Source organism: Hibiscus syriacus, unplaced genomic scaffold (assembly GCF_006381635.1).
Source record: "Hibiscus syriacus cultivar Baekdansim isolate YM2019G1 unplaced genomic scaffold, ASM638163v2 tig00111390_pilon, whole genome shotgun sequence".
NCBI lineage: Eukaryota > Viridiplantae > Streptophyta > Magnoliopsida > Malvales > Malvaceae > Hibiscus > Hibiscus syriacus.
The window spans coordinates 889,798-961,886 of NW_024063077.1; the positions used below are offsets into that span (position 1 = coordinate 889,798).

General features: G+C 33.3%; 1 pseudogene; it reads right to left on the reverse strand.

Moving 5' to 3' along the window:
* Nucleotides 1–29,966: 29,966 nt before the first annotated feature.
* Nucleotides 29,967–54,547, reverse strand: LOC120160097 (annotated as a pseudogene).
* Nucleotides 54,548–72,089: the final 17,542 nt, after the last annotated feature.

Here is a 72,089-nt window from a genome sequence, read left to right on the forward strand (position 1 = left end):
CACACTTTTCCAAAACTTTATGTACAATAATACACACTGATTTCATGTTTCCCATGTTAATATACATGTTTTTATTTTCAAATTAGGATGCTTGCAACCTAGTTTTAACAAGAAAAATACATCTTTTTATTTATATAAATGTAATGAGTTTTTTGGGTAAATACATGGCAAACTTTTAATTGGAGCCTTTTTCGATCTCTAGTCCTAACCCTGACCACCATTTAATGTCACTGTTCAAATCTTGAAAATTAATTCAGAAACTCCACCATGCAGGAATCCTGAATTTGAATGATTCTTAAGTTGCCATTTGCGGGTTTTCAACTTGAGAACTCATTTGGTTTCAAGACACCCTTTACGTATTTTCATCTTGAACACCCTTTTATTTATTTTATTTTATTTTCTTTTTCTTTTTTCTTTAATTTTCTTTTTCATTTTTCCTTTTTCAGGCAAAGTATTTCTTGACAGCGTCAGAATTCACAAGGTTAGGTAACTCTGGTCCATCCATCTTGGTGAAGATCAAAGCTCCTCTGGAAAAAGCATTCTTCACAACATATGGTCCCTCCCAATTTGTCATACATTTAATTATGAAGTCTTTCTGAATTGGCAGAATATTTTTAAGTACCAGATCTCCTTCTTGAAACTCTCGTTGGCAAACCTTCTTATCATGTGACCTCATTATACATTTCTAGTAAATATTTCCATGATAGATAACTTTTAATCTTTTCCCCTTATTCAGATTTAGTTGGTCATACCTAGCTAGTACCCATTCTGCCTCATCTAATTTAACCTCTGATAAAACTCGAAGTAATGGAATTTTTACCTCAATGGGTAACACAACTTCCATCCAATAGGCTAAAGAAAATGGAGTTTCCCCATTTGATGTTCATATTAAAGTTCGATAGGAAAACAGAGCAAATGGTAACATCTCATGCCAGTCTTTATAAGTCTCAGGCATTTTCGCTATGAGCCTCTTGATATTCTTATGGCTGCCTCTACTGCCCTATTCATCTTTGGACGATAAGTGGTAGAATTATGATGTTTTATATTGAACTATTTACATATTGATTCTGTTATCTTATTGTTTAAGTTCAAGGAATTGTTAGTGATGATTCTTTATGGTAACCCATATCGACAAATAATATATTTCTTTAAGAATTTGTAGACTCTTGACTGAGTGACATTTGCATAGGAAGCCGCTTCTACCCATTTGGTGAAGTAATCTATTTCCACCAAGAGTAACGATGACTATTTGAAGCTTTGGGTGAAATATGTCCAATGACGTCCATACCCCATATAGAGAATGGCCACAAAGCATTCATTATGTGCAATGGACAAGGAGGGGTATGGAGCTTATCTCCATAAATATAGCACTTGTGATATTTCATGGCATAATTGATACAATCGGTTTATATGGTTGACCAATAATACTTAAATCTCATTATTTGTCTAGCCATTGCATGTCCATTGGCATGGGTACCACATACTCTCTCATGCATTTCTTCAATGATCATTTTAGCTTTTTTGGCATCCACACATCTCAACAAAACATGATCATGACTTTTCTTGTACAAGATCTCGCCATCAAGCACATACCCTGCAACCATCCTTCTAATATTTCTTTTGTCATTCTCAGTTTCCTGTTCAGGATAACTTTGATATATGATGCATTGCAGGATATCATAATACCAGGGATTTCTATTCTCTTCCTCTTCTATTTTATAGTAGTAAGATGGATACTCATAAGTTTGCATCTCAAAGGGCATCATATTTGAATGCTTATTTACTTTAAATACTGCTGCCAAAGTGGCTAGAGTATCTACCATTTGATTCACTTCTTTAGGGAGGTAGTGGAATATCACTTCTTCAAACTCTTTGATAAGCTCCAAGACTAACTTATGGTATTCCATCAACTAGGGATCTTTCATTTCCTATTCACCTCTAAGTTGATAAATTACCAGAGCTGAATCCACATACAGTTTAAGTTTTTTTACTTTATGCTCTATGGTAGCCCTGAGACCCAAAATACACACTTCATACTCAGTCATGTTGTTTGTGTAATAAAAAATCAACCAACTGGTGAAAGGATAGTGTTCTCCACTAGGTGAGACCAAAATTGCCCCAATCTCGTGCCCCAAGGTATTCAAAGCACTATCAAAATTCAACTTCCAATGTTCAATAACAGAAGTAATTACATCTTCAGCTGAAATAACCATCAAGTTTTTATCTGGGAAATTGAAGTTCAGCGGTTCATATTCTTCAGAAGTCTTCCATGCAATAAAATCTACTATAACTGTTTTGGCTCACATATTGGATTTCAAACTCATACAATAAAATCTGCCAACGAGCCAGATTTCCAGATAAAGAAGGTACACCCATTAGATATTTCAGAGGGTCAAGTATAGAGATCAACCAAGTAGTGTGATACATCATATACCGTTTAAACTTTCAAGTAGTCCAAACTAAATCACAACACAACTTTTCGATCGGGGAGTATCTTGCCTCGCAATCGGTAAACTTTTTGCTGAGGTGCTAAACTACTCATTTTTTTCTCGGTTTGGTCATGCTGCCCTAACACACGTCCCATTGAATTCTCAAATATTGAAAAGTAAAGAATTAAGTGTTTGTCTGATATAGGTCGCATCAAGGCTGGAGAATGTTAGGATTAATGTAGCTCAAATTGACAACCAAAATAATTTTCCAAGAGGGAGTGAATTGACTTTTCAAGAATTTAGGAACTAATGAGATTTAAAGGATAAGAAAAATGATACACAAGGATTTATAGTTGTTCAACTCCCTCAATGAACTAACATTCACTACCTAAGCTCATCACTTAGGATTTTCCAACAAATCCACTAATTTGTTATTTCTTGTTCAAGGATAAAGAAATAACCTTTACAAACTCCCTAGCTTTTCAAAGGCTTAGCTAGAACAAAAATCCCTTTACAAAAGGAAAAAAAAAAACTAAAGAAAGAAAACTCAAAAATGTAGGTGTTTACAAAATTAAAGCTCACACAAACATAACTATTTACAAGAGAAAGAAAAAAAGAGTGAAAACGTTTCTCTTGTGTTTGAATGCTTGAATTGGTGTTCTAACCCTTCTTCAATTATCTTGAACTTGTATTTTTATGTTGGAATATGTTTGTGGTTGTTCTTAGCCGTTGGGGATGTTTTGGATGTAAAACAAAATTGCCCAGGATAGGGAGTATCAGTACTCCTTTAATGAGTATTGGTATTTCCTTTAATATTTTTAAATAAAACTAGCCGTTACTAGCCGTTGGGCCTGACGATATCGATACTGTGACCATGGTATCGATACTACTATATAAAGTAATATCGGTAAACCTTTGGGTATCGGTACCTATTTTGCATTCTAGAATTTGAGCAAGCTGATAGTATCGATACTAGCTTGAGAGTATCGATACTTCTCTTACCTTTGATATCGATACCATGTGACCAATATCAGTATTGTTTATGCAGTATCGATACTGTAAGAACAATATCAATATGGAAATCACTTTATCATTTTCGAAAATCATGTGAAAATATCCTACCTGAAGGTCTTATGGATGGCCCGAAGGACTTATCATCTTGCCCGAAAGTCTTATAGATGACCCGAAGGATTTAAACATCATGCTCGAAAGACTTATTCATGCCCGAAGGACTTACTAAATAAGAAAATTTGGAAATCATTTTCTTACTTTTCAAGAAAAATGAATTTTCAGAAAAGATTTAAATGATAAACTTTTGAAATAACTTTCTCATTTTTAAAAATCACGTGAAAACATCTTGCTCGAAGGTCTTATAGAAGGACCGAATGACTTATCATCTTGCTCGAAATACTTATAGATGACTTGAAGGATTTAAACATCATGCTTGAAAGACTTATTGATGGCCCGAATGACTTACTAAGAAACTTTGGAAATTGTTTTCTTACTTTTCAAGAAATATCAATTTTCAGAAAAGATTTAAATTAGAAACTTTGAAAATTGCTTTCTCCTTTTTGAAAATCACGTGAAAACATCCTTCCCGAAGGTTTTATGGATGGCCCGAAGGACTTATAATCATGCTCAAAAGACTTATAGATGACCCGAAGGATTTAAACATCATGCTCGAAAGACTTACTAATGGTCTGGATGACTTATTAAGTAAGAAACTTTGGAAATCGTTTTATTATTTTTTCAAGAAAAATCTATTTTCGAAAAGATTTAAATGAGAAGCTTTGGAAATCACTTTCTAAATTCGAAAATCATGTGAAAACATCCTTCTCTAAGGTCTTATTGATGACCGAATGACTTATCATCTTGCTTGAAAGACTTATAGATGACCCGAAATATTTAAACATTATGCTCAAAAGACTTATTGATTGCCCGAAGGACTTACTAAGTAAGAAACTTTGGAAATCCTTTTCTTACTTTTCAAGAAATATCAATTTTCAGAAAATATTTAAATGAAAAACTTTTGAAATCACTTTCTCATTTTCGAAAATCATGTGAAAACATCCTTCCCGAAGGTCTTATGGATGGCTCGAATGACTTATCATCTTTCTCGAAAGACTTATAGATGACCCGAAGGATTTAAACACCATGCTCAAAAAACTTACTGATGGCCCAAATGACTTACTAAGTAAGAAACTTTGGAAATTGTTTTCTTACTTTTCAAGAAAAATCAATTTTTAGAAAAGATTTAAATGAGAAACTTTGGAAATATCTTTCTCATTTTCGAGAATCATATGAAAACTTCCTGTTGGAAGGTCTTATGGATGGCCCAAAAGACTTATCATCTTGGTCGAAAGACTTATAGATTACCCGAATGATTTAAACATCATGCTCGAAAGACTTACTGATGGTCCGAAAGACTAACTAAGTAAGAAACATTGGAAATCGTTTTCTTACTTTTCAAGAAAAATTAATTTTTAGAAAAATATTAAATGAGAAACTTTGCAAATCGCTTTCTCATTTTCAAAAATCATGTGAAAACATCATTCCCGAAGGTATTATTGATTGCCCGAAGGACTTATCATCTAGCTCGAAAGACTTTATAGATGACCCAAAGGATTTAAACATCATGCTCAAAGGACTTACTGATGGTCCGGAGGACTTACTAAGTAAGAACCTTTGGAAATCATTTTCTTACTTTTCAAAAAAATCAATTTTTAGAAAAGATTTAAATGAGAAAATTTGGAATTCGCTTTCTCATTTTCAAAAATCATGTGAAAACATCCTGCCCGAAGGTCTTATGGATGGCTCAAAAGACTTATCATCTTGCCCGAAAGACTTATAGATGACCCAAAGGATTTAAACATCATGCTCGAAAGACTTACTGATGGCCCGAAGAACTTATTAAGAAACTTTGGAAATCGTTTTCTTACTTTTCAAGAAAAATCAGTTTTCAGAAAAGATTTAAATGAGAAACTTTGGAAATCGCTTTCTCATTTTCAAAAATCATGTGAAAATATCCTTCCCGAGGTTCTTACGGATGGACCGAAAGACTTATCATTTTACTCAAAAGACTTCTAGATGACTCGAAGGATTTAAACATCATGCTCGAAAGACTTACTGATGACCTGAATGACTTACTAAGTAATAAACTTTGGAAATCATTTTCTTACTTATCAAGAAAAATCAATTTTCATAAAAGATTTAAATAAGAAGTTTTGGAAATTGCTTTCTCATTTTTTAAAATCATATGAAAGCATCATGCCTGAAGGTCTTATGGATGGCCCGAAGGACATATCATCAAGAAACCCTTGAAAATCAAGATTAGTTTCTTAAAAACTCATCATGTTAAGAAACCTCTAAAAATCAGACTCAGTTTCCTTGAAAATCATTAAAATGTCAATAAACTCCTGAAAATTAAGCTTAGTTTCTAGAAAATCACATTAGTCGGGTAACGTGCCCCACTTCAAAAAATGTTGATTGTTTGGTGTATTGAGTTTCTCCTGAGGCTTGAATTCTAGTTATTCTTTTCTTCCCCTTATTTCCCTGGAAAATATTTAAGAATTATATATATGTATGACGATATGAATGCACTTAAATGTCTCTAAATGTGATGCATGACTTTCTTGTATGAAAAAATATTGATTGTTCTTCTTCTCGCATCAAAGTGGAGATCTCAGTCCTCATTCACTTTATCATCTTATACGGAACCTGCCTTATTATCGATGTAGCAACTTGCCAGCTCATGTTTACAATCTACTGAGGATCAGCTTGATCATCCCATGGTCTTTGTTTTCTGTCTTTATTTCTAATGAAATGTTTTCGTTCTCAAATTCTTGTTACGATCAGGTAGACGACTGGGCACCTTACATGTCCCTAACTCGACTTTTCAATCAAAATTATTTCTAGAGATTTCTTTTTCCAACTGAAGTGTGAATGGTCCATTTCAAGGTGAGCTCTTTTTGTGTTCATCTTTTGGACCTGGTACTCCAAGTGGTGATACTCTCCTTCAATGTCTTCTTGATTTTGATCTTGTTGTCTCCATATGATTGAGATTTGTTACGAATGCCCCAATACGGGACCATCAATAGTAGATATTTGATTTTAAAAGATTTAATCCTTGTCCCATTCGTTAACGACCACAAGCCATCATCTTGGGCAAATAGAAGTGCTGCGACGTGCCTCTCTTATTTTTGTCAAAGTTTAGGAGTCTTCCCTTTATATGAGGTTTTAAAAACATATGGACATTTGAAGTGACCAAATTTTTCCTCAATGTGAATTGAGATACTAGGAAATCTCAAGGAAAGTCGTGCCCCTTCTTTTTCAGTATGTTTCCTAATTGCTTTCTCATCGCTCATCTCATCTCTTCGCTTTGGTTTATATTTATAAGCTTCGTCGAGTTCAATGACCTCTTTCTCAAGGGATCGTCTTGTTTGAAAACATTTTTCTCCTTTTTCTTATTTAAAAAATCAAAGAACGAAAGTATTTTATAAAGTATTACTCCTTAATTTAGGCTCACAATTGAAGCAAATCATAAACATGAGTTCACATAATATCAAAAAGATCAACAACTCTTTTAATATTTTCAAAGTTATAGCTCTTTGACCAGTGTCAAAACTAAGGGGCTGACTTTAGGTTGGCTTCCTATTTTCTAAGGTTTCAGTCAATAAAGATGTATTTTTCTTTATGGGTTCTTATGAACATTATAACATGCCCCTCTTTCTTTGCTTGGTATTTTAATCGGATGCGGACAAAATGACGCAACTAGCATAATCAATTACTATACTTTCTAAAACACTTCTATTTCGGTTCTCTGAAATCTTCCATTTGTTCAAACTTCATAGAGCAGAGCGAGCGGGAATCATATCAGTAAATAAAATTCTTGCGTGCTTTTGTGAGGTCTACTATAACAGGTGTTCCTAAACTCCCTTAGTTTATTTTACTGAAACTCGTTATTAGATAAATTTAATTTAATTTTCCATTGTTTGGTCTCATCATAAAATCTTTGACTTCATAATCGCAATGGAGCAAATTGATGGTAAGAAAATCCCATATTTAGAGTCCAGTTTCCAAACAACTGACTATACTAAATTCATCCACTCCACCATTCCATTTGCAAAGAGTATGATCATCACTGAACATCCTCAATAGAAGCGTAGTATAGTCAGTTTTGCAATGTCATACACAAGAGATGTCCCATGTTGTTCGCTCCTATAAATACCTGAATACCAAGCCCCTTGATCGTTTCCTCATTAGAAGAGAAGGTTGTATCGATCTCTACAAAAGAGGGGTATTGTGTTTGAGTGTATCTTCTAGGGTAAGGTCAAAGGTCCTTGTTTTATCTGGGTTCAGTGTTGTCACTTTGTCAAAGATCCATAAATTTAATTATTTAAATATTTTTTTAATTCAGATGATATTCAAAGAACTGCAAGATTACAATTTTGATTCAATGCTCACAATCTTTAAAGCATCATAAGTTCATTTAAATTCCCTTAAAAAAAGTTGGGAGAGGACAAAAACAAGTTCAAATAAGAGTTGCAAATGAAATAAGGCTTTATGATGGATGAAATGATCTCTTCCTTAATTAGGATACCCCACTACTCATCTAATGCAGTGACATTTGACTCGATCGGATGTTATATATTGCACTTTGATGCCCCATTACTTTCATTGGTCTCAGAGTGATATGCTGGCCTTTAACAATATAAGGGAACAATTCTGATATGGGTGTTTGGAACACCTCTAAAGCTTTTCTAACTCAAGGAATCTTCTTTGTTCGATCTGAGCGACTAGCTAACATTTTTCTTTTACAATTGTAAAGATTCGGGACATGACATTCATTCACATCATTATCTTTTGATTTTTGAATGTTTGATCTTTCGGAGGCAGTCTTCCAATTCCCCTCGGTGATTACATATTCTACTTGCTCCATACTTGACACAAGATGTTCAAAATTATTTGTTGAATCTGTAAGAAGTAACTCAAAGAAAGGGTCTGGAAGGGAGCTATGAAACATACCTGACATTTCCTTTTTTAGAATCAGAGGTTGAACTTGAGCTGCCATGATTCTCCATCTCAAAGCGTATTCTCTAAAGCTTTTAGTAGCTTTCATCTTCAATTTCTGGAGATCTTGACAATTTGGAGCCAAGTCCTTAACGTATTTGTATTGCTCTAGAAAGGTATTATTCAAATCAACCCCCTTGCTCAAGCGGCTATACCATATCATAGTCGGTCCAATAAGACTATCGTGTAAGCAATGAATCAATAAATCATCATCATTCAAGTACCCCTCTAATTTTCTATAGAACATCTTCAAATGGATTAAAGGGTAACTTGTAATGCCCCAAACATTAGGTTAGTGACTAAATCGTAAGGATTTAAAATTTGGTGTTTTAATTTGTATAAATTGAAAAGTGCAAGGACTGATTTTGGAAATTGTGTTTAGGACTTATTATTAACGATGTAAGAATAGAGGGGCATTATGGTCTTTTAACAGGAAATGAATTTAATATTCATTTCTTTTAGAGATATTTATTAAGTGATGAATAGGGGATAAAGGAAAAGTCTGGAACTTTGGTTCTCTACTCTTCTTCTTCTTCTTCTTCTTCTTCTCTTCCTCGTAACTATATTGCTAAGGTAATATATGTTTCAAGTTGGTTATTACTTTCATTTTTGGGTTGTTTTGAAGACTTGAGTGATATAAAAGCTTAAGGAAAGTTTAAGGATGAATAAAACTAAGAGATTAGTGAATTGTTAGCGAATTAATAAAATGGGTTTTTAAGTGAATTGATGAAATTTGGTTAGTAATTAGATTTTAAAAGCATATTTGACTTGTCAAAGATGTAGATAAGAAATTTGGAGACTTAGAAGTGATTGAAAACATGTTTGAATATTTGGTGTGATTTTTAGTTTTAAGTGTTCTTTGGAGAATTTAGATGTTATAAGGATATTAATGAATGTAAGTTAGTTTGAATAAGTGATAATGAGTTTGATGGCATGATTGGAGATAAGAGTACGAGATTTAGGTGAAAATTAGGAAAAAAGTGAAGTGAAATAAGTAAAATTAGGTAAAGATATTGGTTTTGGAAGAACAATACTGATATTATAAGGTTAAATTGAAAGAAAGAGTATGAATACGATGAATAATATCGATACTGATCGAAGTAGTATCGATACTAATGTTGAGGTATCGATACCAATAGGAAGGTATCAATATTGTAATTGAAAAATGGATTTCCATAACGCAAAAATGGTATCGATACTGAAGTGGGTATCGGTACCATAAAAGAGAATTATCGATACTGTAGGAGGGGTATTGATATTGTTCAGTATGAAATTTTAAGTGGATGATTTATTTCGTTTATGTAAATGTGAATTTGTTAATATTTGATGTAAACTACTGGAATTTACTATTTGAGGGATAAAATTGAAGTTAGAAAGTGAAATTAAACCATTTTGGAAAGTTGGTAAAGTTTAAGTACAAAGTGGTGAATGTTGAGAAAGTTAATGGCTTAAGTGGTAATTTTGGTATTGTTGATATATTGGGCTATAGGTTTAATGCTAGAAATTTTTTGGGCTTATTTGGCCTTTAATCGAAGAATTTATGACAAGGGCCCATTATGAATAAAAATGAAAATTTAGGATGAATTTTAAAAGAATTTAAAAATAATAGTACTTTTGAGTATTATTATTTTGTATAAATGTTAGAAAATATACTAACATTGTATTTTATATTGTATGTGTGATTATGGATGCTTGTGCATATCATAATCAAATTCCTAAGAAAAGCAAACAAAAAGGCAAAGATAAAGTTACAGAATAGTCGGACAACATTAAGGCATAATATTGAGGCATACCAGGTGAGTGCATTTATTATGTACTTATATGATATGAGGACGACTGCGATGAGTTAACCTCAAACATTTTTATAAAAGCATGTTTTATCATATTTTGAAATATTTTCATAAAGTTTATGAAAATGATTTTTACGAATAATTTTAGGGTATGAACTGCCCTAAAATAGATGGATGAACTTCTATATTGTTTTAATAGCTATCAATGTTTCTGAATAAATGTTAATCTAGGAATTTGACTTAAAGGCCTATTGTATATGCATCGAGAGTCATAGGTGCATTTCGACATACTTTGTGTATGATGGTTATCAATTAATTTTGTTTAATGCATATGTTGCATTTTCGTGTCAGTACTATCTATACTTTTGGCATTATGTGTGCATCCATGGTATTCATAATGAATTTTTGAATTACCATTTCGGCACTTTGTGTGTATCCATGGTATTCATAATGAGTTTGTGAATTACCCATTTCATTACCTTAGTATAGTGTTGATGTCATCATAGAACCTATGCTTTTGTTTAGCACTTAGGTGCAACTCATGTGCCTTGCATTCAAATTCGGCATACATTGGGCAAATAAATGGATACTTTGGAAAAATATTGATTGATAGGTATGTTGGGCATACTAAGTATTGTTTCGCAGGTTATGTGAAAGAAATTTGGTTTACCAAGTCAGTTTGTAGGTAATAACATACGAGCGAAGTAAGAAGTGCAACTAACATCATAAATCAAAGGTTGCCTTATCAGTAATTGTATGACATGTATGTCTACTTTTAATATTACTAGATGACATGTAATAGTTTTATGATGATGCTCTGGAATGCATTTGACTTATGATGTGGTAGTATTTATTATGTTATAACTTTAAGGTTTTTTTACACAATATTAGTTAATGAACGCTTTTATTATTAATATATTAAAATACTTTATTTACATAAACAAAATTTTACTGGTTTTCAAATACGAAAATGTTTTAAAAGTCATGTGACATCAGTGACTCATGTACTGGGATGTATACGGGAAATGGGTGTTACACAATTGGTACCATTATACTTTTCAAACTCAGGTACCCTAAACTCATAGGGAATGACCAAGGTGGGGACTAAGCTTTGCTATCTCGCATCTAACTTTTCATGGGATACCTCACTAACCTTTATTGCCTCAATCGATATTTCTAACTGCTTAATTTTCCTTTGAAATGCTTGGTAACTACGTGGTTCTTCCTCTTATCCAAATAGGATGCCCAGGGTGGTCAACCAACCATAATGTGTCAATTTGTTGACGTCTTTCAACGGATGCTCTTTCTCGGTTGACGGCCATTGTAGCCAATATTTGAGTCATTTGACCCAACACTTCTTCTTGAGAAACTAATGCTTGATTTCTCATACTGTGTTGCAGCGTGGCCATCTGATATCGTATTTGATCTCGTAACTCTCCTTGGGACTACTCTATTACTTCTAACCTATTATCCATCAAGAGCAGTGGAGAATATAAATGGGTGATCTTGGTATTACTGTCATGTAACCTCCAATAAATTATTTTGATGATTTTTATAAGAAATGCATAAAAATTAAAATAATGCAACGCATGAAAAAAGTGTCAACGTTATAGTACCATCTTAATGATTTTCATTGATCATAAATACTGTCATGTAACCTCCAATAAATTATTTTGATGATTTTTATAAGAAATGCATAAAAATTAAAATAATGCAACGCATGAAAAAAGTGTCAACGTATAGTAACCATCTTTAATGATTTTCATTGATCATAAAAGGTTTCAGTACATCGAATAGCCATACTACAGACAATGAATAATTTTAGCTCCTAGGTTTTCTATCTCATTCAGGAGCCAGATTATCTTCTAGGCATGATCTGGTGATGAACCATCAATCTACTTCAAATCTCTTACAAAGACAGTTAAGTCGACCAACTTGTGAGCCACGTTGCTTGCTTGAGTAATCACCTCATCCATCGCGTTGTCTCTTTTCTCCAATTTACATTTTAACTTTTGAAGTTGTAGGTAACATTGATCATTCTCTCTCGTAAAAGACTCGATACAATCAAGTTCTCGTGCAATATTTATATAGTAATGTATCAGCTCTGTCATTGTTTTATTATTGGCTCTATTATCTTTTAGTTCAGCATTTTTCTCACGATTATGGTTTTGAAACGAGGCTTCTGCGTCGGCAAGGGTTGTTCTTAACATTTCATTCTTCATTTGCCAAGCCCCAATTCTTGTAAGGCTACTCTACATTCACCTTTTACAATATGTAGATCTCGAGAGCACATCTTAGCTCATCCTTCATGTATTTTGCAATTCCTTTTCTACCGTTCGACGTCACTCTTAAATTTAGAGGCTTCTTTTTCCCACTCTTCTGGAGTATTGCCTAAACCCACACTTTAAAAGGTTTGACTGTTGTTTTTTTAAAACCATCTCGCATGGCTTCCGATTCTTTGTTCATAATGTTTTTGCTCCTCAATTGACATATTTAAGCTTCGTATTTTAACAGACGTTCTTCGTTTTAGATGACATCACTAATGCTTTTGTCTTTGGATTCTCTCGGGTTCACCTCGACCAGATTCTCAGCTACTGAACCAGGCTGACCCTCTTTCTCGAATTCCAATATTCCATGCTTTAGCAGGCAATAAATTCAATGCTTGAACGCAACACAGGTATCAATATAATGTCCTTGAGCTTTTGCGTGAAATTCACAGTTGGCATTGGCATCATACCACTCCGGATACGGAGGTTGCAAAGGTTTCACATACTTTGGGGTCACTTCTCGTCCTTTTAACAACTTATTGTAAAAATCTCCGTATACGATAGGAGCAAGATTAAAGTCAGGTGTACTACCTCCAAACTCTCGGTCATCCATGAGGTGTGTCTCTATTGAGCGAACATTGGTTTTTAAAGCTGGCGTCAAATGCCGAGCCTCTGTAGTTGGGTTCATTTTATCCTTTATTTTCATATTTCCATGTATTGTTGTGGCATCTGGATCTTTAGGGAACATAAATTTTACCCCATTTGAAATGATCACGTGGCTTCTCTTCATGCATCTTTACTTCAAATTTTACCATTGTCACTGTTTCCTTTGTACTTCCTGACAACATGTTGATGTGGGCAATGATTGCATGGGGTTCCTTAAGTTTTCTTGGATCACCTTGTTCAAAAGTAGCCTCTTGTGTTACAGAAATATTTTTGTCAAGTTCTTTCTCCCTTTACGCAAAAGCCTCTTTTCCTTTGGCCAGTACAACTATTCTATCTATCATCTTGGACATTTTTTCCCTTATTTATTGCAGTTCACTTTGTTCTTCGTCAGACATGCAATCTTTGGATGTGCAACTCTCTATTCTTCTTGGAACTTCTTTCGAGTGCCATTTCTTAGATGTATTATGGTCTACCTGATCATGAAACCCCTTGTCCATTGTGAAAACCTTTTAATTGACGACTACTTAGAATCAATACCCTTGTGTGTATGTCATGAAAGTATGATGCAAGAAAAAGAAAGGCAAAAAGAAAATAAGTTAGGACATATAACAACAGGTAAGGTGTAAAGGTAAATGCAAAAGCAAAAATGCAAATGCTAATGTAAATGCAACAAAGCACGAGACTAAACAAAAAGAAATCGAGTTATTTAGAAACGAGACACAAAGAATCAAGTTAGTTAAAATGATTATTTGAATAAATGTGAGTTTAGCAAAAATAACTAAATTCGATTCGAAACTGAGATTGAAAAATAAAGCATTCAAAAGAAATTAAGAGTACTAACCACATGCGTTATACTTTTCCCATGCTATCCACATGGCTCTAGCGGGATGTGTTTACTAAATTCTCTAGATGAGGTTTGGTTCTAAGATGGCTTCTAGGCCATGTTTACAACTTGCTAAGGTTGACTCTGATTCTAGCCCATTACAGACTTGCAAATCGAATTATGCTAAAAGCGTGCCTCAAAACTGATATCCCGACATGCAACTTAGGATGCTTTCTAGATATACTTTATCAGACCTATACAAGGAAGCCCAATGCTCATCATGAGGAGTGACGTTTCTCCCTACTTAGATAAACCGGGATTGAGCTCGGGTTTAGAGATGTTTTATGCAAAAACCCTAAATAATTTCTTAGAAATGTAAGCATTAACCAGAAATAGATTCTTTTTTGATTTGAAATAACATAACGAACTGTAAATTAAATAAGATCGAACTCATAATTTCCAGAATCCTAAATATATGGTAACCAACTCGTGGCTTGACTCTCAAGGTGTTTTAAAAACAAAGCTTCCCTGGCAAAGTAGCCAAGTTGTCGACACCGTTTTTCGCCCGGGCAGTGAAAGACCATTACCGACATAGGTATTTTTCTTTGAAAAGGTTTTGAAATGCAAGGAGTCGCCACTAATCATTTAAGGTGCGACTGGGAAACTATAAAAATCGGGTGATTTTAATAAAACATTTTATTTTTTAATCAAAATACCAAGTTTTAGAGTCTACGAAAATCTAAAAAATAGGTTCAGGAGTCGGTTACTCATGGGGAAGGATTAAAACCCCTACAAGCGCCCAAAAATTGGTACTTAGTTGATTACCCTATATTAAGAATTGAAATATTTTGAGTTCGAACTTTATCTAATTTAAAAATCATTACAGATGCAAAGTCAAAAAGGGTATTCGATTATTAATGCCAATAGCATTCACTCCCTAGCATAAATACGGGAGATCAACTATTGCGCATAATAGTCGGACATTGCCTTAATTTTAGAAATCATGATGTGATCTTGAAAAGGATGTCAACCTATTTCGGGAATCACCAGTAGTCACCCCCTGAGCATACTTGCGGGAGATATACTATTGACTCCCTAATAAGTGAACATTGCCTTAAATTTTAAAATAAAATGCAATAAAACAATTTTATTAATCTGAATTAAACCAAGGGTATATTAAGGCTTTCTCTAGCTTAAAGTGTCAAATTATGAATAATTAAGGAGCCTAGAGGCATAAACCTAAAACTGTAGGCTCTAATATTAATCATATTTGATTTTAACCTATTATTGAGTCCAATGATCGAGATGGTCCCTTGAGCATTTAGCTGAGGGCCAACTAAGATATTTCCCTAAATTAAAGGGACTAAATTGAAATCTAATCTAAAGTGGAGGCTCCAATATTAACCAATTTAATTGTATTAATTATAAATTTCGAGGAATAAAATTGGAGCCTCGACCAAAAGCGATGATCAAATTAAGAATTCTCGTAATTTAAGGATTAAAAATGAAATTAGGCCTAAGATGGAGGTTTTAATATCGATTTTATTTAATTCCCTTTTTATTGAGTCTAATAATCGAAATGAACACTCTAACATCTAAATACGAGAGCTAAAATGAAATTATTCCCTAAATTAGAATCTAGGTGCGAGAAATCTAAAATGTCGAGTTATGAAATTTAAAGAACTCAAAGGACTAAATCTAGAAAATTAAATTCTAATATTAATCCTAGTTGACTTTGATCGCTTATTAAGAAAATAACATAAATGCATTGTAAATATAGAGAAATAAAATTTAATAGTAAATAGATAAATACTTGAGTAATTAGTGTAAACGAATAGGGAGGAAAATCAACATATCTAATAAGAATGGAAAGTGAATCAATTTGTTAAATAAGAAATGGAAATGGAAATGAAATCAAGAGAATTATAATCAATATAAATCTACCAAATAAATAACCAATATTTATGCATAACATGTTTGTTTCAACGTTACCATAACTAGAGTAATATATATATATATCCACACATTATGGGGGGAAACAGCAGCACATGCCAATCGAGGTAAAACAAATATAAAATAAATAATAATAAAACTTAAAATTAATATAAAGAACTTACTATACAAATTAAGCATGTTCATTAAGATTCCTTATTTGACTGAAATAAATTAAATGACCGATTCGAAAATAAATAATAGAGAAAAATAACATAATGACTAAAGTATAAAACACGTCTAAACCAGAAGGATTAAACAGTGATTTTTCATTTTTAATAAGCAATCTATGCATTAATAAGAAAATGAAAAAATTACAAAATTAGTCCAACAAAACTAAAATAAAATTTAAAAAGTCATTGCATATGACACTAAACCTAGGGGGCCTAAGCATGATTTTTCCTTAAACTATCTCTATAAATATAAACTTTTTATTTTTTTATTTCATTTTAGCCCAAACTCAAAAAAAGGCCCAAAACACTCTCCCCTCTCTCCTCGGTCGGCCCACTGTCAGCCGTCCAAACCCGTTCCGGCCGCCACATGCGACGGTCAGAACTCCCAAAATAGCTAAAAAGCCTAGAAAGACCTAGATCTACTAGCCTAGGCCCTTTTTAGGTTAAAACTACAAAAAAAGCTCTTAACCCCCCCCCCCCGAAAATCCACCTAAACCTTTTGGTTGCGACCTTCGACGAAGCCTCCCCGACTCAGGTAAACATCGAATCTAACATTTTCTTTTTATTTTATGCTTTTACTGTGAAAAATCTTTAATACGATTACTTATTCGAACTAAAAAACATGTTTTCCTTTTTCTTTCTGGTTATTCTGAAACTAAAACCCAATCTTTCCTTTTTGTTATTTACGGTTTTATTCAAAAACTAGAAAAAGTTTTTTTTTGCTACTCTTTGAAAACTAAAAAAACGTTTTCTATTGATATTTGATACTAGCCAAAAAAAAAAGATTTATTAATACTCGAAATAGCAAAGGAGAACAATAACCTTGAGACTGTTTATTGCTTTTGGATCTCTAAAAAACTGAGACTTTTACAATGTTTGATGCTCGGGTTTTATACCCATTTACAAAGAAAATGAAATGATAGTTTCATTTGTCTCTTGCTTGTTGTTTCTGCAGGGGTTGCGTGGAGTGGAGCTTGGTGGCGTGCGTACTGGAGCGGCAACCCCTCTACTTGGGGCAAAGAACGACAACATTTGATTAGTTAGGGCCCCAGATCGGGTCTTGGTTTGGGCTCTGGGTCTGGGTTTAGTTTGGGCTTCGGGTTTGGGGTTTAGTTTGGGCTTCGGATCTGGGTTTTATTTTTTAAAGGGTCCAGTTTTTTATTTTGGGCTTGTAATGTGTATTTGTTGGTTTGTAAATAATAATATTTATAATATAAATATAATAATAATATCAATAATAATAATAATAATAATATAAGGGTAGATTGAAAAATGATGATTACACATGCAACTTAACCATTCGAAAAAAAAACACAAATAAGGTAGTTGGCATGTAATTTTAATATTCAAAAAATAAAACTAATCATGTTGTTTAAATGTAGAAGATGACTAGAGAGGCGCAATGGACTTACAAACGGTGATTGGAAACGAATGAGAACCAACAGTCGAGGTCGGTCTGACTAGGACGGGTGACGATCGAGGATGATTCTCTGAATATCAACGCACGCTAAATATAAGAGAAAATGAACGAGCGGCGGCCGACGCAAACGACAACTCTTTTCCCTTGGGACGGTTGGCTATTGGGTGACGGCGAACTAGGAGATATTTGGTGACAAGCTGGAGATAAACTTATATAACTTAAACATTTAAATTCTAAACAAATTATACTATTTAAATTAATTATTATTTTTTAATAAAAATCATAAATTAATTATAATTCTATTAAATTTAAATTTTAATAAATGAATAATTTTAAATAAATCATTATACTTTTTCATATTTACATAATAAGAACAAATTTACTTGTGGTGCGTTTCAGACTTTCAGTACGTCGCTTTAGTGATGCGTTGCGGTATGCAACATACGCTGTAGACTTATCTGTTGATGATGACTATAAAGCGAAGTTACCTCCAAACGAAACATTTTTTGTTGGATAAGCTATACGAATAACTCAATTTTGATTTATTATTCTTCGATTTTAGTAATTTCAACCATCAAATAAGTTTTCTTTAAAAAAATCTATCGGATAAGTTCAATTTGAAAATCCGAGTATTTCTGAGATTTGATTGTCCATTTTATTTATTTATTTTATTAATTATCGGTATCTAATTTGTTGACCGACTAATTCAGAACGAATTTAGTAAAGACTCATTATGGGAGCGACCCTTCCAATTCAGTTTATTCCATTTGTAAACGTTAGGATTCAAACTCTTGATCTTCTTAAAAATCTAGTTAAATAATTTAGTTAAATATCAATAACTAAATTTGAAGTTAAATATAAGGATCAAAACTCATGTTCTTGTTAAATAAAAGAACACACCAAAACAATTTATCTTTATCAGAATTGGAACTCAAACTTAAAAAGAATTGATCAAATTTAATTTTAAATCAAACTCTAATTTCTTTTGATATAATTTTTAACTCAGTCCGGTTCAATTGATTTAATTTTAATATCAAGATCTAACTTTTTATTTAAGCTAATTATATTCAATTGTGTTTTATCTAAAAGAGGTGCTTACTGAACACTACGTACTCATGATTTAACTAACATCATATAAGAAAACCAAATTTTTAGGAGAAATTGTTTAAACCGTTGTTTTTTCTATTTTATGATTTGAAAAACAAAAATTAATAATATCGAAAATATTTCTTAAATATTGGTATGCCTTCAGAAAATACCAAATTTCTATCATTAAAGACTTTCGGAGGATCACACCCTCTGAACAGAGCTTTTAGAAGTTTTCACAAGAGAAACAACCTGTACCACCCCTAAAATCGGTCTAGTTTTTCAACTTTCAATGATCAGAAAATTATTTTCTTCCTCTTTCGATATTCAAATCAAGATTCAAATAAACAAGTCTATAAAGACCAAAATGAAAGAAATGAGAAACTTGTATATTGGAATGTGTGAAAGTTTGGAAACCATTTTATGTGCATGTTTTTGTTAAAGGACCAAAGCCTTAATTTATCCAATTTCGTTTAGTTGATGATCCATCATGTGTCATCAAATGAGATTTTTAAAGCCATTTTTATTAAATTAAAATAAAACCTTAAAGTCATTTTGGGTAGCCTTCACGTTAACTTTTGGGGGCGGGGAAGAAGTCATTTTCATCTTCAACCTTAATTTTCTCCACCATTTTTGAAATTCCTTCAAGCATTTTAAAGCGTTCTAAGTTAAATTCCTTGCAATCTAGCCATCAATTTTGAAATCCATGTACATATTTGATAAGCCCATGATCTTATCTTTCTTTTGTACTAATCCATTAAGTTTTGAACACATATGTTCTTGATCCATAAACCATAGCTTTGAGGGTTTGTGTAATTAGAGATCCTAAGTTGTAATAAAAGTGATTCTAAGCTTCATGAAGATTTTCCCATGATTTTTAGGGCTTTAGAATATCAAAGCCTAATCATTTGAAAAATTAAGGTTTATGTCAATTATTATGAGGTGATGTTATGTGTTTTCTATGATTGATTAATGAGTTATATGTTTAACTTTTATCCATGAGATAAACCGGTTGAAGAAACTCCTATTTGGAGAGGCGAATCGAGCCTTCAAGATTGGTTTGATGATCCGGGGTATAGGTGAGTGTAGTTTATGTGTTGGGTGACTCGGTGCAATTCCAATTCGATGTCTTAGCATTTTTATAGGTGAAATCAATTTATGTGTTGGGCACACATAGAGCATTGAATGGCAAAGTGAATATCAAGATAAGTTTGGTAAGTTTCGTAAGCTTATTTACCTTATAATGCGATTCATGAACATGTTATGTCATGTTTATATGACTATGATGTGTGTGATATGAAAACATGAAATAAATAAATTTGGTATGTAGTATAAAACAAGATATGTTATGATAAGTTCTATGTGTTCATGATATGTGTACTAAGCAAGCAAGCCATATGTGAAGCTATAATGTTATCTTAGTCGTAAGAATGAAAATAAGATAAAATGTGTTATGAAAATATGAATAAAAAAATGTTATGAATTATAAGCTACGACTCACTTGGTACGCCGGGATAAGAAACTATCTGAATGATAAGGAGCTACGACTCATTTGGTGATGGTTTGGTTGGGGATTCGTGTAGCCATAGCTACCTATAAACCAATGGGCTAAATAATTATTTTAGATGATATAGGCTTAATACAAAAATAAGTGCCTAAATTATGTCTTGAAAAATGTTTTAGTGCCTAATGAAATTTTCGCTAAAAATAAGTGTCTAACATTTTCATCGTAGCACTTTTAGGTGCCTAGACCGTAACGGCCTTTAAATTTGGCCAAGAAGTGACACGTGACCCATTCTGATAATTTTGAGAATCTATTCAAAAAAAATTATTATAACACCAAAACAGCTCGTTCACCCTCTCCTCTCCCCCCTTTCATTGTCGTTGGCCGACTAACCATGACCGTCACACCACCTTCATTAGCAACGACGTCGACCCCTATCAAACTCTCGTTGGCCTTTCTTAAACTGCCACCATTTGTTGTGGAGAAGCGTTTAAAGGATCATCAGGTTCTAAGCCACAATCGTTGTTTTTCATCAATCTCGACATCCATAAACCACACCGCCACCACCATTCGAACCACCGTGCAATTCTGATCAAAACCCAAGTGTTTGATAATGATGGTGTCTGGAGATGGCCGACGACAGTTGGTAATGGGGTTGAAATGAGATATTTTAGTTTTTTAGAGTTTTTTTATAATTTCATTAAAAAAAGGTTTTTTATAAATAAATCAAACTTTTTTTAAAATTTTTAAAGTAATATTTTATTATTAAAAATTTTAAAAATTAAAAATATAACGGTAGATACCTAAAACCGTAACTGAAAACCTTAGGCACCTATTTTTAGCATAAATTTCATTAGGCACCAAATGTTTTTTGAGGTAAAGATTAGGCACTTATTTTTGTATCAAGCCTATGATATAAATTCTAGTTATGAAAGTCAATGGGCTAATTAATGACTTATATAATATAAATCTTGCTATGAAAGTCAATCGGTTAAGTTAATGAATAAATATGATTATGATTTTATGGAAAAAAAAGTTCATATTATGATATAAGTCATTGTCATGAAAGTCAAGTATGATGAATTATACTATTTGTGCTTGTCACGAAAATTTACATGTTATGATATAAGTTCTTTCCATGAAGGTTTATGTTATGATATGTGTCATTTTACATTCCAGCATATTAAGGACAACCTAATAGGTTATGTTCATTTGATTTATGTTATGTTAACTATCTCACTAAGCTATATTAGCTTACACTCTTCTTGTTTAACCATTTTAGGGAAACAAGTTTGATAGCTCCCTGATTGTATTTAAGACGTTGCAACTCCTAGATGGTGTCTTTTGGTTGTGTAATTAATATTATATACATTATTTAGATTTAAATTCAAATGTTTGATGTGATATATTGGTTATAAGTGCATGATTTGATGTTTATGAAGTCATATGTGTGTCATGGAGGTTAAAGGTAAGTATACTCTAGTATGAAATGGTCCATGAAACTAAAAGGTATGTGCATTGATTTCATATTGCATGAATTATGTTAATTTGATATAAGTTGGATGAAAGATTGACTCTATGAACTAATTCATGACAAGATGATCTCATGATTTGATTTGATTTGATAATAAAATATACATACAAGTCTTACACAAAAAGTCTAGGTGACACTTGGATATGGGTTGTGATGATTATATCTATCACATTATATGTTAATAAACTCGGTGTATTGTGCAAGAAAAGTTGATTTGGTATGTTGAACCATGCATTTATTTGTGTATTGAATTAAAAAGTGCATGTTGAGTGTAATTTGATGTTAAATATTGTTAATTGAACTATTAGGTAAAGTGGTAAGGAATTTGGGGTGTCTGTAACTTAAATTTGAGGCTCTAGGGGGTTTTAGTATCGAAACCCAGCCTTCAGTATCGATGCTGGTGATTTCAGAATGACTTTTAGTATCAAAACCATCATTTAGTATCGAAGTTGGGTACTAGGTATCGATACCATAGCTCTGGCATCGATATTAGGCACTAAATTTTGAAACTTTATATTTTAGTCCTTAATTCATAACTTTTTCATTTGATGTACGATTTAGTCACCATTTTTTTAATTCATATTTTTGTAATTAAAAGTTTTTAACAAAAAACTAGATATTAAAATTCAATATTTTTAATGATCCTCATAACTTGTAATATTTACATTTTAGTCCTTAAATTTTTGAAAGATTAATAATTAGTCCCTAATTATTGTTTAGGCTTAATAATGAATTACTAATAGAATTTATGTTTAATAATTTCATGCTTGATATAATTCTAAATTATGATTTATTGGTATAAGTTCAATTTTTTGGTTAATTTTGGTTAAGTCCTTAAGCTTTTGAAAAATTTCAATTTCACTCTTAAGCAAGATAATGCTATGAAATGATTGAATCTGATAGTAATGATCAAAATATAGTTATGTATTTATTGTGAAACAATGTTTGCTTAAGTGAACAATTCTCATAGTTACAATATTTATATATAAGTTCTTGAATTTTTCACGTGTTTGAAAATAATCTCTAAGTATGAATTCAAGATATGATATGTTAATGATTGGTTATTAAATGATAATGTAACACCCTCAGACCGATTCGAGTAACCCGATCCGATCTGAGGTTTCACATTAGGGCCACCGGAGTGACCCATAGTAAAAATCCTAAAAAAATTTACAATTTCTGTTAAAGAACGTAAAATCGTAAAATAATTTATATATTTAAAATGCACATTCAAAAAATCATTATATATAAAAAGTATAATTCAACAATATCTAGTAATAAAGCAGGTTTTATACTCTGATATAAAAACATAATACAACCTATATTCCCTCTAATCACTTGCACCGTACTCCTCAAGCAACGCTAGTGGAACTCCTTTACTGATGTCAATAGCTACACTAGTTCTATTCTTTTAACCTAAAACGGTGAGTAAAGAATGAGCTTTGGGAAGATCAGTAATGCATAACTACCAAGTGATGCTAAAGGACAAGCAGATAATGGGCAAGCATAAAACATTTCCCGAATAATTCAGACTTCTATAGGTTTTTGTGATGAGCTGAGGATTCTATTGATATTTCTTTAAGTTCAAGACATGAAGCTTACAATTCAGAGGACCCAGTTCATGAGATCAGAATAAGGTGTCTAGTGTGTTTTCACAAAATCAGTGACAAGGTACAAATCTTTTAAAAATAGTAATAGTTTAAAAATATTTTTAAAACCATAATAAATCCCTCCAATCGAACACCAATATGTAGTTTCCCATAACTGTATCCATAAGGACTTGCCCTAAGCACACAGTAAATGAGCCACCTTAATGGAATACCTTGAGGCTATGAGCCTACCCAGGGGTCTCTTTAGGTCCGTAAGGAATTACCAGCTTGATCAGAGCTAAACTCCATACTCTAGAATCCTACTCATACAGTATCTAGTATAAATCAGTTTTAACAGTAACCAGTAATATCAGAATCATGATCCAGTAAAATCTCGTAAGAATGAACATGAAATAAACCACATAACTTCCCTACACCCATATACCATATGCATTCCCATAATTTACTACACAGGGAGTTCATTGGGGTCTTAAAGCTTACCCAAGATCACCTTAGGTTCATAAGGAATTACCATTTTGATCAGCGTTAAACCTCAATACTCCATCCTACCCAGATAATGCCCAATAAAATAGTTTAAGCAGTAACCAGTAGATATCATGACCCATAAATAAAGAACAATTATATTTTCCAGTGAAAACGGTAATCAGAGGACACATACCATGTAGCCATGGTTCATAAGCCAGTAAATCATAAATTTTAGTGAAACACATTTCAAAACAGATAAAACAGACATGTAGTACATAGGGAACACACTAGAGGATCCAGTTATTTTCCAGAGGTACATTGCAATTATCAAGTGGGGGAAACCCGAAACTTCTCCAAACTGATTAAATTTAGAAATAAGAACTCTATATAAAGAGGGTTTGATAGCTAATGGATTCATCGGTCATTCAAGAAGTACTTTATCAAGATCATATATTATTTGGGTATTTTTCAGAGACACTAAGAAATTAGGAAGGTATTCATGATCTTTTGCATTAGAGTTACTTGAGATTTCAGGTATGACATGAGTGATTCCATTATTTAGGAAATCAGGGGCATTTTGGACATTTGGTTCTTATAGAATTCTTAGTAGTTTGATCTAATAATGGTGAAAAAATGATTCATAATATTTAAGATTTGTGTCGATTTATCAAGATATTGAGTTAACTCGAACTGACCAAATCCCAACACTGTGATACCTGTCAAATGGTCAAATTGATACACTTTAAGGGTATTAACACTTTAATACTGATAACTATTATCAAACTGATCATCATCAGAATCATCGTTGAACGGATCTTAAGGAGAGGAACATGTATTCCAATGGTATTTATTTCATTTATGTATTTGAACGGTGTCAAGAAATGTCGGCGTGCTTGATTCTTGGTTCAAAACCCTTATGAATGGTACAACATATAGGTTCATCAGCGTTTCCCAACTTATCTAAGTCATTCACTTAATTCTAGGTCTTTAAGGATACTTAGGTTATTTAGTAGTTAAGTTTATCTCAGTCACTTCAGAGTTTCAAGAGTAATTCAGTCGTTTCCACAATTGGGATACATATAATACTTCCATTTAGTTCAACTTGGTCATATAATATAGTCATTTGAATATCAAAGGTTATTTTAGCTATTTCACAGCTCGATGACATTTCAATAATTCTTTTCAATCCAAACATATGTACTTTTACTGATAATTGGTCGGGTATGTCCTTTATGGATTATTTTTCACCTTCAGGGTAATCTTGGTCTTTTTATAATACAAGGGCATTTTTGTAATTTCACTCCATAAAGTGATTTCGTAATTTCTTAATCAAGTATTCCCCGCATTTAAGCTTTAAATAAATTAATTAAAATTTAGGATTCTGAGATCAATTTATTACTACATAATCCATGAACTTAAAATTATTTTCGATCAGTCTACCAATTTCTTTCACGAGCAATCTGAGTTTTCTAGAGTGTTCTACCTTTATTTCATATTCAATTTAAGTCCAATGATAATTAAATACACCTAATTGACCAATCATTTCCATTCATACATTTACCAATTATCAATGTGTTCTGACAAGCATACTAAAGGTAGTAGAGTATTACCTTTATTTACAAGACGTATCGATCGACCCATTTAAACTCCATTCGATCATTCTCGAACTATAATTCCATATCCCATAATGTATCAGGTACATAGAAAATGAATTTACGTCAGAAACTGAACTTAATAGAAAAACCAAATTTGATTTCGAAGATAAAACACTGAAAAACATCTTACCAAGTGCGAATTTGGAAAAACAGACTTCGAATTCTGACTCAGGACGTCGAAAAACATAAAATATGAATTTTCAAAAAATGTAACTTTTTTGTCAAAGTCAACGGTTAACGCTCAGACAGGTTAAAGTCAATGGTCATGCCGGTCAATGGTCAACGGTTCGGGTCAAACAGACCCGTTCAGATCGGGTTGGCTAGTTTGGGTCAGTCATGACTGACTAGACCGGTTCTAGAAGGTTTCTAGGGCAGGGGAAGAAGCCCACGCGCATACGGAGGCACGTGGCAATGCATAGCAGCGATGACGGGATAGGGGTGATCGTTCGATTGCTCCATGATCATTCAAACCTTAACATCAAGTCATAAGAACACTCAATTTCAGCTAAAACCACCAAAAACAAAAGAAAATGGATTAAAACACTTACCCACACCGACGATGAGGAAAACGATAGAGATAACTCGACCCATCAGTTGGGTTTTAACTAGAGTGATACAGGGAACACTATAGCGATGGCAGTGAATTAAAAAAATAGCTGGACTGACCAAAATCAAAGCAAAAAGCGAGAGAAAATTGGGTTTTTCGATCAGTTTTTTGAATGATCCTACACGACGGACGATACTAGGTTTTGGCGATTGAGACTCTAGGCTACAATCAGACTAAGGAGCATTTCCAAAGATACCGGCGATGCACCACAACGTCAATCGGGGCAGAGTAAATTGGTGAAGGGGAGTGGCGTCTAGGTTAAAGAATTGAGGACTTTTGGGTTTAGGGATTTTAATTTAATTCGGGGGGTTTATTTTTCACTGACCAAAAAATGGGATAATTCCAAGTTTAGTCTCTGAACTCCCTAAAAGTTCAAATCTAGGCTACAAGATTCCAAAACTTTTAATTTTGTCCCTAATTTCATTAAATTTGGGGTGTTACAAATAATGTCGATGATGTGATTTTAATTGTGATTATTTGATTTAGTTTTGATGATTGTAAGTTAATATTATTCATGCTCCATGATTATTTCATTTTTGGTTTTAGTTACGTTAACATCTTCGATCCAATTTTCGTATAGACTAGGTTGACGATGTTACACAACCCTCTAGTGGATTACCATTCAGAGCCCAAAATCGTCTATTTTTTTACAATATGTTTTACAACAAAATCTAATGGCTAATAGCCATATCTGCATAGCATGTTAGCCTATTAGCATGCATGATAACTTTGGGTCTGACACTTACTTTGGGGATATTTATGCTCCAAAAGAGACTAAAAAAGGTCTTATTATTTTTAACTTTTGAATCACATATAGACAAATAACCTTCCCCGCTCACAGAAATATATTGACCAACGATTGTCTTCCCAACATCAGCGACACTCCAACAAAACCAGAAGGGGAAAACCACCAACAACAGATGAGACAAATTTGTTACCATCAATAATGTGTTCAATGAACGTGAACTACTTCTAATATTTAGGTATCAAACAAAAATGGGTTCTCAAAACCAGAATGATCAAATCAAACATAATAACAAACCTAACAATTAAACCAACTAAAATAATCAAACTAACAAAATTAACCAAGCCAACCAAAACATTCAAACCAATTTTTTGCCTTCTTCTTCTTAAAACCCTCTCAACCCATCTTCTTCTTAAAATCCTCTTAACTCATCTGGTCTATCTGATCAACAATAAAATACTTATGTTCTATCATATTGTGGATATTTTTATACTTATTATGGTGTGTATGATTAGACTGACCAATACATATACCGATATTATCCTCAATACAACCAACCTTATAGCTCGAAAAGTCAGCAAATTCAAAGCCTTCAAAATGAGCTACGATGCTTGTATGCACATTTTCAAGCCTCCTAAGAAGCCCATGTATAGCTACGACAACAAAACCAGCAACAATAGGAGTTCCAACAAAATACTCTCCAAGATTTATTGATCTCTCTGCACCAAGGTGTCAAACATCAAAAAGAATATGAAGAAAGGGCCTATAACACTAAGGATCATTGTCAACATGGATAATTACCTCGACGTGTCAATAATAAGTACGTACCTCTACCTGTTTATTATAGCCAAGATAAGTGGAAAAGATAAATGAAGTTCACAAAAATAATTTAATGACCTCAAGATATAGAACAACTCTAAGGTTATGTGGTTTATAAAGAAACATAACCCTTTCTACCTCACATACTAAACACTTCCTACCCCTCCTACTTGAAATTGTGTAAGGAGTTATACGATGGAACCAGAGACCCCACGAGTGACCTATCTCAATCTAAAAATTATATGGACATTGTGAGAGTATTCAAAAAAAATAAATTTCAAGGTCTTCACCACCATCCTTTGTAGAGGAGCAAATAATTGGTACGACTCACTGCCCCCGATAAAAAATTCCATATTTTAAATAGTTGTTGTATATGCTTCTTCATTAATTATTAGCCAATAAAATAATTTATAATTCACTATTCAGCCTCCTTAGCATGGTCTAGAAATAAGGTGCGCTCATATGCGACTATACGAGGAAGTTTTTCAATGCCCCCAATAACATTCTCAATTTGTCATGCCAATTTCGAGGGGCTTGGCGTAAACCATACAGGGCCTTCTCTAATCTGCACACCAATGGACTACCATCTGCAGCCACTTGCTCGAAACCTTGTGGCTACTGCATGAACACCTCTTCATGCAAGTCACCATACAGGAACTCGTTGTTCACGTTCACCTGGCGTAACTGCCAGCCATTGGTAACAGCTAGAGAAGGAACTACATTCAACGTCGCAAATCTAACAACTGGACTGAACGTTTCTCCAAAATCATGTCCTGACATTTGAAAGAACCCTTTAGCTACTAATCTAGCTTTATACCTGCTAATAGAGCCATCAGGGTTCTTCTTCAATTTGAAGAGCCACTTACACCCCACAGCCGAGCATCCTTCAGGTAACTTTACTAACGTCCATGTGTCATTCTTTTTTAATGCTTAAAACTCAGCATGCACTACTGCTCTCCAGTGAGGTGACTGAATTGCTTCATGAACATTAAAGGGTTCCATGTCAGCACAACTAGCCACATACAATTTAGGCTTAAACACGCCACACTTACTCATTGTCATCATCGAATGACGATTTACCACACTAGCATCATTGCCATCTCTTGAGGAGGTAGCATTGCCAATGGAATCAGTCACTGCCATAGGCTTCCTTAGATTTATTGACTTAACAGCTTCAGTTGTAGCACCTTCTTCATGTATACCTTCACGAGCAATATCTTCTAGTGAAGGCTCACGAAGGTTAGATATATCCTGACCTGTATGACCAGAATTTTCACCCACAGTATCTTTATTTGCACTAAGCATTTCCTGTGGAACTGTTTCAGTCAAGCCAGCCATGTCCATATTAGCAGAAACTGTTTCTTGACTTGAGCCAGCTGTGTTACCATGAAATGAGCCATCTGTGTTATCAGGAAATTGTCTCATGTCAGCAACAACTTCAAGTTCTGTAGACCTTTGTTTGTTGACTTGATTTATGTTACTCGATCCTTCAATCCCTGCAAATGGGAAGGTAAACTCATCAAAGATAACATGTCTAGAAACATATATTCGACAACTAGCTGTTAGACATGTATAGCCTTTGTGCTGAGGACTGTAGCCAAGGAATGTGCAAGGCTGTGAACGAAACTCAAGCTTGTGCTACTGAAACAACCTTAGGTGAGGAAAACATTTACATCAAAAGACTCTCATAAAATCATAACTCGGTTTCTTTTCAAACAACTTCTCATAGGGTGTCAGCCCTTCTAAAACTCTAGTAGGGAGTCGATTGATGAGGAATACTACAGTAACAGCTGCATAGTACCAGTAACGTAAGGGCATGGCAGCTTGTGCTAACAAAACCAATGCGAGTTCAATGATGTGTCGATGTTTCCTCTCGACCACACCATTCTGTTCAGACGTATGCAGGCAGGCAACACGATGCACAATCCCTTCTCTTAGCAACATGGCTTACAGGCTGCAATACTCTCCACCCCAATAGATTTGCACAACCTTCACAGCTAGCCCAAACTGAGTTGCTACCATCTGCTGAAACACCCTATCTTTCATAAAATAGACCCAAGTATGTCTTGAGTAAGCATCAACAAAAGACATGTAATAGAGATAACCATTCGAGGCTACATGAGCTGGTCCCCATATGTTTGTGTACACTAGTTAAAACGGTTTAATATAAACAAGTGACAGAAGAGCAACTTATGACTTTTGCCTATGCAACATTCCTCACAAACTTTATTCACATTTTTATTGACTTGTACATCAATATCTTTGCATACACTAGCAAATGTTTCATATGTTGCATGTCGTAACCTTCTATTCTAAAGGTTATAAGTATCACTAGCTGAAGCAACATTTACACAGGCATTTTTACAAGTACTTGAGATAGTAGTACTAGGAAACATATAGAGCCCGTCTTGCATTCTTCCTTGAAGAATTACCTCTCCACTAATTGCATCACGAACACAGCAACCTTGTGTATAGAATTCAAACATCACATTATTGTCCCTAGAAAACTTGGACACATACAGAAAATTTTGTGTTATGCTAGGTACATGAAGTAAGTCATTAACTAGCAGTATTCTAGAAGGGGATTTCGTGACTGTGCTACCTACTAGATCAATAAATAATGAAACACCATCACCCAAAACTAGCTTACCTGAACCACTGCATCCAGTTTTACGAGTTACAACATCTGCATCCAGGGTAACATGGTGGGTGGCTCCAGAGTCAATGTTCCACTGATCATGCTCAGTTGTAGAAGTACTAACACTGGTTGAAGCACGTAACCGAGACCCATTCGAAGAACACATATAGTTATAGTTTTCATATGCAGCAGTGTGGGCTTGGGCAGATTCCTCATCATACCTCGATTGAGTGTTACTGACTATTTGAAAGGACTCGTCATAACGGTGCAAGAACCTGTCAACTAAGTGCCCAATTTTACCACACAGTTAACACTGAACCCGCGGTCTACCTCACCCTCAGCCTGCTCGACCGCCTGTCCTACCACCTGATCGAGCAGTGGACACACGATCTCTATCATAGCTTAGTTACTTATATGTGTTCATAAAGTATGTTGCAGGTGTTATATGGCTTATGGATTGGTTTGGATATGAAAATGATGTAATATGACCTCATTGGACTTCCAAAAGCTTTAAATATTACCTTAGAGCCTTAACTAAGTGTTCGGGATAAGTTTAGATGAAATTATTGTGAGAAATATGACATTTCTAGGTTTAAGTATTGGTACTAGATTATTCGGTACCAATATTGTTCATATCTAATATGAAATTTGGGTTTTTGGTGAGGTAGTATGGTACCATGTTTATAGGGTATTAATATTGTTCCTCTAGTATTTATACCAATGGTAAGTGTATCAATACCAGGATTAATATTCAAACTTTTGGTATCCAAACTCAAAGATGATATTGATACGAGAAAGTGAGTATCAATACTCATATAGAGTTATCGATATTAGGGAAATTTTAATTAATTTTGATGCCCATTTTAGTATCAAAACTCATGGATGCATCGATACCTATGTGAGAGTATTGATACTAAAGATATTTAAAAGAACTTCCAACCTATTTTTTATATCAATACTCAAGAAGAGTATTAATACCCTAAGGTCAGTATCAATACCTAGCTATATATATCAATATCATTAGAAAGGAAAAGACCAATGAACCTTATTTTAATAAGATACTTGAGTTGGGAGTCTAGAAACATTGAGGTCAAGTAAAAACAAGCTTTAGAGTGAGAAATTAGATAAATGTATATGGTTAAGCGTAACAACGTTATTATGTAAGATTCCATAATATTTATGTCTTTGTTTGAAATAAGGAAACGACGAGGACACTTCAGTTGCTTGTGTGTGACGATATCTTATTTGTATGAGGAATATATAGATATCCCAAATTATGGTGTTGAGGTCCTTGAATTATATCTATATGTTACTCTAATATTGAGGGAACTAGACTTATATATATACTCTAGAGGAGTAGGTTAGTCGGGTGTACGTTCTTGATGTTGGTATTACTCAAGTCTCAATCGTGGTACTTGGTAGTGTGGGACATTGGATGTGTGTTCTTGATGTTTATGCGATCCAAGAATTATCCAAAGCACCTATGTCTTAGTCTAAAGCGGTGTGAGTTCCGAGATACTAAGATAACCTCAAACTATACCATGATGCATGCATGTGTGTTACAATTTATTATGCATAGATGATTGCTTCATGACTATATTTGTTGGCATGTTCATATGATAAATGTATGTAGTATATTATAGTTATTTGTGTGGTATTAAAATTATTATCTCAATATTCGAATGTGTTTCTTTCGTAATTTCTTAGGTGAAGATTGAGGAACTCGTTACCTAGTTAGAGATTACAGTCGTTTGAGCTACCACAGTATGTCTTGGATATTTGTATAAGGCATTTTTATTCATTGACCTTATGTATATTTGAGTTATAACTCCATTTTATTAGACTTATTATTTTGTATTTGAGATGTATTACTAGGAGCTCTACATTTTTTAAACTTGTTTATTACTATTATTATGACCTATGATGATTATATTTATTAGATATATGTTATCGATTTCAAAAAATAGTTAATTACTTAAATGATTCTGTGTAAAACTTGAATCCTCTTAATTCAAGATGGATTAAATTAAGTGTTACATTTAATGGTATCAAAGCGTTATGTTTTGTCTTTTCTAGGATCCTCTGAGTTAGAGTTAATAAGATTCGGTGAATAGATGCCTCTAAATTTTGAAGAGTACTTTCTATGTCTATAATGGCGATAGTAACTCATCTTTTTCCTTTAATTACAAGGATAATGACATATGATTCTGCTTGTAACATGAAAGTCGTGACGAGAGTCATGCCTCTCACACTGATGACACATATGACAACTTTGTGCCAGACATTGGGAAAATAGACATTCCTAAAGATACATGGGTCGAAGAGGTGACCCCCTTTCACAATCTTACGATGGCACACTGACACTTCACTTGAGATATCTCGTGGGTATAGGCCATCCCAGTTACTCTATTAGCATTATCAACATATTCTACCATGGCACCACATGAGTGTTTGATAGATAGGCTTCGTCAATACAAGACTACGAACTTTTATGATTGAGGAGACAATGATCTCATCACGGTAGACTAGTGGTTGAGAGAGATGTTGTGCATCTTGATATAGTTGTATCTTACCCTCGAGGGTAAGCTTAAGTGCATCACATCTTGCTGAAAAGTAACATCATAGATATGTGGGAGACGATAAAAATGGCATTGTAGCCTAAAAGACCAATCTGAAAGTACTTTCTATTTGAGTTCAAGCGAAAGTACATCCAAGAGGCACATACCAACGACTTGAGGGATCAGTTCTTGTGACTTGTCTAGGGAGACAGATTAGTTTGAGAGTACGAGCGGAACTTTCTCTGATCTGGTTTCTATTCTCTAACTTTGGTGGAGACTAAGGATTTATGTTGTAGGAGATTCAAAGAAGGTTTGAATAGAGACATCCACACACAGTTAGTCACTGACCCACCGAGAGTCTTTTACGAGATTAGCTACCGCTTGATGTGTAGTTCTGTGAGATAGATTATGAGGGCTACTGATTTATTTAGACCATCTCATACTTTATCTAGGATTTCCTAAAACTCTCTAAGATCATGGAGGTCCTCCTTCATTACAATTTCAATGGTTGGGTCAAGGTTTAGAATGTTGAGGTAGATTAGAGTCATATAGAAGGCCTTTAGCTATTACATCTGTGACGAGTACTAATGATTCAAACAAGAATTATTTTTTAAGCATATGGGTATTGTGGAAAGAGGCACTCAAGGAATACCATCGAACTTCGAAGGTCTTCTATGGTTGTGGCTCGTCAGAGCATTTTTTTAGAGACCGTCCAAAATAGGAGTTTTTGCAGCATGGTCGAGGATCCTATATGGGAGGAGGAGTTTTTACATTGGCATAGTAGAGTTCAGACACCACCAAATCTATAGTTGGACTTGAGGCTAGAGTTTCTTCGAGACATTATGCAGTGAGGGTCCAAAAGGAGTACGACACTGCTAATGTTATCATACGTATTTTCACAATATCATTTATTTCATTTACTGCAATGGTGGACTTCGCTTTGACCAATTTAAACATTTCTCATGAACTCATCCATGAGAAAGGTATTCTAGTGGAGGACATAGCAATCAGAGTCTGAGTGCCTAGTCTCTTGGGGATCGATGTATTAGTGGATAAGATCTATCTCTGGTGTTCGATAGAGATTTGTCACGCTTTTATGATCAATTTGATAGAATTGCCATTTCAGAAGTTTGACTTGATTTTTGGTATTGATTGGTTAATAAACATGACACTAGCTTTAGGTGTAAGGTAAATAACTCAATATTTAGAGTTCGAATGGTGTGAAGGTGGTGGTGGCTGGTAAGAAGCTCGGTTGCTCTTCTCATATGATTTTAACCATTACAACTTACAAGTTGATTAGTAGTTGTTACAAGGAATTCTTGGAACACATGTTCGACACTAGGGTTTTAAGACTTACGCTTGAGAATATTCTCAACGTTAGAGAGTTCCTCAATTTCTTTCAAAGGACTTTCAGAGGATACCACCAAACCAAGAGTTATATTTCAACATTGAAGTCATGCCAGAACCGACTCCAATGTTCATTGCTCTCTATTGCAGGCACCATTGTAGCTGAAAGAACTTAAGGCTTAGATCCAAGACTTGCTTTAGAGGGGCTTCATTCACCCTAGCATAATTCCTTGAAGAGAATCAATATTGTTTGTCAAGAAGAATGACAGGTCAATGAGGTTGTTCATTGACTACCATCAGTTAAACAAGTTAACTGTAAATAATTGATATCCGATTTCGTGGATCAAAGATTTATTTGACCAACTTAAAGGGGCTCGAGTGTTCTCTAAGATAGACTTGAGGTTGGATACCACCACCTGAAGGTAAAGAATGTTGATATTGTTAAGACAACCTTCAAGACCAAATATGATCACTATGAGATCTTGGTGATGTCGTTCGGGCTCACCAACATACTAACAATGTTTATAGGTATGATGAATATGGTTTTCCATCCCTATCTTAATAAGTTTGTGGTGGTGTTCATGTGTACTCATGTCACAACCCAATTTAGGGGATAAAATTTATTAATATAAAGTATCGAATTAAAGTCATAAGAAGGGAAACAATAAGGACCAAATTGTACATTTTTAAAAGTTTCAACTCAATTTTTGAACCTATGGAAAGTTTAGGGACTCAATCCTGAATTTTACCATTATTGGTTACTGAAAAATGAACCCTCTCCCCGATGAAATCTATAATTCCCTAATTTCCCCTAAATTACTAGTTGATCGCGCCCTCCCTCCCAGATTCTTCCTCCTCCGACCAGCGATGTACATCTCCGCCCTTCCCTACCGAATCGGAGTTCCACCCCGACCAAAGCTCGACCATTCCCTTTTCGAGATCCAATGCCAAATGCCATAAATCACCCTCGATCGCCTTTGGAATCAAAAACCGTCGTTGTATCTTTTTCTTCAATTTTTCACTGACTCTGGCGTCCGGTGACCACACCGCCTACCCTGCCATGCTCCACGCATCTTTCCGAACAAAACCCGACCAAAACTGCAATTTCACTGGCATTCATTGGTGGTATATTATAGGTAAAACTCTGATTTTTATTTTTATTTTATTTCGTGTTTTGATGAGGTTTAGTGATGTTTGGGTTGTTATTGGTGAATTTGAGCTTTGGGAGTAATAGGCCGGTGTCCCCGCTCTGTTTAGGCATTGCACTCGTCGACACGTGTCGGCAGTGCGCATGGGGCTCGTTCCCTAGCTTTGGTTTCTTCTAGAACTAGTACAGTCGGTCTGGACCGATCCAAACCGGTCTAAATCAGGTCTGTTTGACCCAACCGAGTCAACTCGTCTGAGTCAACTTGATCAAGTCAACTAGTCTTAGTCAACTTGATCGAGTCAACCCGTTCGATTCAACTCATCCGAGTCAACCCGTTGACTTTGACTCGTTAACTTTGACCGTTTACTATTGACTTTGACCAAAAAAGTAAAATTTTTTGAAAAGACATATTTTATGTTTCTCGATGTCCTGAGTCTGAATCCAAAGTTCGTTTCACCAAATTCGCACTTGGTAAGCCATTTTTAGTGTTTTATCTCGGATTCAAGTTGGTTTTTCGATTAAGTTCAGTTTCTGACGTAAATTTGTTTGCTATGTATCCAAGACATTATAGGACATGGAGTTAAAGTTTGAGGGCGATCGAATGGAGTTTAAATGTTTGATCGATGGAGCACAAGAGGTAATACTCTACTACCTTTTGTTTGCTTTCCAGAACACATTGATAATTGGTAAAATGAATGAATGGAAATAATTGGTTCATGATGTGTATTTAATTATCATCGGACTTAAACTGAATATGGAATAAACGTAGAACACTGTAGACAACTCGGATTGCTCGCAAAAAAATTGGTTGACCAATCGGAAAAAAATTTTAAGTCCATGAATTATGTAATAACAACTTGATCTCAGAACCCAAAATTTTTATTTATTTCTTTAAAGGTTAAATGCGGGGAATACATGACTATGAAATTATGAAAATACCCTTATAAGGTAAAAATGACCAAGTTGAACTGAATGAAAATACCGTATGTATCTGAATTGTGGAAACGATTGAATTACTATGGAAATTCTGAAGTGACCAGGGTAAACTTGAATACCAAATTATCTAAGTACCCTCAAATACCTAGAATTAAACAAATAACTTGGATAAGTCTGGAAATGATGATGAACTTATATTTTGTACCGTCTATAAGTGTTTTGAACTACGAATCCATCACGTCGACATTTCGTGATACCGTTGCAACACAGAAATGAAATAAATACCATTGGAGTACATGTTCGTCTCCCTAAGATCCATTCAATGACGATATTGATTTTGATCACTTCAACTAGTGCAATCAGTGTTGTGAAATGAATAATAATGAAGTATCATGGTAAGAATGATCGACAAGTATCATAGTGTTGGGATCTATAGTTCAATCGGACTGGAAATCGTGATAATTCAATATTTATATAATCTTGAAATCTTAAATAACTCTGAACGGATATATCTGACAAATTACCCAAAAGGTACATATGGTTAGAATTGAAATGAATTTATCAAAATATCATCGAGTTGTGGAATATTAAAATAACTTCGATACTCAAATAACTGAAATACCCTTATACCCCAAAAGGATTAAAATACCTTGAAGTTCAAGATAATTGAAGTAACTTCGAGTGTTGAAGTGACCTAAATATCCTTACAGCTTGAAATAAGTGAATGTCTTTGGATAAATTCTAGAAACACCAACAAACTTATGGTGTATCATCCCTAATGGTTATGGAGCATAACTCAAGTGTGCTGAGTATTTTTTATACTAATACAACCCAGAAAAGTATAATACCATCACATACATGATCGTCTCCTCTAGTTCCAATCGGTGGTAATTCTAAAAGTGACCAGTTCAACAAGTGTAATCAATATTAAGAAGTGATTATTCGTGAAGTATATCAGTTTGGAATATTGACAAGTTTTACAGGGTGGAGATCAGTTAGTATGATTTGACCCAAAGTCATGATAATTTGGTATAAATTTAGAATATTACAAACTACCATTTTACTCTTATTGGATTAAGTTACTAAGAATCCATCATAAATTAAAATGTCTGAAATACTCATATTTGCCTTAATAATGGGAACACTTATGTTATGTCTAAATCTTCCAAAACTCTGATATAAAAGATTTTCAATGCCTTCTTGATACTCAATTGCCTCCGAAAAATATCTGAATATTGTATGATTTTGATAAATCACTTTTTGTTTGAATGGTGAATCAATTAGCTATCAACCCCCTTGTATAGGGATCCTGATGTTGAAATCCTATTAAATTACAAAAATTTCATGGTCCCCTACATGATAAATACCAAGTATCTTTGAATAATATATGGATCCTCTAGTTTTTCCTTATATGCCATGTAAATGTTTTATCTGTTTTAAAATGTGATTTTCCAAAATCACTAATTTCTTTATTTATTGGTTTATAACTATGGTTACCTGAAATGTCTTCTATGGTTTCCTATTTTCACTAGAAAAATATGATGTTTCCTGATTTATGGATCATGGAATCTATTGGTTACTACTTAAATTATTTTATTGGGACATTATCTAGGTAGGATACTAGAGTATGGAGGTTTAGCTCGGTCAATCTGGTAATTCCTTATATAGGTTCAGACTGATCGAGCTGGTAATTCCTTACAGGCCTAAGGTGACCCATGAGTAGGCTACGAGTCCCCGAGAAACTTTCTTGGGTAGGCTCTCATGGCCTAAGGCACTCCCTTAGGTAAATCATGGGATTGCATATGGTGTATGGGTGGAAGGTATTTATGTGATTTAAATAACTACAAGATCATTTTTACAATATACTGTTGGATCATGATTTTGATATTGAAGTTACTGTGCAATCTGATTTCTAATAGGTACTATATGGGTAGATTGGAGTATCCAGGTTCAGCTCGGTCAAACTGGTAATTCCTTATATAGGTTCAAAATGATCGTGCTGGTAATTCTTTACAGACCTAAGGTGACCCTTGGGTAGGTCTGAGGCCCCGAGAAACTTTCTTGGGTAGGCTCTCAAGCCCCAAGGCACTCTCTTTGGGTGGCTCTTTTGCTATGTGCTTAGGGTAAGTCCTTATGGATGTAGTTATGGGGAAAATGCATGAAGGTGTTCGATTGGAGGGTTTTACTATGGTTTTAAAAATATGTTTTCAACTGTTATTGTTTAAAAAATATATATGTACCTTTTCACTGGTTTTGGTTGGAACACACTAGACATCTTTATGTGATCTCCTAAAGACTTGGTACGGTGAATGTTTCCTATGAAATGAAATCTTTATGGCTTTTACTCGATGAAATATCAGTTGGACCTCAGCTCATTACGAAAATCTGTGGACAGCTGAGTCAATGAGGAAAACTTATGATGTTCATTTTATCTGCCTGTCCTTTAGCATCACTTGGTAGTTTTGTATTACTGAGCTTCCCAAAGCTCACTCTTTTACTCACCATTTTAGGTTAAAAGAATCAAACCAGTGCATCTATCAACATCAGTACAGGAGTTCCACCGGTGTTGCTTGCGGTGTACGGTGCATGTGATTAGGGGCAATGTAGGTTGTTTTCTGTTTTTATATCTGAGTCTGAGATCTGTTTTATTTCTTAATATTGTTAAATTTTACTTTTGTATTCATAATTGTTTTATGATTTTAGGTGTTTTAACAAAAAAAATTTAAATTTTCCCGGAATTTTACTGTGGGTCACTCTGGTGGCCCTATAGTGGCACCTCGGATCGAATCAGGTCACTCGTATCGGTCTGTGGGTGCTACAACTCACCATTCAGATGAGGACCATGATCGACACCTTCGTATTATGCTTTAGACGCTTCGAGGTGGCAAATTTATGTCAAGTTTGGCAAGTGTAAGTTTTGGTTATCCGACGTATCCTTTTTAGGTCATGTTGTTATGGTAGACAACATTCGAGTTAACCCACAAAAGATTCAAGCAGTGGTTGAGTGAGGACCATCGTGGTAGACAACATTCGAGTTAACCCACAAAAGATTCAAGCAGTGGTTGAGTGAGGACCATCGTGTAATGTGTTTGAGGTCTGTATTTTTCTTGGACTTATCCAATATTGATATAGATTTGTCAAGGGGTTTTTGATGATTACCGCCTTTATGACCAAGTTTCGTTAGAAAGTAGTTCCTTTCGCGTGGGATGAAAAGTGATAACTCTGCATTTAGTGGTGTTTTGCATATCCTTTTACTTAAGTTTTGCACCTGTCTTTATAGTACTTTAACTGTATTTGCATTGTTTTACATTATGTTTCGACATGGGATAAAGAAGTTCCTTAGTTCTGTTTGTTAATATTATTCTTGTTGAGATAGGTTTGAGATTAAGATTTGGATAGAAAATGTGTCATAAGATCTGAGTATAAATATTAAGGGTTGTAAGGTTTGACTAGGGGTGGGCATGGGACCCGAACTCGACGGATTTCGACCTGATCAGGTTGGGTCGGGGTTTTTTTTGTTAAATCTTGGGTTCGGGTAGGTTTTCTAAATGTGATGTTCGAGTTGGGTTGGGTTCGGGTTTAGGGTGAAAAATACCCGACTCGACCCAAAAAAATATATAATTTTACCTTATATATCTAGGAATAATTACAATAATACCCTCTATATATTATTTTTCAATTAAGTCACTTTTTTATTGAATAAAATAATTTTTTTATTATTTCAGGTTGGATCGGATCGGGTTTTTATGTTATATTATTCTCAGGTCGGGTCGGGTGGACAAAAAATCTGACCCATGTCCATCCCTAAGTTTGACCCTGTCCTCAAGGGTTCAAATTCAAGTCAATGAATTTAGGAAAATTCTTAGTGGTGATAAGTTAAGGTAGTGGATGTAGACTTCATTGAATAATTGAACCACCATAAATAATTGTTTTATTTTTCTTATTATTTTTCTTAACCACCTCAAACTTTTAAAGTCAATTCAGCCTCTAATAACTTCAATTATCCTTTGAGATAGCATAGTTTCATTAAAAAAATATTTATCGATTAAAAGTTTTAATCAGTTTACCTTAAATAAAAAATATTGTAAATTATTTATTTTTATTTTTTTGACAAAAAAAATAATGTAAATTAAGGTGGTGGTATTGGGTCCTTATTTGCAGGCAATGCAATGTTACTAATTTCTTCCCTCTGCAATAAATAATCAAAGTAATGATATATTAATTTTTTTCATTTTACTATTTCTTTGAATCTTTTATATGATCCCTTGATTACTTCTTATTTGCAGTCAATGCAATGTTACTAACACTTGCATGCACAGCCTCAGTTTTGAAAGAATAAATAATATTCAAGTCCATTAATTAATGTTGTGATATCCTTTACCAAAAAAAAGTTATTCTCAGAGAATTACACTATATTTGAATTTACATCAAGTATAAGTTGGCAATTGCAACAGGCATACAAGTAAGCTTAATGAACAAATAAATAATGATTCAGACAATCCATGTGAAAATCTGTCAACTATAAAATATCAAAACATTAATTTTTTACAAAAGTACATAACCTGTGTAGTTAACCACTAATATTATAATAAGTATGGATATGTGCTATACTACGTATAAAATTTTGCCTCCTCTCCGTTTCCTTAGCTTTACAAAACAAAAGGTTATAAAAGTCAACACTGCCGTTTCTAAATATCTTCTCAGAATTAGTCCTGGAGTCTTCTTCTGATAACCAACACTCATCAATGTTGATTGCAGGGGCTGTGATACTCTGCTAGTGTACCTGCATTTAGACATGCACAAAGTCAGATTTAAATTCGATCCGGATTGGATAAAAATCGATCCGGTTTTTTTACCTAGCCAAAAAACCGGTTTATAAAAAAATCAGTTCGGATCCTAACCGGTTTGGAGAGCCGGATGGTGTAACCGGTTTCGGTTTGAAAAAAACCGGGTTTTTAAAAAAACCGGATATAAAAAAACCGATTTTAATATTATTAAAATTACATCGTCATCAATTGCAACAAAGTTTACGATAAATTCAAATACTTAAAAACTTCAAAGTTTGATAATTAAAACCCCCAACGGCTATATTAACGGCTAGTTTTTTAAACCCAGACCGGTTTTAATCCAGTAAAAAAATCGGTCGTCTAATTTTTTCCCAAACCGGTTATATTATCCGATTTTAAAATATCCGATCCGATTTAAAAAAATGGTTTTTCCCAAATCTGATTTCGGATATTTTATTTTCGCAAAATCGGATATTCAAATTTTTTATGCAGCTCTACCTGCATTAAAGTTAATTGGTATGATTAGCAATAAAAATGCAAGTATCAAATATAACACAAAAGCAAAATCTGATTCAATCCATTTTGTCTACAACAGTTCAACTTTTTTTTTTTTTCTTTTTTTGGGTAAGATTCTGAAGATAATAACAAATATAACAGAAACTAACCTTGTGAAGGCTGATGAATTAGGATGCCAGAGGGTAGGTCTTTCTTGAGTAACATGATTCTCAAATATACTAGGATTACTTCTTCTCAAGGAAAGATCCAAGAATGGAGAAGAATCAAACTTTATTGTGCTATTTATTGAAAAAGAATTGCAGCTTTTACTAAATGTTCCCTTGAAGTCAATAGCTTCTCTTGGTGAACCAACAAGCGCATCACCAGCCTCAACCAAGATATTAGAATATCTTCTTTGGTTTTCCAGTTCAATACCATTGTGCACAGTTGTTGTGTATGCATCCTTGCAGGAATCAACAATTGCTCATAATGTTGACCGAAACATTGAGAGAATGTTAGATGCTCTCCAATTGAAAAGAAAAGACATTGCAAACATTCAAAATAGACTTACCCTCAGTTTCTGTGTGATTCATGAGCAGGTTCTGATTGAAACTGGCATGAGCTTCATGCTCCTGCAATTCAATTGGTAGAGATTTTTGCCTTTTCAAGTGTGAGAATTCCTGCATATTTTCCTTGTGGGTACTCTCAGCTACCATATCTGGCTTCGTACAGGAGCTCTGCTAGAGACAGAAAACATGCAGTCTATATGAAACTTCAAGTAGCGAACTTAAAACAGGAAGAAAACTCCTTTTGACCATATATTCTACACGGTTAATGCACTTATCGACATAAAACAAAGATGACAGATGAAGAGTACTGACCTGAGCATCACTTCCTTTCTCATTTTGTTTCTTATTTTTTCGGACACCAGCCAAGCAACCATTAGAATGATTACTTGCAGCATCATTTTCAGAGCTAGCTTCAACCTTCTTCTGTCCAACGCTTTCATCCCGGAGGGAATCTCCACTAACTACTAACTGATTTGAAAAACATATATTAATCAGGATTTTGAAAAATGCAAATTTTATCTTCAAAAGAAGTAAAAAAATAGAGAGGGAAATAAAGCATAAGTAAGCATACTGATTGTCTTCTACCGTACATGCTGCCATAAATTTCTCAGCTCATTTCTCCTTATCGGCTTAACAAGGTAGTCGGCAGCCCCTGTCAACATGCATTTGTATACTATGCTAGCTGAATCTTGTGAGGACATCACTGCACAATCACACCCAAATAAAATGAACATTATTTAAATTGCTCTTTTGTAGATACATAGTGGAAAATTATAGCAATTGTACAGAAAATATTATAGAATCTTTTGTATCATACTTATAACAGGGATGTTTTTACAAACATCATTCTCCATGATTAATGTAAGAAGAGCGAATCCTGATATAGAAGGCAAGTGAGCGAATCCTGATATAGAAGGCAAGTCCACTTCTGTCAAAAAGAGATCTACATTATGAGGTCTTCCTTTCAGCATCTCCCATGACTTCAAGCCATCAGGAACAGAAACAACTGCTCGAAAGAAAGAGAACCAAAATTATTCAGTCCGAACAGTAGCATGATAAAATTTTAAACGATTTCTTCTTTGATGTGGGATAATACCACTTTTAACATACTCAATCTATCAAGCTCCACGAGACTTCAGTCTCCTGCTTATCCACTCTGAACCAGTGTATTGCCTCTTGGCATGTCTAAATATTTGCGAAAACATGATTATTTCAGTTAGGACAAACTACATCTTTAGTAACTAAACTATCAGTTTTATTTCATTTTAGTACATATACTTTCATTTGTCTCAAAATCATACCTAACATTTACTTTTTGTTTCATTTTTGTTTCATTTTAATACTTGTTGTTAACGGTTATGCTTACATGGGCCAACAAAATTTTTAATTAAAACAAATTTTATTTAGTTTTATTTAACCAGTAGGATGGTGACCATAATATTAAAAAGAAACCAATCAACAAAATTTTGAATTAGCGGGGCTTGAACCCTCGGCCTCCTCTTAGACTTTGGCCACTGGGCCAAATTATTTGTTACATGTTTAACTCAAATCGTATTTAATATATAATGTATTACCATAACAAAATAGGGTAAATTACATGATTCCTCACTAAATTATACTCTTTCTCCTATTTTACTTACTCTACTTTTAATTTTTCTAATTTACTCACTGAACTTTTAAATTGATCATATTTTGATCACTCTTAATTAATTTATTATTATTTATATATGATGTGGAATTTTTTATTATTATTTATTTTAAAATAATTGAAAATATAAAATAAAAATATAAGGTGGTCAGATACCACCACCAGCCACTGTCGACCGCCATAGATGGTGGTCGTTTGGTCGCAAATGTCGTGGGTATTCTTCGTCTCGACACCCTAAGTCCAAATCCGCCCTCCATTTTGTCGGAACTTACTCTAAAGTCCACGAATCAGAGATCAAAAGTGAGGAAGCCGAAACATTTCAGTTGAGATCTTGAGTTTGCGACATTTTCTGGTGAAACAACCACCAGATTCGAACTCATAGGTCGAAACGAACAAGACCCATGAAATTTGGGACCAAATTACCACCATCTACGGCGGTAGACAATGGCCGATAGTGACGTCCGGCCACCTTCTATTTTTACTTTGTATTTTCAATTATTTTAAATTAAATAATAATAAAAAATGTCACATCATATAAAAATAATAATAAAATAATTCATAGTGATCAAAACATGAGCTTTCGAAAGTTCAGTGAGTAAATTAGAAAATTTAAAAGTATAATAAGTAAAATAGGAGAGAGAGTATAGTTTAATGAGGAACGGTGTATTTTACCCTACAAAATAAGAAATTTTAATTATAATTAGGACTCGAACTTAGGATTTCTCTCCAGAAAAAATAGCACCTAACCATTTAACTAGTTTATAAAATTAGTTTATGTCACCAATTTTATTTTTAATTAATATAAATATTTAACTAAAGATCAAACTATTAAATTATTTAAAATATAAAATCTTTTTCATTATAAATGAAATAAAAAAATAAGTCATTAAAATAAATACCATTTTTAGACTTATATTTCATAAAAAATCTATTGATTTAATATTAATTAAATAAATATAATTTTTAAACTATTTATGATAAAACATAAATTTTCTTAATATTTATTTAAATTTATATTTATATTATACCATAAATAAATATTTTAAATTTAATATTTAAAATAGTTTAATATTAATTTTTTTTAAAATATATCTTTTCTTATTTTTATTCCAAACTAAAGTTCAAATAATTTAGGTTTTAATTAAAATTTTGTATAAATTAAATAATAAAATTGATAAAATCTAATAAAATTTACGTATTATTTCGGCATTTGAACAATACGTTATTATAATAAAAAGTCTAAGGTTTAATTTTAATTTTAATTAAAATTCCTTATTTTGTGACACTAATATAATATAAATTAAATATTTTCTTCCTAACTATAATTCTTAGTTTTAATTAAAATTTCTTATTTTGTTCTTATTTGCCTCATTTCACTATTGACCATAATTTATTTTGGGTAAATTATACATTTAGTACATAAATTATCAATTTTGATCTGTTTTAATACCTAATTAAACTTTCAATTTTTTTCAAAACTATACCTAACATTTAGTTTCTGTTTCATTTGAGTACTCATGTTAACAACTTAACGTTAAGTTTTGAAAAAAAAAATTAGGTACTAAAACAGACCAAAACTAATAGTTTAGGTACTAAACACATAGTTTTCCCATTTACCCAATTTTGGAAAGCATGGAACCCAATTGAGCTGGTGGATTCTAACTCCAAAGGAAATTTGACTAATAATTAGGGATGTAAAATCGGGTAATCATTTAGGTTTCAGTCGGATCCTGTCAGGTCGGGTAAAATCGGGTACAGGTCAATTTGATACTTCGACTCGGACCAGGTCGGGTAAAATCGGGTACATGTCAATTTGATACTTCGACTCGGATCAGGTCGGGTCACTTTCATGTTGATTTGACACCAAATTCAGTTCGTATTCAGGTCGGGTTACTTTTAGTTTGGATCGATGTTAGTTTAGGTCAAAACAGTTCATGTCCGGAGTAGTTAAAGACCAAGTTAATTCATGTTCGGATGAACTTCAGGCGGATCTCGTTCAGATCCGGTCACATCATTGGAATATAAAATTTAGGTTGGATCTTTATCAGATATGGATTGAGATTAATTATTTTCTTCTTGTGCGAACGTTGAATTGCAATTGGTAATTGTATATGATTTAGAGTAAATTACTAAGAATATAAATAATAATGGATCAATTTTATGAAAATATAAAATTAAGGACTAAATTGAACAAATATGAAATTACAAATAAAATTTTAAATAAATTAAACAACACGCATTGATGAGGGACTGAATCGGAATAATTTTAAAATGTGGGGTTGAAATTAATATAGAAAAGGACTAAATTATACCCATTTAAAAAGTTATGGGCTAATTACAAAAATATATATAAGAAGTAAGAATGGACCAAATTCATAAACTATAAATTTAATGACTAAATTGAATAAATATGAAAATAAACGAATTAAAATTTAAATAAAGTAAAGAACACAAAAGAATCAAATCAAAATAATTGTAAAATGTGAAGCAAATTTGAAAATAGAGTAAATTGCATTAATTACAAAAGTTAAGAAAAAAATTAAAAACAATTATAATATATATATATATATATATATTAATAAACTATATAGTTCATTAGTATACATAAGCTATATAGTATATATAAACTATTTATATAGTATATACTACATATATAAACTATATATATATATTATATAGTTTACATATGAACTATATCTATAGTTTATTAATGAACTATATAAACTATATAGTTTATATTTATATTTATATATTATATATATAAACTATATACACTACATAGTTTACATATGAACTATATATATATATACTATATACTATAGTTGATATTTATATACTATATACTATAGTTGATATTTATATACTATATAATATAGTTTATACTTATATAATTTAGACTATATAAATTCAAAGTATATATTATATGTATGAATACTATATAGTTGAATATATTAATTAATAAACTATTTATATAGTATAAACTACATATATAAACTATATATACTCTATATCTTACATAAGAACTATATATAAAAACTATATATATAAAGTATATAAACTATAGTTTATATATAAACTGTATACTATAGTTGATATTTATATACTATATAATATATATAGTTTATTAATGAACTATATATAGTGTATTAATGAACTATATAATTATTTATATAGTATATATTATATATATAAACTAAATATATAAATTATAGTTTATATTTATATACTATATAATGTAGTTAATATTTATATACTATATATTATGTATATAAACTCTATATACTATATAGTTTACACATGAACTATATATAAAACTATATATATATATATATATATATATATAAACTATATACTATAGTTGATATTTATATACTATATACTATAGTTGATATTTATATACTATATAATATAGTTTATACTTATATAATTTATACTATATAAATTTAGGGGCCCAATTTAGGGGCTAAAATTAAGAAATTATAAAGTGGTGGATTTAATTTGGTATTTTGAAAGAAACAGTGGGTTAAATTGCAAAATTTTAAAGTTGGCAGACCATTTTAAGAAGTGTAGGAAATTCAGTGGCTAAACCCATGATTTACCCATTTTTATTTTGGAGAGAATTATAAATCTCTCCTCGTATGTTTTCTGGAGAAATTTTTCCAGATTTTCCTCTTCATCAACCCCTCTTTGAACTCTGATCTACTCGCCGTCCGACCTCCGATCGACGAGCCGAAACCACCATCGTGTTCGTTGTCGAGCGAGGAACAAAACCCCTCAAAGCTTTTGTCGAGAATTGTCACCGTTCATCGTTAATTTCAGTCGGAAGTATCGTCGGTAATAACTCAATTTCAATTGGTTTTTCATCGATTCACGACGACGAGCATCCGTTTACGCGAGCGAGGAACAAAACCCCTCAAAGCTTTTGTCGAGAATTGTCACCGTTCATCGTTAATTTCAGTCGGAAGTATCGTCGGTAATAACTCAATTTCAATTGGTTTTTCATCGATTCACGACGATCCGAGCATCCGTTTACGATACCTCCCGCACCATCGTGTTCCTTACATCGTTCCGAGTCTGTCGGTGTCATCCTTGGTCTCCGTCGACGGCGGCGCGTGAGGAGGTGAAGCGGTTAAAGTTTTCGATTTATTGCAATCGAGCTCTCCGCCGTTCAAAATTGTAAACCGAGCTTTGTAAGTATCTAGAAATCACTCAAAATAATTTTTAGGAATTTTTTCGGGAATTTAGCACTGTTCACACGCCGCCACTGCGCGTGGGGAAGGAAAAAGTGACCGGTTTGACCGGTTTTGGAACTGTTTTGACCGGTCACAACCCGACCCGACCCGTTGACCCGACCCAATCCGTTGACCCGTTGACCAAAACGTTGACAGGCTTTGATCGGGCATTAAACGACCTTTGACTTTGACCGAGTATACCTATCCTGACATTTTTCGACGTTCCAAATCCGATTCCGCAGTCTGTTTTTTGAAATTCGGACTCGAAGACCTCGATATTGGCAGTCAAACCCGTTGACTTTGATTTTGACCAAAAATTCCAAATTTTCGAAAAGTCATATTTTATGCTTTCAACGTCCTGAATCCGAATCCGAAGTCTGTTTCGCCAAATTCGAACCCGGTAAACTATTTTTCACTGATTTATCACCTGATTCGATTCGTTTATCTTAATTAAGCTCCGTTTCTGATATAATTTATGTTGATATGTATCTGAGGAATTATTGGAAGTTGAATTAAAGATCAAAGGTGTTCGAATGGAATTTTTATGGTCGATCAGTATTGCACGGAAATCGAGGTAATATTGTACTACCTCTTTATGCTTTATGGAATATGTGAATATTGGTAAATGTATGAATAAGATAATGTTGGTCTCATTTGTGTAGTTAATGAATTCTTACACTCGATCCGAACACAGTAGAAATTTGGCAACTGATTATGGTTCAGATGATTAATATCGGAGATTGAGAGATTGTTAGAATTAAATTACAAGTTTGTGATTAGTGATAAATGAATCAGCCCTGGATTTGTAATTTATATGTTATATCAACAAAGGTTAAATATTAAAGATACTCGGATGAGAAATCATGAGAATATTCCGATAGGGTAAAATTACGAAAATACCCTTATATTGTAGGATGATAAGAATTGTCCCTGGAAGTTGGTTAATAACTCTGAAAAGACATATTGATCTGATATAACTACTGATGTGCATAAGAAATGTTAGTTTTATTTGGAAATTATGGATAACCGGTTTTTAACCCCAAGAAGGTTTATGCTAGATACTAGAAGTCTTTTAAGAAATCATTTCAAGATCAAAGAATGTTCGAGGAAGCAATTAATCATAGGATCTCCAAATTATATTATTTTTGTTCAAAGTTAATACCGAAATTATCTGGTTAAGAAATTATGAAAATGCCCTTGAGAGGTAAAATAGTTTGAGTTGACCCTGAATGAGAAAGTACTTTGAGGATTCGTACTTAACTCGATTAAATACGGATTTAATTGTTAAAATTCTGTCTTTATACAGAAAATTCCTGATAACCTGTTTGTAACTTCTGAGAAGACAATGACCTGAAAATTCAGAGTTAAGAATAAATTATCGAGGGTGTTCTTGTGTCAGAATTGTTTGAAAGGTCTGGAATAAATGATAAGTTGGAATTAAATAATAAGACAGAATAGAAAGAAAGGATTGAAATACACCGGATATGTAAAATGACCAGAATACCCTTGTAATAGAAATGACCCAAGAATATCACTAAGCTCAGGAATGATTGGATATCCTCGAGCTCTATAATGAATGGAATAAAACTAAATGCCAAAATGACCAAAATACCCTTATGGCCTATACTAAGTAAATGTCTTGGATTAATTAAGGAATCCAAATAAGCATAGGTGTTGGACTACCTTTAAACGTAATGGAACATAATTTAAGTGAGTAAATCAACCCTAAAGTTATGTCAATACATGGATGGCATAGATATTACTTGAATGCGTGTTCATCTTCTCAAGTTTGGCTCGATGATAAATTTTGGAAGTGTTAAGCTCAGCTCAACTCTAGATCGCATTCAGTACTAAGAATTGGACATTTGTTCGACAAATCAACCATGAAGACCAAATAGAATGGAACGAAAGTACAACATATATATGAAATTCAGTAACGTTTGAATTACTCTGGGAAATCCCGAAGTAACTGGAATAGACTTGAATGCTAAATGAACTAAGTAACCTCAAGGACTAAGGATTAAGTAAGAGATTGGAGTAAGTTTGGAAACTTGGATGAACTTATATGATGTATCATCCCTATGGATTATGAACCACAAATCAAAGTACGTCAGCATTTACTGGTATAGTTGAAACATGGAAATGAAATAAAGACCATTAGAATATTTGTTCGTCTCCTTAAGATATGTTCAGTGATGACTCAGAAGATGATACATGGATAAGAATATTTGGTATTAAAGAGTGAATAACCTGGACGGTTAATGAATTGACAATTTGATAAGTATTGGTTCTGGAAGCTATTCATCTGGAGTTGTTCGATAATCGAATTAATCGTCATAGATTGTAAAGATTCTGAATACCCTTCAGATTTCGTAAAGCTTTCAAAAATTATCCGAATAAGATGATCTTAATAAATTATATTCTGAATAACTGATGACTCTGTCAGATATTGAACTCTTCCAATAGTGATTCTAAATTCCAACATTCTATCGACATACTGAAGAACTATGTTTCTCTGCCTGATAAATTACCTCTAAATAATACCTGTAAACTCTGGTGTGTTCCCTAATTACATGAATATTTTATCTGATTTCTGATTTGAATTCTGTTATGATAGCTAACATGGATTCTGATCTGATATTGACATGGATTCTGATCTGATACATGACCTGGATTCTGATATGATACTTGACTTGAATTATGATTTGATTTTTGATATATCCATTTACGGACGGAACATGTTTTATTGGGGGGTATCATTGGAGGAAGAATACTTGGAGGCTCCTCGGCTTTGTGGTCAGGGCCTTACTTGCAGGCTCCTCGACTTTGTGCTCAGGGTCTTACTATTCGTGACGGGGTTGTATGGTTCTGGGGAACCTACACATTTTGTTCGTGACGGATGGGGGAATATATATATATATATGTTTTAAAAAAATCTGAAAAGTTACATGGTTTTTGGGAACACACTAGAAAACCTATTCTGATCTCCTGAACCTAGACATCCGAAATATTTCTATCTGAAATGAATATTATCTGTTACTACATGCGATATCAATGGACCTTAGCTCAGCCTAAAAATCTATAGATATCTGAACCAATAAGGAAATATATGTTTATCTGTATCTGCACATTCTTCAGCATCATCTGGTAGTTCTGTATTACTGAGCTTTCCGAAGCTCACTCTATTACTCAACATTTCAGGTTAAAAGAATTGTACCAGTGCGACTATCGACTTCAGTAAGGAAGTTCTTCCGGCGTTGTTTGCAGAGTACGGTACATGTGATTAGGGGGCATGTAATTGAATTTTATTTTATATACGAGTCTAAAAATCTGTTTTATTTATACATACTGAAAAAACATTTTATAAGTTTACATGTTATGATAAAAAGTTTTAAATTTTCCGCTATTTTTACGGTGGGTCGCTCCGGTGACCCTAATATGACTTCCCGGATCAGATCGGGTTACCCGCATCAGTCTGGGGGGTTACAATGTTATATAGTTGAATACATTAATTAATAAACTATTTATATAATATAAACTACATATATAAACTATATATAATATATAGTTTACATATGAACTATATATAAAAACTATATATATATATATATATATATAAAGTATATAAAGTATAGTTTATATATAAACTGTAAACTATAGTTGATATTTATATACTATATACTATATATAGTTTACATATGAACTATATATAGTTTATTAATGAACTATATAAACTATTTATATAGTATATATTATATATATAAACTATAGTTTATATTTTTATACTATATATTGTAGTTGATATTTATATACTATATACTACAGTTGATATTTATATACTATATAATATAGCTTATACTTATATAATTTATACTATATAAATTCAAAGTATATATTATATGTATGAATATTATATAGTTGAATACTTTAATTAATAATCTATTTATATAGTATATATTAAATATATATACTATATAGTTTACATATGAACTATATATAAAAACTATAAACAATTTATATATAAACTATATATTATATTTGATCTTTGATATTTATATACCATATAATATATATAGTTTACATATGAACGATATATATATAAACTATATAGTTGAGCTATACTTTTTTTTTTGCATGCTTGAAACATGGTTGGCGATAAAGGTGGAATTGTAATGGTGCGGCAGCGACGTGGTGGCGACTCGACGAGGAAGATGACCGGACACACGCGCCAGTGACACGCCAATGAGGTCTCCGGGCTATTGGGACGCGCCGGTGGGGATTGCACCTCCTTTGGATTTTGAAATCTTTGCTATTGGATCCAATCTTGATCCAATGATTAAGATTAGTTATTGCTTTTTGCACTTTGGATACATGATGTGGTTTAATGAGAGCTATTAGATCTAGCTTCTCATCTAAGGGCTCACATGAATTTGTGTTTCTTTCACATGGATTAAAGCAATAGTGACCCTTGGATGAAGGCTAATCAATGGTGGAGATTAGTTTGTATTTTTTCACAAGGATTTATGATGTCATCATCTAAAAAACCACACCACCATAAATGATTCATCTTTGACTTTTCAAAGCAACAAAATCCCCAAAAAAAAAAACCCAAAATTGGCTACTAAGGATCAAGCAATTTAAGATTTAAGATTTTTGTTTTTTATATTTTTTACATATTTATTTATGAATATATTTGTAACAATGTGGGCTATTTATTTGAGCCTTTGGAAAAACTATGTAAATGAACTATTATCTAATGAAATGGACTATTATTTTGGGTTTTTATTATTTAAAATGGACTACACTAATATGGACTATTTATTCTAACATGCAAACTATATAGTATATATTAACTATATAATATAAACTATGTAATATACTAATTATTTAATATAAAATATAATATGCAATTATTTGATATGAAACTATATGATATGCAATGCAACTATTATTTAATATGTAATATATAACATGCTAATTATTATTTAATATGCAATCACCTAGCAAAAATTATACACTATATGATATATCTAATATGCCAACTATATACTATATACATACTATATATTATACACCTACCCACACATTTATTATATTACTATATTATAGTATGAAAACTGCCACATGTCACCACCTGGATAAAATGAGTCATGACAGATACAAAAGCTCGATGAAGAAATTTATGGTAGCAAAGTTAGGCTTTTAGCCTTATAAAACTTTTGTTATAAGATCTGAGAGCTTAAAAAATACTTTGTTTTTGTTCATTTTATTGTGATTTTAGTATATTCAATTGTAATAAATAAAATGTTATTCAAACTTTATATCAAATGTTATTTACATTATCAAATCAATTAAATTCATCTTTTATATTATGGTTTATATATGTTATAATTGTTAGATAAATTTTCTTTACATAAATTAAACTATATAATTTACATTTAAAATAATTTTATTAACCATGTTCAATACCAATAAATTATTCTAACTTGTGATCATTATAATTAATTTAATTAATAATGTTCAATACATAAATTACTTGATAAAATAAAATTAATGATTATATTGAAGATTTATAACATAAGAATCATAAAATAAGAATCATAATTAATATAATAAATCTATTTATTAATTTAATTATCATAATTGATATTTTATTATAACATTTAAAAATTAATCATATTAATTACTATCATTTATTATAAACTCAATTTTCTTAAAATCTTATAATTTCATCAATGGTAATATATAAGTCAAGCAAATATCAAATCAGGTCAATAACAAGTTGGATCATTTACAAGTCAGGTTAAAAATAGGTCAGGTTCATAACAGGTCGGGTAATACCAGTTATTTACCAGGTCAATCTCGGGTTCGGGTTTATATCAGTCGGATGCATGTCTGGTTCGTGTATCATATTTTCAGTTCAATTCGGGTTTAGGTCGTTTTCAGGTCGGGTGCATGTCCACAATTTCCAGGTCTAACTCGAGTTCAGGTCAATACCAGTTCCGACTTGGGTCGGTTTCGGATCGTTATAGTACAATTCAAAAATAGTTTTGACTCGAGTCGGTTTCAGTCAGTTTTACATGCCGGGTTAGCTTTTTACACCCCTACTAATAATTAACAAATTGAATAAGTTTTTCTCATGAACCCATAAAAAAGTTTAGCTAGAATCGTATTTTGAAATCTAAAACAAGCAGGCCTAATGGATCAAACAAATTCAACATTAAAAAAACAGTCCTAATCTGGAGTTGAAAATAGAATTAGAGAAAGCAATTGTAGTTGGGGGGAATTAGAGAAGGAAACTAACCTCTATAACTGCATTTTCTGACAAGAGCATATATAATCTGCCTGGTTGAATCATCAGCTTCGACCAACAAAACCCTCAAAGCCGGCATAGCTAAGAACCTTCCCCAATTCACTACAGCCCCAGAAGCACAACTCCCGTCCTTCTCCGTCACCGTCGTCTCCATATTCCCATTTTGCTTCTTAGTTTCATTCCCAATTCTCACTTCCTTGTTACTCACCACAACCTCACCCATACTTTATAATATTCACCTTGTTTGAAGGGAAGCAAAGCTAAAAGAGAGCAAAAGAAATGGAAAATGTATTATCATGGTAACCTAAAACTCTATATTGGACAGCTGATGTTACCTATAAAAAAAGAAAATATCTAAAACTAGTCCCTTACATGGGACGGCAATTGAATTGGCAATCAAAGGGTGAAAAAAATATATCATCTTACAATAAAAGAAAGAGAAAATAACCTCAGTGACCAAAAATCCCATATAATATACGATTTTAACCAACTTTTTCCGGATTTGCCAAAATGACCAACAAAATCGCAATGCGATCGCTAATTCGCAACGCGATCTCCATTATCGCAAATTCGCGTTGCATTTTCGCAATGCGATAGTTGAAAATCGCGTTGCGATGGTCTACAGTGTCGTTGCGATTTTCCCAATTCGCAATGCGAATAAGTAAATCGCAACGCGAATTGGGAAAATCGCAATGCGAATAAGTAAATCGCAACGCGAATTGGGAAAATCGCAATGCGAATAAGTAAATCACAACGCGAATTGGGAAAATCGCAATGCGATACTGACTATCGCAATGCGATAATACAAAATCGCAACGAGATACTTACTTTCGCAACGCGATACTGACTTTCGCAACGCGATTCTGACTTTCGCAACGCGATAATACATAATCGCAATGCGATTTTCAAAGCGCCATTAGTATCCTGGCCAAGTATTTTTTTTAAATTCCAACACGAATTATTATTGGAACACTGAACCGTCCACAGTATCCCGTAATCGCAACTCATAACCTAAAACCTAAAATCACAACTCAGTCCCCATCTCCATCTCTCACTCTCTCACCCATCTCCGACGAAATCCGTTCCCATCTCCGGCGAACTCCCTATCTCCATCTCTCAGAGCCACCCTCACAGCAATGGAAAATCCCAAATCAACCACGGGGTTTTGTTTCCATCTCTCAGAGCCACCCTCACAATCAGAAATGGAAAATCAACCAAATCAACCAACGAGGGTTAGTTTTTTAATTATTTTCTTTTTGAAATTTTTGCATTATTATTAGGTTTTTCATATTGAAATTGATGATAAGTTTACTGGTAATTTCACTTAGATTGCTTATTAAATCAACCGAGAATCGCAACGCAAAATGAAAATCGCAACGCGATTTTAGTTTCGCGTTGCGATTCTCTCGTTGCGATAGTCATTTTCGTGTTGCGATTTTCATTTTCAGAAACTATTCTTCTTCTGCAAATTGAAACTTGAATGAATTGCATTACTTCAACCTAAAAACAAAGACAAATAAGAAATTCACAGTGTTGCAAATTTAAGTTTGAAGAATAAACTACTACTCTTTATGTTTATTATTGTTTTTGGTATATCTTCACAGTGTAGTTTTTGGTATATCTAACTTAGTATGTTTATTGTTTTTGTAGAACTTTTATTCGGCTCAATTAACCTTAAGAAATAAAGTCAGCCTGGCCAAAACAATTGCGTCGAAGCTTTCACCTGCACAAAGAAAATGTTTGAGGATACTTGCTTCGGGCCATGGCTGAAAGTACAACATCCCGGTGGAGATGCGATGTGACACACCTATTTCTTCAAACCATGACTAGGGATCTACCAGATACTATACAACGTCGTGATGAAGAGATATGGTTTGATTTTCCACCGGCGTATACGTGTTTTGGGCGGGAGGAGTTTTGCTTAATCACCGGTCTACGCTTCGGACACGATGATGTAGGTCGGTACACTAGACACATTACCCGCCCATCATGGTTATCCCGGGTTTTTCCTGAGCTGGAGAGGCCGAATCTACACGTGGAAGACCTGACGATATTATTGAATAAGAAAGATGGTTTTACTCGGATGGATGACATCGACGTTATCCGAGTATGCCTTCTAATTCTTTTGCATGCCGGCTTTTTAGGCAGAGAGGCCAGACAACCTATTCCAAATGATCTAATCAAATTGGTAGAAGACCTAAATGCGTGGAACCTGTTTCCGTGGGGCTCGTATTTATGGAAAGCTACATGGAATAAGTTATCGTATGCCTTGTATGATCGAAAAAGTTTGCATGGCGATGGTTCCAAATACACTTTGACAGGCTTTATTTGGGCCTTTAAGGTAAGAATTTTTATATAATGTTTCCAAAATTATAAGTAATTATTTAACAATTACTAATGTTTGTTATTATATTGTTTGTAGATTTGGATATTTGAGGCCTTTCCCGCCATGAAGACATATGCAATAAAACTTCAAATAATTCCCAGGGCTATTTCCTGGAAGAGGAAACGAACCTTGCAATGGGAAGATTTACTACGGTACGACAATAAATAATGTAAGTTAACATAAATACTACCATATGTTTATAAACAAGTTATTACTAGTACACGTTTAACTTTGTTTGAGCTTTTATATTGTTAGGAGGCCAACACCCCTACAGAGGCTGACACCCACGGAAGCTGAGCTTGCCACTGATTGGTGGCAAGCTAGTAAGCGTTTTTTTGATGGAACGGTTGATGAGCAGCCTCCACTTCGGGAGCCATCACCTTGCCCAGAGCTATCACCTCACCCAGAGCCATCATCTGATCGACCCGGCTATACACCTCCACAACGACAGCCATCACCTATTCTGTCACATCATCGAGCCTCTTCTCCACCATCACCGCAAGATAGGCGATCGGCAAAGATGCCACGACGTTTATCTCCTTGTTCTCCACCTCCACCTCAACGGGATGAGTTAGGGAGTTACGTGATGAGGTCAATGCCTTGCGAGGAGGTCGGTACTTTACGCAAAGACGATGGTGCATGGCGTGTTGAGGTGTCTACATTACGCGGTGAGGTAGCCGCTCTACGTGAGATGGTAGCATCGTTGCAGAAGGGTTCATACTCTACGCACGAGGTAAGTTTAAGATTTTTCATACTCGTAATTCATTCGCTGCTGCCAACTGCTAAACTATTTTTGTTAGTATTTTTTTTGGTTTTGTTTTTGTCTTTGGTTGAAGTAATGCAATCCATTCAAGTTTCAATTTGCAGAATAAGAATAGTTTACTTTCGCAACACGAAAATGACTATCGCAATGCGGAAATGGCTATCGCAATGCGAAATGAAAATCGCAATGACAAAATCGCAATGCAAAATGAAATTGCAACGACAAAATCGCAACGCGAAATGAAAATTGCAATGCGATTTGTGTTTCGCGTTGCGATTTTGTCGTTGCGATTTCATTTCGCGTTGCGATTTTGTCGTTGCGATTTTCATTTCGCATTGCGATAGCCATTTCCGCGTTGCGATAGTCATTTTCGCGTTGTGATTTTAAGTTTTGTGTTGCGAAAGTAAACTATTCTTCTTCTGGAATGTTTATATATGTTGTCCTTTTAAATGTTTATATAAGTGCTTAGGAATAGGTTTTCTGGCCTCTCTGCCTAAAAAGCCGGCATACAAAAGTAGTAGAAGGCATACTCGGACAACATCGACGTCATTCATCCGAGTAAAACCATCTTTCTTATTAAACAATTTCTTCATGTCGTCGACGTGTAAGTTCGGCTTCTCTATTGACTCATCAGGAAAAACCCTGGATAACCATGATGGGCGGGTGATATGACGAGTGTACCGGCCTACATCATCGTGTCTGAATCGTAGACCAATGATTAAGCAGAACTTCTTCCGCCCAAAACAAGTATACACCGGTGGAAAATGAAACCATATCTCTTCCTCACCACGTTGTATACTGTCGGGTAGATCGCTAGTCATGGTCTGAAGCCATAAATGGGTCAAACTAGCATCTCCACCCGGATGCTGTACTCTCAGCCATGGCCCGAAGCAGGTTTCTTCAAACAATTTTCTTTGTGCAGGTGAAAGCTTCGAAGCAATTGTAGTGGCTAGGCTAACTTTATTCCTCAATGTCAATGAAGCCGAAAAAAATTTCTACAAAAAAACAATAAACATACCAAGTTAGATATACCAAAAACTACACTGTCAAGATATACCAAAAACAAAACAATAAACATAAATAGTAGTTTATTCTTGAAACTAAAATTTGCAACACTGTTTTTGTCTTTTGGTTGAAATGAAAATCGCAACGAGATAATTAGAATCGCAACGCGGAAATGACTATCGCAACGAGAGAATCGCAACGAGAGAATCGCAACGCGAAATGACTATCGCGACCAGACAATCACAACGCGAAATGAAAATCGCAACCGCGAATAAAAATCGCAACGCGAAATGAAAATCGCAATGCGATTTTTGTTTCGCGTTGCGTTTTTTATTTCACGTTGCGATTCTCTCGTTGCGATAGTTATTTCCGCGTTGCGATTTTCATTCTCGAAACTATTCTTCTTCTGCATTACTTCAACCAAAAGACAAAACAAAGACAAATACTAACTTCACAGGCTAAACAGTTTAGCATATTGGCAGCAATCGAATGAATTTAATAAGAAATCTAAGTGAAATGGTTAATCTATTATTGAAATTACCAGTAAACTTATCATCAATCTCAATATGAAAAACCTAAATAATGCAAAAATTTCAAAATAAAATAAAAAAACTAACCCTCGAGGTTGATTTTCCATTTCTGAATGATTGTGAGGGATTTTTGACTGTGAATGGTTGTGAGGGATTTCGCCGGCGATGGGGACGGAAATCTTCGGAGATGGGGACGGATTTCGCCGTAGAGAGTGAGAGATGGAGATGGGACTGAGTGTTGTGATTTGGGTTTGAGGTTATGAGTTGCGATTACTGTGGACGGTTCAGTTTCCGATTTATAAGAAAAATTCGTGTTTGGAATTTGAAAAAAAATACGCGTTAATACGAATGGCGCTATGTAAATCGCATTGCGAAAGTCAGAATCGCGTTGCGAAAGTCAGTATCTCGTTGCGATTTTGTATTATCGCATTGCGATAGTAAGTATCGCATTGCGATAGTCAGTATCGTATTGCGATTTTCCCAATTCGCGTTGCAATTTACTTATTCGCATTGCAAATTGGGAAAATCGCAACGACACTGTATACCATCGCAACACGATTTCCAACTATCGCAACGCGAAATGCAACGCGAATTTGCGATAATGGAGATCGCGTTGCGAATTAGCGATCACATTGCGATTTTGTTGGTCATTTTGGCAAATCCGAAAAAAGTTGGTTAAAATCGTATATTATATGGGATTTTTGGTCACTGAGGTTATTTTCTCTAAAAGAAAATATCTACAAGCACGGCCGGAAGCCATGTCAGCTACCTATCTATATGTCACTCGACTTTGGGGCTATCGTTTAATCTTATGCCCAAAAAAGGCAAAAATAATTTTCAAATTTTGTTTAGGGTAAACTACACGTTTAGTATCTCAACTATCATTTTTATTCCTTTATGGTCATTCAACAATTATTTTTTTTCAAATTATATATAACGTTATGTTTTGGTTTCCTTTTAGTAATATAATTATTGATGTGGTATTTTTAAAAATCTTTTCATTGACGATGTTGCACTACCTTATGGTGACACGTCAGCATCACCGTTAATTTTTTAAAGGTGGGTAAGACTGTAAATGAGATGAGACAGATCGTGAGCTACTCGAGCTCGATTCGATCAAAGCTTGATAAATACTCGACTCGAATGGATTCAACTCGAGCTTGAACTCAACTCGAGTTCTTAACTAGTCGAAACGAGCAACTTGATACTTAACTTGATTTCTTAACAAGTAGAAACAAACTACTTGATACTCAACTCGAAAAGCTAGCCAAATCGAAAAAATAATATATTAAATTTTTAAAAAAATAAATTATTAATAATATTAACATTTATGTGTTGATTTTTTTTAAATGCATTATATGGTTTTCATGTACTTAAGATTCAGATTCGAGTTCGAGTTTGAGCTTCAACAGAGTTAAGTTTAAGATTTTTTTTTTCAAGCTTTTTCAAGCTTCAATTAATGGTTTCAAGTTCCAGTCGAGCTTGAAATTTTTAGGCTCGTGAGTTTTCGAACTAATTCGAGCTCAGCAATACTCGAGCTCGACTTGACTCGTTTACAGTCCTAATGGTGGGTGACGAAAATGAAACTAAAACATAACGTTAGGTGTGATTTTAAAATAAAAAATAGTTATATAACCAAAACTAAACAAAAATAATAGTTGAGATACTAAATATATAGTTTACGCTTTTATTTAAAGCTAACAATGAAGAAATATTAAAAAAATTGGCAACCGGTAAACTTAGCTTGTCAGTTTGTGTCGATACAATGAAAAATGGATCGACCCATAGCAATATTACAGGTACAAATATGACAAAATCGGTCCCAAAATGACAAAACTGGTAAAATGCTACCGGATATGTGTCGAGTGTCGATAATTTAATCTAAGTATCAGAACTTTCTAAATTTAAAAGAGAAGAAGTTATAGCGCCTAAAAAGTGTCGACACTTTATGAAAATTATCGATCCTTACCAGTATAACAGGTAAAAATATGATAAAACAGGTCTCAAAAATGACAAAACCGGAAAAAGTTACCGGATATGTTAAAAGTGTCGATAATTTAATATAAGTATCGACACTTTTTGAATTTAAAAGAGAAAAAGTTATTGCCCTTAAAAAGTGTTGATACTTTATGAAAATGTATCGATCCATAACAATATAACAGGTAAAAATATGATAAAACAGGTCTCAAAATTGACAAAACCAATAAAACGCTACCGGATATATTGAAAGTGTCGATAATTTAATATAAGTATTGAAACTTTCTGAATTTAAAAGAGAAGAAGTTATAGTGCCTATAAAGTGTCGATACTTTAAAAAAATATATCGATCCACAACAATATAACAGGTAAAAATATGATAAAACAGGTCTCAAAAATGACAAAACCGAAAAAAGTTATTAGTTATGTTAAAAGTGTCGATAATTTAATATAAGTATCGGCACTTTCTGAATTTAAAAGAGAAGAAGTTATAGTACCTAAAAAGTGTCGACACTTTATGAAAATGTATCGATCCATAACAATATAACAGGTAAAAATATGATAAAACAGGTCTCAAAATTGACAAAACCAGTAAAATGCTACCGGATATATTGAAAGTGTCGATAATTTAATATTAGTATCGACACTTTCTGAATTTAAAAGAGAAGAAGTTATAGCGGCTAAAAAGTGTCGACACTTTATGAAAATGTATCGATCCTTACCAATATAACAGGTAAAAATATGATAAAACAGGTCTCAAAAATGATAAAACCGGAAAAAGTTACCGAATATGTTGAAAGTGTTGATAATTTAATACAAGTATCGACACTTTCTGAATTTAAAAGAAAAGAAGTTATAGCGCTTAAAAAGTGTCGACACTTTATGAAAATGTATCGCGTAATAAATTATCGATACTTTTAAAGAATAGGTAAATATCCTATCGAAAGTATCGACCTTGACATAAAGTATCGACACTTATGTAGTTGTATCGATTAAATATAAACATATCCGGTGTAAATATAAGGCATCTATCCTCTGAAAATAGATAGAGTTTTTGAAATCGAAGCGTAATTGTTGTTGCATTTCAGAAGGCGTTTCTACGTGAAGTTTTGTTTGTTTGTTGCTGCAGTCGAATCGAAAGGTACGTTGTTGAAACCCTAGTTTTTTATTATACAGTAATGGGAAATATGGATGTGTTGTTGTTTGGGGGGGGTTTCGAAGTAAAGAAGCATTTGGGACCGAATCGATACTTTTAGTTAATATTTATAGGTAAAAATGATATTTTAGGTAGAAAATGATATTTTAGGTTGCATAAATGTGCCGACACTTGTTGTAGTGGCCATTCAAATGCTTTTGAAGACCAACCGTTTTACCACAAAGAGTGGTTATTGATTTTTGTATATTGAATAAAGTGTATGTAAGCAGTATTTGTTTGATTTGATTTGCGCAAACTGATATATGAAGGAAAAATGAAGTCAATGGGAGGAAAGCAACCAAAGGGTGGATATATGTACTTCTAGTAAGTATCAGTCTTTTTTTTATTATTGTTGAAATGGTAATTGAATTAAAACTTTAAATTGAATACAAATTTTAAATGTTGACAGTATGGACGAATGCAAAAGGATGAAGGAAATGGCACACACAGCGGTTCGGTATGTAAAATGAAATTGACATTGAGTATTATTTAGCATTAATGTATTGATTAAGAAACATTTACGCTTAATATTAGGTGACAAAAGATTTGAGGTCGAAATGGAATTCGATGAGTGATGCTGAAAAGGAACCTTACATCACACAGTCAAGGAATGATAGTAAAGAATACAAAGAACGGATGAAAGCACATGAAAAGAAGGTATTCATTAAACTTGTAAATACGTTGATACAAGATATATAAGAATAATAACATTATATATTGTTAAAAAATGTAGGAAGTGTCGACAAGGTGCAGCATAAAAAGGGTGAATTCATTAATTGAACACCTTAAAGAGAAGGATCAGTTGAATGTGCTGAGGGAAATAGGGTTTGGATCGTTGATAGGAGTAGGGGATCGACCAATCCAGAGGGAACTGTGTCGATCCTTGATGGAGCAATTTGATGTCAAACAATGAATTGCTAAATATGGTGATTATTCATTCCCTCTAGGGGTATCGACTGCTGCAGCCATCTTGGGGGTACAAAACAAAGGCAAAAGTGTTGTAGAAGTCTGTAGGAGTAAGAACTGGAAAGAACTTGCCTCCAAATTTGGTTTGAATCAGAAGGTGACATATGCTGAAGTTGAAGAGGATATCAAAAGTGGATCTTACGGGGGGATGAACTGAAGGCCTGAGTTCTATTGTACCTTGTCGGGATATTTCTTTGTCCAACGGGTGATACGTTAACGAACAAGGAATATATGAAGCTCATTTGCGATGAAGGCTTGAAGGGTGAATTCAATTGGGATGAATATGTCCATTCAAGATTGATTGAATCAATAATCGCCTTTCAAAAGGGCAGCCAGAGATACCTCAAAAGGTGCATAGCAATCTTAGAGGTAACTGAGTTGAAGAATGTTTTTGTTTTTTTATATAAAATGATAGTATAGTTATTATATAAAATGATAACTCTTATTATAAATGCAGGTTGCACTGTTTGATTTTTGGTCGGCTGTGATAGTTTGCCGGCTTATGAAAGAAACGGAGTGGCACGCATCCGTGCATGGGGAAAGGAAGAGGTGGTTAGAGTGATGGCAAAGTTGAAGTTGAATAGACCGAGAAAGCTAGAAATGGTAATAAATGTAATTAAATAATATTAAGAATATAATCAATGTCTTAATACAAATTTAATTTTGAAGGTTATTGTCAATGAGGTAGAGGAGGCAGTGGAGAAGGAAGAAGAGATGGTTGGAGGGGTTGATGACGGTCGGTGGGATTACGGTGAGGGAAAACAGAGTAAATTCGATATTTTGATGTCTGAATTGGCTGATATTAAAAAAATCCTTTTTTATATTCATCAAATACAATCAAGAGATGAAGAGACACTTGAGAGGCATAAGGGGGAAGTGGAGGGAAAGGTAGATGTAGTGGTGAATGAAGTTGAGGTGTTAAGGGAACTTAATCTATTGACGGGTGGAAAAATTAAGGTAGTTGTCAAGGAGGTTGTGGAATTGAGGAGTGAACTTACGGGGCTGAAGGAGGTGGTTGAGAAAAACTTGGATGAAGGGCGAAAAATGAAGGTTGAAATAAAAGTGATGAAGAGCTATGTAGAGCAAAAATATGATGAACTGAAAAAATTTGAAGAAGAGAAGATGGAGGAAGAAGAAAAGATGGAGGAAATGAGGAGAAAGGATGTCACGAACATCTATACACCGGAGAGTGTTATAGATGCAGATTTGGATTCGGAATGTCGTGCACCCCATAAGAAGAAGAAGAAGAAGAAGGTAAGTTGAATAAAAGAAAACTTATTTTGATTTTTATCATGTTGGTGTGACTAAAATTTGTATGCAAAACTGTAGGTTGAAAAAGCGGTTATTCCAAGTGGAATTGAACCGGTCGAAGCTGCAATTTGTGATTATTTATGGAATAGTGGGTTAGAATCGGGGTAAGTTAAATATATTGCTTTGTGAGTGATATTTAAATATTTCATGACAATATATTAATCCTAATGATTCATACAGATGTTCTGTAATCTCAATGGGAAATCAATACACTAGTGTATCCGACGTTGCAATGTTGAAGCCTAGTGAATGGGTTGGCGGTGTAGTAAGTAGACATCGATTAAAAGTTAAAACCTATTGAATATATTCTGATTGTGTAATTAATTTTGTTAGGTTATTGATTTGCTCGCCTGAACAGTATGCTACGATTCTAAAAAGTCAGGCCAGACGATTGGCTACATTCCATACCACTTAGCGGTGAGTTAAACTAATAAATGTTGAAAAGTAATGTTATAGACGGTAAATTAATAATGATTGTCATGTAATTACAGCAACATGCATTGGAAAACGTCTGTATTGAGGGTATTGTGTGTTTTTGGGGTCCCATGTTGCATAACTATATTAAATTCACCAACTGTGAGATGGTAAGACACCATACGAATATGCATAAATGATGTTTTTGGATATATAATGTTGAATTTTGTCAAATTGGGTGTGAAATTTGTTACAGATCATGATCACAATAAACCACAATAATTCACATTGGTATCTGTTGATGTTGGATATGGTAGATCGTGTTGCAACTGTATATGATAGTCTGTTTACATCTGAAGCAGCTAAACAGAGAGTGAATGATTCTAAGAGATTGGTATGTATGAAAGGAAATTATGTCAATTATAATGCATAATTTGTTTGGATCATAACTTCATATTTTTTTAATGCAGATGAAAATATTAGATAATTATAATAAGAAACACATTTGGGTAGAAGCATGTGGATCTCTAGGAAATTTCCCCTTGTAAAGATTCAAATTCGCGGAGCATAAGATGAACGAGCAATCGAATGGACATGATTGCGGCATTTATGTGATGATGTGGATGGAATCGATTGGTTCTAGAGGGGCTACTTGTGATTTTTCAAGTAGAATTAAAAATTTGTTTGAGGTTAAATTGTTAAAAGTCGTAGATTGAATGTTGTGATCTACAATACTTAACGTACTGACAATTTGAATATAGGTTGTTGGAGAATGGGATCGTATGCGAATATTAAAGGATCTCGTAAGCCACAATCAAAATCAACTAAGAGAGAAGATGACAAAAGCTGCCATGCTACACAAGAATAACAAAAGGAAGGGATGATGTAAATGCATGGTTAATTTGTATAAGATTTTTAATTTTGTATACGATTTATAATTTTGTATGTGAATTTAATTATGTGTGAGATGGGAAAAGTTATCCAAATGTTTTTTGTACATGATTCTTATACACAGTAGGAGTCATGTTTTTGTCTGCATTATTCCAAATGTCACTAACATAATTGTCATCATGTGCGGGACTGAATGGCCATTCCATATTTAGGTATGTTCAATAACTACAAAATGCAATAACTTTAAAGTAATAGGTAAATTTACAATGTAGGTGGCAAAAATAGAATATAATAATGACAAAATTAATAAACACAAAGATTTGATTCCAACATTTTGTCCAAGTTTGGGAACTTAATAGGTAAAATATACCAGTTTAATGAGAGAATAGGTAAACTTATGTGTCGATACATTTATAACAAGTGTCGATCCCAAAAACATCGAAAACCATAATTATAATGTAATAGGTAAATTACCAATATAACCGGTCTAATTATACCAGTTTTTGAGAAAACAAGTGTAAAAAAAGTATCGACACAAATCGAACAAGTGTCGATACTTTTGGTCCATAATGTATTTCAAAACCAAGTGCACTAAAAAGTGTCGATACATTTGTAACAAGTGTCGATCCTAAAAACATCGAAAACTATAATTATAATGTAATAGGTAGATTAGCAATATTACCGGTCTAAATATACCGGTTTTTGAGAAAACATGTGTAAAAAAAGTATCGACACAAATCAAACAAGTGTCGATACTTTTTGTCCATAATGTATTTCAAAACCAAGTGCCCTAAAAAGTGTCGATACATTTGTAACAAGTGTCGATCCCAAAAACATCGAAAACTATAATTATAATGTAATAGGTAGATTAGCAATATAATCGGTCTAAATATACTGGTTTTTGAGAAAACAGGTGTAAAAAAAGTATCGACACAAATCGAACAAGTGTCGATACTTTTGGTCCATAATGTATTTCAAAACCAAGTGCACTAAAAAGTGTCGATACATTTGTAACAAGTGTCGATCCCAAAAACATCGAAAACTATAATTATAATGTAATAGGTAGATTAGCAATATTACCGGTCTAAATATACCGGTTTTTGAGAAAACATGTGTAAAAAAAGTATCGACACAAATCAAACAAGTGTCGATACTTTTTGTCCAGAATGTATTTCAAAACCAAGTGCCCTAAAAAGTGTCGATACATTTGTAACAAGTGTCGATCCCAAAAACATCAAAAACTATAATTATGATGTAATAGGTAGATTAGCAATATAACCGGTCTAAATATACCAGTTTTTGAGAAAACAGGTGTACAAACAGTATTGACACAAATCAAACAAGTGTCGATACTTTTTGTCCAGAATGTATTTCAAAACCAAGTGCCCTAAAAAGTGTCAATACATTTGTAACAAGTAACGATCCCAAAAATATCGAAAATCATAATTATAATGTAATACGTAGATTAGCAATATAACTGGTCTAAATATACCAGTTTTTGAGAAAACATGTGTACAAACAGTATCGACACAAATCAAACAAGTGTCAATACTTTTTTTCCAGAATGTATTTCAAAACCAAGTGCCCTAAAAAGTGTCGATACATTTGTAACAAGTGTCGATCCCCAAAACATCGAAAACCATAATTATAATGTAATAGGTAAATTAGCAATATAACCAGTCTAAATATACTGATTTAAATTGAAAACAGGTTACCATAATGTATCGACACATTATTAACTTGTGTCGATACATTTTTAAATTTATCATTTTTTTCATTTATTATAAATATGATACAAACTCCAAATCTAAAATCCCTAAACCTAAAGGCAGAAAAGAACTCATCGACTCCGACGAATACCAGCTTTCATAACTATTATGATCAGATATTTAGATAGATATTTTGATATTTTGCCATAAATTAGGGTTTGTTGGATTTGCAGATTGGTCTTTTTTTTCCTTATTGTGTTTTTGTTCCAATGTAACAGCATCCACACCCAAAATGGCTCCAAAACGTCAGCGTCAGAAGCGGGGTCTTTCTCAAATCTCTTCTCAACCCACCTCTTCCAAACCCAGCTCTTCTGAGGAAATCAGGTCGTTCGAAACTGATAACTTTAGATCCGATGCGGAGAAAGAAAGATGGCAAAGGAGTTTTAAAGTAAGGAAGATTCATCCTGAATGTCTCATTAACTTGGATTTCTTGTTCGATGATAAATATGCTTTTAGTTTTAAATCCACGTTTACATCTTGGGGTTGGATTGAATTCCTTGGTGTAGAACCAAAATATTACCCCAACCTAGTTAGAGTCTTGTACAACAATGCTTCCTTCGAGTATGAGCCTAATAAGAGTAATATAATAGGAATTAATACCTATGTCATGGGGAAGGATATATATATATATCTCTGGAAACTATTGCGAAGGATTTAGGTGTAGAGAATAAAGGGGATTCAAATGAAAATGATGTAGATTGGTCTACAATTAAACAGGTTGCTAGAAATATCCCAATTCACCTAGATCTAGAGTACAGAGTGTTTCACAAAATGCTGACTTGGTTTATTCAGCCTAGTGGGGGAAAACATTCAATGCTTCGAGACAGCGATTATTGGTTGATAGCAAAGTATAAATCCAAAGCCAAAACGGCTCCAAACATTGCTAAACTGATTTTTAATACAATTGTATATATAGTCACAAAGGGAACATCAATTTCAACTTCACTACCATATGGATGTGTCATCACTCATCTGTTGAATAAGAAAGAAGTTGATTTTTCGTTTGACTCCCCTGTTCGATTAACCCGCAAGATTGACATTTTATTTGTTAAAAAAATGGATATGATTTTGTTGAAAAGTCAGTTGGAAGCGTGTCAAGAATGTCGGATTAGATCTAGAGAGGGAGGACAATGAAGATGACCAACCAATGGGAGACGCAATGATGGAAGAAGCTGCAGAAGCTCCAGAAGCTCAAGTTGGACAGGATGTCACTATTACGACAGTGATGGAATACATGGTCAATTTTCGGGAGCATATTGATTCCCTTGTGAGTGGAATACGAGCCGATATTTCATCATTGCGCGATGAAGTCTCCATGTTTCATGACGAATTACGACAACAACATCAAACGAGTTAGGTAATTAATTATTTATGTTTCTAAACATTTACACATTCTGAAATGTATTTTATTTTCTTTTAACAGATGTGGACAACCAAGCGGTCAATGAAGATGATGATGATCCAAACAAGTATATCGTGTCTGCAACGCCGCTTGCAAGAAAACTAGTAATTTTTTATGTCAATGGTGTCTTTTCCTACATCCCAAGACATCCAGAAGGTTTCAATTCTGTTAATTTGTATCCATTATTTTAATATATAAGCGTACAACTTTAATCTCATTTTCTTCATGTTGCAGATGTTATCCTCATAAATGGATTATATGAATTTATGCAATTTTGTATTGAGAAATTTGTTGTTTCCATTTGGTCATCCAAGATGAGGTTAGAACTATTGAGCAATTCAAATTACTATAGCCAAAATCGTTAATATACAATTAAATGTTAACTTTCAAACTTGATTACAATCTCAGGCATAACATGGACCGTGTACTTGATAAACTACATTTGTTCTCTAACCACTTTCTATTTGTTTGGGTAAGATGATTGTCATTACGCTTTGCTAACTTTAATTTCTCTAAGATTCCTACATATTTATGTTCGATTGTTTGTAAGAAGGATCAAATTAAGTGCAAAACAGAAGATAAGTTTACCTACTGTAAAGATCTCAATGATCTTTGGAACGAGTTTACTGATTTTAACGCCCTAAATACACTGTTGGTCGATGATTCACCGTGAAAAATGATTCATAATCCGGTAAGTTACATTCATGCCATATTTTCATAGTTAAACAGTTGTTCATAGATCGATTGATTAACAATTTATCTTTTTTATTAGATAAACAATTACATATGTCCACATTCTTTCGACGTTGCTTCTCATTCGGAAGACGATGCTCTAAGTATGACACAAATTTATTCCTGATTATGCTCATTTAGTTTCTTGTTCCTTATAAAAAAAAATTAGTTTCTTGTTAGTAAAATTACACCTGATTAGTTTGATAATTGAAATTATTTATTTATGTCCTCAGCAAAAGGTGGTAAAATACGCGAGTATTTGGAAATTTTGTTGAAGGCTCCTAATGTTCCAGACTTCGTTAGCGACAACCCTTTTCCATTGGATCAATTTCGTTGTAGGTACATTATTTGAACATTGTTATCTATAAATTTATTGTGTATGTATGTTTTGGTTTGATTACACAGTATGAATCAATTATGCAATTTCCATGTTCAATTTAACATGGCATTTCATTTTCATTTCATTTATAATTAGAGTTTGAATTTAAATGTAAATTTTAGTCCTAAACCGAAATTCCATCCATCCTAAAAACAACTTACTCAATGGATACATCGCGAGAAAACATCAAATTCCATTTCTAAGGTAACAACTTACCTTTTTCAAATACCAACATTAGTGATAATGTGCATAATGAATTTGTCCATAATGTATTTCTAAGGTAACACTTACTTACCTTTTTCAAATATATGGGTTTTTGAGAAAATATGTAACACAAATAAAACAAGTGTCGATACATTTAAAACAAGTGTCGATCATAAAAACATCGAAAAACATAATTATAATGTAATAGGTAAATTATTCATGTAAACGGTCTAAATATATCATTTTTTGAGAAAACAGGTGTAAAACAAGTATCAACACAAATCAAACAAGTGTCGATACTTTTGGTCCAAAATGTATTTCAAAACCAAGTGCACTAAAAAGTGTCGATACATTTATAACAAGTGTCGATCCCAAAAACATCGAAAACCATAATTATAATGTAATAAGTAAATTAGAAATATAACCGGTCTAAATATACTGGTTTTTGAGAAAACAGGTGTACAAACAGTATCGACACAAATAAAACAAGTGTCGATACTTTTGGTCCAGAATGTATTTCAGAACCAAGTGCACATAAAAGTGTCGATACATTTAAAACAAGTGTCGATCCCGAAAACATCGAAAAACATAATTATAATGTAATAGGTAAATTATTCATGTAAACGGTCTTAATATACCATTTTTTTAGAAAACAGGTGTACAAACAGTATCAACACAAATAGAATAAGTGTCGATACTTTTTGTCCAGAATGTATTTCAGAACCAAGTGCACATAAAAGTGTCGATACATTTAAAACAAGTGTCGATCCCGAAAACATCGAAAAACATAATTATATTGTAATAGGTAAATTTTCATGTAAACGGTCTAAATATACCGGTTTTTCAGAAAACATGTGTAAAAAAAGTATCGATACAAATTAAACAATTGTCGATACTTTTGGTCCAAAATATATTTCAAAACCAAGTGCACTAAAAAGTGTCGATACATTTATAACAAGTGTCGATCCCAAAAACATCGATAACCATAATTATAATGTAATAGGTAGATTAGCAATATAACCTGTCTAAATATACCGGTTTTTGAGAAAACAGGTGTACAAACATTATCGACACAAATAGAACAAGTGTCGATACTTTTGGTCCAGAATGTATTTCAGAACCAAGTGCACATAAAAGTGTCGATACATTTAAAACAAGTGTCGATCCCGAAAACATCGAAAAACATAATTATATTGTAATAGGTAAATTATTCATGTAAACGGTCTAAATATACTGGTTTTTGAGAAAACAGGTGTAAAAAAGGTATCGATACAAATCAAACAATTGTCGATACTTTTGGTCCAAAATGTATTTCAAAACCAAGTGCACTAAAAAGTGTTGATACATTTATAACAAGTGTCGATCCCAAAAACATCGAAAACCATAATTATAATGTAATAGGTAAATTAGAAATATAATCGGTCTAAATATATCGATTTTTGAGAAAACAGGTGTACAAACAATATCGACACAAATAGAACAAGTGTCGATACTTTTGGTACATAATGTATTTCAGAACCAAGTGCACATAAAAGTGTCGATACATTTAAAACAAGTGTCGATCTCGAAAACATCAAAAAACATAATTATAATGTAATAGGTATATTATTCATGTAAACGGTCTAAATATACCGTTTTTTGAGAAAACAGGTGTAAAAAAGTATCGACACAAATCAAACAAGTGTAGATACTTTTGGTCCAAAATGTATTTCAAAACCAAGTGCACTAAAAAGTGTCGATACATTTCTAACAAGTGTCGATCCCGAAAACATCGAAAAACATAATTATAATGTAATAGGTAGATTATTCATGTAAACGGTCTTAATATACTGGTTTTTTAG